The sequence below is a fragment of the Bufo bufo genome, chromosome 8, assembly GCF_905171765.1.
Source record: "Bufo bufo chromosome 8, aBufBuf1.1, whole genome shotgun sequence".
In the NCBI taxonomy this organism is placed as follows: domain Eukaryota; kingdom Metazoa; phylum Chordata; class Amphibia; order Anura; family Bufonidae; genus Bufo; species Bufo bufo.
Window position 1 is genome coordinate 203,987,135 of NC_053396.1, and position 72,089 is coordinate 204,059,223.

General features: G+C 43.7%; 1 protein-coding gene and 1 pseudogene across 1 annotated transcript; both read right to left on the bottom strand.

Annotated features, from left to right (window-relative positions):
* Positions 1-2,533: 2,533 nt before the first annotated feature.
* On the bottom strand, positions 2,534-53,540 carry LOC120978191 (annotated as a pseudogene).
* Positions 53,541-66,226: 12,686 nt separating this feature from the next.
* LOC120978192 (olfactory receptor 5B21-like) lies at positions 66,227-67,168 on the bottom strand. The gene has a single exon (XM_040406414.1). It carries the CDS (start codon positions 67,166-67,168, stop codon positions 66,227-66,229), a length of 942 nt encoding a protein of 313 aa, XP_040262348.1.
* Positions 67,169-72,089: the final 4,921 nt, after the last annotated feature.

Genomic DNA, 72,089 nt, shown 5'->3' on the forward strand with positions numbered 1-72,089 from the left:
TGTCCATGTTCTGAGAGCTATAGTTTTTTTATTTTTTGAGAGATTTTCTTATGTAGGGGCAAATTTTTTGCGGGATGAGGTGACGGTTTTATTGGTACTATTTTGTGGGACATACGCATTTTTGATCACTTGGTGTTGCACCTTTTGTGATGCAAGGTGACAAAAATTGCTTGTTTTGACACAGTTTTTTTTTTTTTTTTTTTACGGTGTTCACCCGAGGGGTTAGGTCATGTGATATTTTTATAGAGCTGGTTTTTACGGACGCGGCAATACCTAATATGTATACTTTTTTTTATTTGTTTCACTTTAACACAATAATAGCATTTTTGTAACCAAAAAAATGATGTTTTAGTGTCTCCATGTTCTAAGAGCTATAGTTTTTTTATTTTTTGAGAGATTTTCTTATGTAGGGGCTCATTTTTTGCAGGATGAGGTGACGGTTTTATTGGTACTATTTTGTGGGACATACGCGTTTTTGATCACTTGGTGTTGCACCTTTTGTGATGCAAGGTGACAAAAATTGCTTGCTTTGACACAGTTTTTTTTTTGTTTTTTTTACGGTGTTCACCCGAGGGGTTAGGTCATGTGATATTTTTATAGAGCTGGTTTATACGGACGCGGCGATACCTAATATGTATACTTTTTTTTATTTTTTCTATTTTTAACTTTTTTTTTTCATTCCTTACTTGGGGACTTTTTTTTTTTTTACATGTGAAACTTTTTTTTATTTTTTTATTTTCAACCTTTTATTTTTATTTTTTTTATTTTACACTTTTCGTCCCCCATAAGGTCATACAAGACCTCTGGGGGACATTTACTTCACTTTTTCTTTTTTTTTTCACTGTTGATTTCTCCTGTAACTGGGGCTGACATAGTAGCCCCAGTTACAGGACAAATACACCCCTATAGAGGCTGTACAGCAGCAATCCAGCGCTGTACAGCCTCAGAGCAGGGCTGATCGAGGTCTCTGAGACCTCACACAGCTCCTGCACTCTCCGGTCACGGCGGTCACATGACCGCCGGACCGGAACAGGAAGTGCACAGCGCTTCCTTCTCTGCAGACACAGCGCTCGGTGAGCGCTGTGTCTGCAGCGATCGTGAAGGCAGGGACACCTGGGAACTGTCCCTGCCTTGTCTTAGGGTTGCCCTGCTGTCACTGACAGCGGGCAACCCGATCAGCAGCTGCACGATTAGCGTGCAGCTGCTATTTCTGACAGGACATTTTAAAACGTGCTGTCAGAAATAGACGTCCACCCATAGGACGTTTATAGTGCTTCTGGAGACTGAACTTTTTCGAAGGCAGTGCCCCCTTGTCCTTTAAGGGGATTTTACATGGAACAGATTTTCACCGTATTTTTTGTATGACCCATTTATATATTTGTATAGGTTAATCATGTTCCCCCTTAGACGTCTCTTCTCAAGACTAAATAAATTGTATTATTTTAATCTTTCCTCATAACTAAGACCCTCCATGCCCCTTATCAGTTTAGTTGCTCTCCTTTATACTTTTCCAGCTGCAGTGCGTCCTTTCTATGGACTGGTGCCTAGAGCTGAACTGCATATTCCAGATGAGGCCGCACCAACGCTTTGTAAAGTGGTAATATTACATCCCTGCCCCACAAGTCCATGCCTCGTTTAATGCATGACAATATCCTGGTGGCCTTAGAAGCAGCTGATTGACATTGTATGCTGTTATTTAATCTACCATCTACAAGGACACCCAAATCCTTCTCTATAAGTGACTCTCCCAGTGTTACATCACCTAGGACATATGAAGCACGGAGATTATTACTACCCAGATGCATAACTTTACATTTATCCACATTGAACTTCATTTGCCAAGTTGATGCTCAAACTCTCAGAGTGTCCAAGTCAGCTTGTAGTTTATGGACATCTCCCATAGACTGTACAGTACTACATAGCTTAGTGTCATCTGCAAAAATAGAAATGGTGCTATTAATCCCGTCCTCGATAAAATTATTAAATACATTAAATAATAGAGGACCCAGCACTGAACCTTGGGATACACCACTTATAACCCGGGACCATGTTATAACATGGTATGGTAATGTAAGAGGCTGATGTTACTACTGAAGGAAAGAAGATTATCCTGATATGACTATTGGGAGAAGAGGGCACTGCTGAGATTTCTCTTTTCTTTTTGAATAAGATGTCTTCCCTAGCATGATGTGCGCACAGTATTTTGGCTCCTTATATGTAAACCCATTACTGTAAGCAGACAAGAGGAACAGCACAAGTAAGGGTGCCTTTTATTATCAGGTATCAGAATTAAATTTCATTAATGGGAGGATTTTAATATTATACAATTAACATCTAAAGAAGTCATACTTCAAAATAAGGAAGGTTGTATAGACTGTCTGATGGTGCTGAATTTTAGAAAGCCCATGGCAAAGTCAGAACCTCTTCCCCATTCATCAAAGGACAAGAGGACAGGTGCCTGTTAGACCTACACATTTGTTCTGAGTTTCTCTGTTCTTTTTCAAAGGATTTTCGCTTTGCTCAAGATAACCAATTAGGAGATGACATTAAGAGTGATGGGGAAAATCTGCTTGTCTCTAGGCTCTGAAGCAGCTGCATGGACTGCCTTTGAGGTATGTCGTTCTTTGGGCGGACAAAACTTTTGGGGTTTTAATTTAAGCAGCGCCATTTTGCGCTTGAGAGACGCTTTAACATCTTTATTTTTCAAACTGTAAATTAATGGATTTAGCAGAGGGACTGCGGCCGTGTTAAAAAGAGCAAACAGTTTTGTTGAGTCTTTCAGATCTGATGACAGATACTGGCTAAAAAGAGTAGTGTAGAGCAACAGAACAACTGTGAGGTGTGAAGAACATGTATAGAAAGCTTTACGTTTCCCAGTGGTGGAGCGGATCTTCAGTATGTTACGAATAATAAAAATGTAAGGAATAAAGGTTAGAATCAATGGGGTACAGCCTATAAGAATTAAGCATTCCAAAAAAAATAAGATTTGTAGTAATGAAGTGTTGTTACAAGATATTTTCATCAATGGAAGGATGTCACAGAAGAAGTGGTTGATCACCACAGAAGAGTAGCAAGTGAAAGAGTAGAATACCCCAAGTGGTGGCATGACTTGCAAAAATCCCCATGCCCAACAGGCAGAGTTCAGAAAAAGACATGTTCTCTTATTCATGATATTGTGATAAAGGAGTGGTCTACAGATGGCAACGTAACGATCATAACTCATAGCCGCCAATATCAATAACTCATGACCCGTTAGAGATCCAAACATGTACATCTGAGCCATGCAAGAAATGTAAGAAATGGACTTGTCTTTAGTAAGAAAGCTTAAAAGGACATTATGCTGAGTGATGGTGGAACATAACATATCCACGATGGACAAATTACCTAGAAAAATGTACATTGGAGTGTGGAGATGATGATCAAAGCAGACCAGTAAAAGGAAGGTCATGTTACCAGTGAGAGTGGTGAGATAAATTAGAAGAACCAGGTAGAAGATAATAACCTGAAGCTGTGGATCATCCGTGATTCCTTGTATGATAAAAAATGAGGTCCTATTCCCAATCATCTTTGTCATCCGGCTGTATTTCCTGGAAAGAGACTCTACCATGAATATACAGGATAAAGGAAAGTAATTGATTTACTGCTAAGCATATGTTGTCTATACCACATGCATCTGCCTTGCGGCCAGCCTGGTTGGTCCAATTCTTTTTTTCTTAATATATGCTATATACCTGTACAAGGATGAATTGCCATTTAGCAGACCCTACAAGAATTAGCATACTAAGAAGTGGAGAATTAACCGAAGCGTCACGGAAAGAAGATGGAGGCCAAACGAGCATCAAAGCATTTGTTTTTCCAAGAAAATGACTTGGGTAAATTATGGATAAAGAGATGCATTATTGGCATCTAACCTGAATTTTCAGGCTTTAAGCAAAGTTAGACTTAAAGGGATTGTCCAATATTTTTTTTATTCTCCACCCTACCTAGAAGGACCTATGAAGATGTTATACTTACCTGCCCTAGAACGGAAGTTTGGTAAAGACAATCCTGGAGCCATGGAATTTCTAGGGGGGAAAAGCCTCCAGAACCTGGTGCTGTACAGAGGTACCATTTGGCAGCATAGTGCCCTTCTTTAGACACACCTTCTTCACCATGCATGCTATGTATATACTGTGTGCATGAGACAAATTAAACTTGTTCATGGGTTTTATAGCTCAACAAAGGATGGATGTCCCAACTGTATAATCCATGGAGCTGTACATGGGCCCCACATATAAGAGGGCCCACTGCACAAATACTTACTTCTGTCTACTAGATACCATGTACTGGACTACAGTGAGGGATCTTCTGCATATACAGTACTTGAATGAGGTAGTCTACAGCTAGCACCCCATGCACAGGGGCCTTCTATTGTCGGTGGCTGTCCCTAAGCTAAATATTGAGGTGAAAAGTGCCTTTCAAATGTGACACCATCATAGAACGCCACCTTTGTCACAAGTCCTTTTGTAAAATTTCTAATGTGCTAGATCTGCAGTTGTCACTTTCAACTTTGGTGGTAACAGTTTGGAGAAGACACTTTCCTGTCCCAGCATCTCTGTACCCCTATGCACAAAATGAGATACATGTAGACATTAAGTGACACATATGGTGTGGAGGAACTCAAGAAACAATAAGGAATCCTTACCTCAACCCAAACAGCTTTTTAATATACTGGAACTCCAACCAAGAGTCGAGACAAACCTTCTTATTCAATATCAGTGCAAGACCTTATAAATGCTCTTCTGGCCAAATAGGCACACATCACCACAGACTCCAAAATATCATGGAAAAACCTTTCCAAAAGAGTGGAGGCTGTTTTAACGGCAAAAGGAGCCTAACTCCACATTAACACCCATGGTTTTTTGAATAGGATCTCCAAGACACTCAACATGTGATGATACAGTATTTTAGATATGTTTTCCCCCACTGTTGTGGTCGATCTAAAGAACTATATTTTAAGTGACCACTGAAACCACTGTGATGTGATGTTCTTGTATAGAGCGTATAGAGCTCTCCGATGTCGTAGGTCTATAAATAATGCTGAGCGTTCTTGATAATTAATCCCTCGGTACTAGTTACTGCAGTCTGATTAATGTAATATAATTGGCAAATGTCAATTATTTATACATCACACAGCGGAAGGTTCCAGATACGATGTTAATTAGTGCAGTTTTTTTATTAGACATAATTATACACTCTGGATACAGATTTTAATAACTGATTTTAACCATTGGGCGCTCAGGACGCAGCCTCATTTCTCAAATTCTGACAGGTCACTTTTTGTGATGATAACTTTGAAACTATTTTATTTATCCAATTAAATCAGAGATTGTTTTACAGGACAACTTTCACTTTATTTCACTGGTAAATTTTGGTCGCAACATTTCTAAAAGAATCCAAAATTTACTTAAAATTTTTTAAAATTTGCAATTTTCTAAATTTTCATATCTCTGCTAAGCTTGTAAATCATACCAGGGCCATTAAGGTTGTGTGGGGTATGCCAAACCTCCCCTTAACAGGCCTCAGAAATAAGGGACCACATTGTGTATTTTTTATTATAAAGAAACACCTCCGATAGGACCCCATTTTGGAAAGTACATTCTCATGGAAATGATAAATGAAAAATTATAAATTTTGATGATAGTAGGAGAAAAACGGCAATACCGCCTATGTGGTCATAAATCGCTGTTTGGGCACACAGCAGGGCTCTGTAGTATGCATTTTCATAAGTTTCTATTTTTCTGTCGATGGAGCTATGTGAAAGCTTAATTTTTGTGGTACCTGCTACAGTATTTAATGATACAATTTTATACTACATATAGCTTTTTGATCTTTTTTTAAAAGGGGTATACCAGTGGGTACAAGTTATCCCCTATCCTACCGCTGAGACCCCCAACGATCATGAGAACAGGGACCCCGTATTCATGCAGGCCCCCTGTTTCTCCCCTAAAATGACCAGAGTGGCAGGTCGCACATGTGAACGGCTACTCCATTCATTTGTAAGGGAGTTCTGGAGATAGCCGAGTACAGCATGCAATCGGACGCTCCAGTCATTTTAGGAGAGAAGCAAGGGGCCTTCAGGGGGTACAGGGCCCCCATTCTTGTAATCGGTAGGGGTCCCAGCTGTAGGCTCAAAGAGGGCGTGTTATGCACAGTAAGAGAGGCTGAAGTGCATGCTCAGTTTTACACATTTTAAACAGCTCTTGCAGTTCAGTGGAAGACTTGAGGAACTGGCTGACAATGAGAATGAGGACTTGTGCCATGCAGGGCACATGGGTCAGCTCTCACTGACGCACAAAATGTTCTTTCCGTTATCAGTAACCATGGTTCCCATCTTCAGTTGCCGAGGAGACAGCCAGCATTCGATTTCTTTATTGATGACACAGAGCAGTTCCTACCCGGTGTGGCCAGGCTGATGAGGTACAGAACTGCGTTACAATGCCTAGCTTTGCATAGGAGAACCACTGTGGATTGTGCCTAGAAGGTAGGGTGAGGATAAGGTGGAGGATGAAGAGGCAGAGGAGAACATTGGTGCAGAAATCCCAGCATTACAACGCGGAGGCACCATTGCCATCACCTGGCCAAGTTGCTGGTGTGCCTGGCCCGGAAAACAACATTTACCCAGTGGCCTGTAAACGACATATATTATCCTTGACCATAGTTACAACTCCATACCTCAACGATGGCGTGAACTCTACCAGACGCTGAGAGGCACAAGGACTGGCCCACCTTCTGCTCAACGTATGTGTGCAGGGCTGGTACAGCTCTTTTGGAAAATTAATGTTGGCTTGGGACTCTCCACCTTGGATGGGCACCAGCCATCAGCTCTTTGAAAGGTGCAGAGTCAACTGCATGGAAAGGGAAAGACTGTAGTACCAGCAACTTGGCCAGGTGAATATTCAGCTTCTGCGCTGTTGGATGAGTGCACACATACTGCTGCCTTTTTGCAATCACCTCGGTGATTAATTGCTGTCACAACAAGTGACAGAAGAAGGAGGAGAAGGAGCATCAGAAGCAATAGACGACACTGAAGTCGATGGGAAGGATTGGCAGCTTCTTTCTGCTGACGTTGATAAACCCTGACTTCTGGAGAGGGGGTGTGGGCCGGTGGAAGATGCAGTGGTTGCTGCATCAGGCTGTAATACTAAATGAGTGGCATAGTTTTCCAAAGCCACTTTATGGTGACGCACCCTGGCCGCACCTCACCTTCTGCCCACATATCCTGCTTACTGCTACACTAACATCCCAGAGACTTTGTAAAAAATTCCCATACTGCCAAGTACATAATCATCTACATATGTTTGCTCTTCACTTTTGTCACCTTCACCTGTCTCATGCACATGTTCCTGACCTCTCGCAACATGTGCTCCCATCGGACTATCATCATCGGTAGTTGCATACCTAAAGGAGTTCACAGCGGACCTCACCTCCAAGTCTGGGCTGGCCTATAACTGCTGACTGTACTCACAAAGCTCTTTATTGCTGAAAATTGAAGCAGATCAGATGGCATACATTACTGGGCTAGCAGAAGGAGCAGCCAAAGCAAGAGTCAGGTTCAGGACAGGTGAGGGCATAGAGGCAGTTCCTTGGCCATGCCAGCTACAAGTGGTGTCAGAGGAACCCACTTATTCCTGGCTGTGTGTATCTGTTGTAACTTGAGAGGAATGTGAAGAGCGAGTCAACCATTCCAGTATAGCTGGATTGTTGGTCAAAACACGACCGCTGGATGACAGTGGCACCTCTGGCCTGTTGCTGCTGCTGCTACCATCCCTTCCCGTCTTCCTCTGCTACTTGTGCCAGCTACAGCAGGATTTTTCCAAAGTTCGTTCCTTTGGAGGGCCTGTCACCTGTCTGTTGACCATAGTGTATAACAACTGTATCGTTAACATAATGGATTAACTATGAATGTCAGTGCACTTGACAGTGACGCACATGGCGATATATTAATTCTTCCAATATATTACACTTAACTTTGATACTAAGGCACAGTCACTGTTTTGCTAACAGAACGGATTAACTATGTCAGTGCACTTTACAGTGATTAACTATGAATGATGCAGTGCATTGCACAGTGATGCACACAGCGATATAGTACCCCTGCCTTTGATAATAAGGCACAGTTACTGTTTCACTAACAGAATGGATTAACTATGAATGTCGGTGTGCTTGACAGTGATGCATACAGCAATATATTACACCTGCTTTTAATACTGAGGCACAGTAAATGTATCACTAGCAGAACGGATTAGCTATGAATGTCGGTGCACTGCACACTGATGCACACGTCGATACAATATTCCTTCACGCACCCTGTTCAATATTGTTCTTAAAAACTGTTTGCAGCTATACTGCCCATAGTGCACGAACACTTGCCACGTCTCTCCCTATGCTCAGCTCACAGGACAATGGCAGGGACTGAGCGGGATGAGGAATGTGACATCACAGGGGATGGTTATCTGCAGATCGGCTGGCTGCACGGCATTATGGGTGATGTCGTAATTTGTTACCACAAAACGCAAGGGCATTTGGATTTGTTTAGAATCTAAGTTTTCCTAAACTTTGGACCGAATTCCGCTTCGCTCGAAACTAATCACAATTATCAAAACTTTTTTACTACATTATACACTACTACTATTACCATCACTAATTCTACTATGACTACCACCAGCATTGTTACAATGATCACTACTACCACCACCACTACTACTAGTTCTATGATTTCTACCACCACTGCTACTACTACAACTACTACCACCACCACTATTACTACTGTTACTACCACTATTACTACTTCTACTACCAATATAACAGTAAATTATTAAACCTATAAAACACTACCAGACCGCTTGTAATTCAATATCAGTTTATTACATAATTTCAAAAAACATATATAACATACTGTTGCAAGAAAAAGTATGTGAACCCTTTGGAATGATATGGATTTCTGCACAAATTGGTCATAAAATGTGATCTGATCTTCATCTAAGTCACAACAATAGACAATCACAGTCTGCTTACACTAACAACACACAAAGAATTAAATGTTACCATGTAAACATTCACAGTGCAGGTGGAAAAAGTATGTGAACCCTTGGATTTAATAACTGGTTGAACCTCCTTTGGCAGCAATAACTTCAACCAAACGTTTCCTGTAGTTGCAGATCAGACGTGCACAACGGTCAGGAGTAATTCTTGACCATTCCTCTTTACAGAACTGTTTCAGTTCAGCAATATTCTTGGGATGTCTGGCGTGAATCGCTTTCTTGAGGTTATGCCACAGCATCTCAATCAGGTTGAGGTCCGGACTCTGACTGGGCCACTCCAGAAGGCGTATTTTCTTCTGTTTAAGCCATTCTGTTGTTGATTTACTTCTATGCTTTGGGTCGTTGTCCTGTTGCAACACCCATCTTCTGCTGAGCTTCAGCTGGTGGACAGATGGCCTTAAGTTCTCCTGCAAAATGTCTTGATAAACTTGGGAATTCATTTTTCCTTCGATGATAGCAATCCGTTCATGCCCTGACGCAGCAAAGCAACCCCAAACCATGATGTCCCCACCACCATACTTCACAGTTGGGATGAGGTTTTGATGTTGGTGTGCTGTGCCTCTTTTTCTCCACACATAGCGTTCTGTGTTTCTTCCAAACAACTCAACTTTGGTTTTATCTGTCCACAGAATATTTTCCCAGTACTGCTGTGGAACATCCAGGTGCTCTTGTGCAAACTGTAAATGTGCAGCAATGTATTTTTTTGACAGCAGTGGCTTCCTCTGTGGTATCCTCCCATGAAATCCATTCTTGTTTAGTGTTTTATGTATCGTAGATTCGCTAACAGGGATGTTAGCATATGCCAGAGACTTTTGTAAGTCTTTAGCTGACACTCTAGGATTCTTCTTCACCTCATTGAGCAGTCTGCACTGTGCTCTTGCAGTCATCTTTACAGGATGGCCACTCCTAGGGAGAGTAGCAGCAGTGCTGAACTTTCTCCATTTATAGACAATTTGTCTTACCGTGGACTGATAAACAGCAAGGCTTTTGGAGATACTTTTATAACCCTTTCCAGCTTTATGCAAATCAACAATTCTTAATCGTAGGTCTTCTGAAAGCTCTTTTGTGCGAGGCATCATTCACATCAGGCAATGCTTCTTGTGAAAAGCAAACCCAGAACTGGTGTGTGTTTTTTATAGGGCAGGGCAGCTGTAACCAACACCTCCAATCTCATCTTATTGATTGGACTCCAGTTGGCTGACACCTCATTCCAATTAGCTCTTGGAGATGCCATTAGTCTAGGGGTTCACATACTTTTTCCACCTGCAATGTGAATGTTTACATGGTGTGTTCAATAAAAACATGGTAACATTTAATTATTTGTGTGTTACTAGTTTACGCAGACTGTGATTGTCTATTGTTGTTACTTAGATGAAGATCAGATCACATTTTATGACCAATTTGTGCAGAAATCCACATCATTCCAAAGGGTTCACACACTTTTTCTTGCAACTGTACATGATTAAAAAAGGAGGAGATTCAAGTGCAGGGAAGAAGCGACATCATCTGGAGAAAGAACACAGCGGATAACAGTTCATATATATGTCCGTATACTCTAGTGGAAAAATAAATAAAGTGCATGTGCAATGACAGCATACAATAATCAATTGGACAGAGAACAATTACCCATGCTGTGCTCCCTCCAGGATCGCGCCAGCCCTGATGCGCATTTCGGCGAACCTTCCTCTGGGGGTGGCATCATCACTGGGGGACATAGGTAAAATACACCAACCAACCAATCACCATGAATCCAATAAATATAATTATCTGTAAAACCTGTGCCTCTGTGAAATCTTATATACGAACACGCCCAATGAAGCTGGAGAATCACATGATCGTAAGAAATCACGTGTTTAGATCTACTGCTACTACTACTACTACCACTACTATTACTACCACTACTACCACTACTATTACTACCACTACTACTACTACTATGTCTACTATCACAACTACTACTTCTATTACTACTGTACTGTATTGTAACTTATTGTTAATTTTGTGGTGTGCTATATGAAGAATGGTTAGATTACATTTTTCATGTTTTAAAAAATTATGTAATTCATTTTGTGATGAAAATAACATATTGCATAATTATTTGCTTTGTTTTCATTCTAGTTTTTTTCTAATATCCTAATATTATTTATCACAATTTAATGAATTAATTTATGGATTTTAATTTGTTAAAATCCAAATAAAGAAAAATATGGTTAAAAAACGAATGCTTCTTTATTTTTTGTAAGTCTGGTTAAAGACAAGTAGAGAGCAATTACAGCAATAACTTTCAACAGGGATCCCTAAAAACAGGTCCAGATGTTAGAACCAGTGGTGATTTATCTGTGTTTAATTGCTGATCATTAGGTTACGTGTGAGATTATATATACTAGTAACTATGGGTTAATAATGATAATTAGGTCCCCCGGGCCAAGAAGACCAGAACAGGATCACGTCCTCATTAATGGATTGTCCCAGATGAATGCTCAGGCGGTTGAGTGTACTGTGGATGGATAATATCTCGCTTATAGTTTTCCCCATATGTCTGCATATAGTTTTTGATCTTTAGTATGTTCTGTATTTTATTAACTAATAGAGTGGCTTTTTAGCAAGAAAAAAAATCTTCCAAAAATTTTTTGCATCTTATAATACACCTGAAAGTAGCAGATCCCCCAACTGCTTCCATCATTAGGTAGACAATTCATAAAGCACTCAGCTCGTTCACAGCCGTACAGTCTTCTCTTCCCCAGTGCTCAGCACTGTTAATAAGTGGCGGGCAAGTGGGGAAGCTTGACATTCTGTGCACCAGGTACAAACTTCTTATTTACACAAGGCCACAAGGGAAAAATACGTTAATCCTTCATAATGTACACTAGATTACCAAGGAAAAATATCTTTACCCTCCTGCCCTAGACTACCAAGTATGAACCCCCACGCTTAGACCATCTTAGACAAAATATTATACACAGACCATCAAGAAAGGAGTCACTGCCCTAGACCACCAATAAAGGAGTCACTACCCTAGACCACCAAGAAAGGAGTCACTACCCTAGACCACCAAGAAAGGAGTCACTACCCTAGACCACCAAGAAAGAAGAAACTAGTCTAGGCCACCAAAAAAAGAGACTCTACTCTTAACATTGGTCTCTCTATTTCGACCACTAGAGACATTTTGTTTTGCATTTCATGTTCAAAAATACAGTAAGTATAGGGATAACTGCAAATAATTTATTAAACAAAAATGAAGTGCACCCTTGGCTCCAAAATCTGATAATACTTATAACTGTCTACCAGTCTCTCAAATGTCACCCCTCCTCAATTTTTACTTGTGTTAGAGGAGTTACTTTATGCAATGTCCATTTCACTCCCCCTATCATCTCAAAGGGATTACGACGATCTCAGACTTGTTCATTCAAGAACTCTCGATTATTTTCAGACATTCTTTCTGGTGAAATTACTGGTATATTTAGGGACATTGCTCATGTTCAATCTCTGACAAATGAGATCACATCCTCAAACCCCCTTGGTTACACTGAACAATTCTTAGTAAATTCTATGACGGTGCACTGCCCAGGTCCTGATGGAGTCAAGTTGCTTTATACCTCATTCTCCACCTGTTTGAGTTACAGTGCTGGTGTAAGGTTCTTCTTGTGAAATGCTACTATTGTAAATATGTTGTATGGAAATATTTGTCTCTCCCACATTTACTACTGTGAATGTACCTAGATTTTGGCATAAATTGTGTAAAAATGTGGAGCAATTTGGCACATCTAGGTTTAGTGAAAGTATCTGCCCCTATCCTTAAAGGAGGCAAAACTTTGCAGGAAGAGGGCATTATCTTAAATGCAATGTTCAGTGCCAAAATCGCGCCACATTCTGTTGTAAAAATTCTGTCATAAAGTAGGCCAACCAATAGTTGGTATAAAGTGAGACTAAAGTGTCTAGCCATGATCGCTTTTATCATCCAGCCTAAGCTACTGTGATAAATCTGGTTCATGTGCAATGGGCGCCTTCCCCTAGGGCCCTCTATTATGCGACCCAGGTGTAGGAATGCCGAGTGGTATAGTGCGGCCTAAAATATCTCTATATGTGTGTCACGGTGCTCCTACCTGGATACGGCCGGACCCCAGGCTTTGGCTCCAAAGCAATAAATAGGTGGAAGAATTAAGGGATAAAAGAATAACTTGAGTCCAGACCTTGAGATGAAGTTCAATGGCAGCTTTACTTTGCATAAGCGTTCTCCAAAATGGTAAACAAGCTTTGGATGGGTTCCAGCAGGCTTTAGCATTAAACTGGCAGGCAAACTCCACTCTGCTATATCTGTTTCTCTCTGAATCTGCTGTACTGACAGGCTGGCTGTATAACTCAGCTTCTTCTGTATGCTGGACTTCACTTTGTAGTCTGACTCTAGGTTATGCCAGGGAACTTTCCTCCTGGCTCCTGAGGCTTCAAGCTTTGGCCTCCATGGCCAGCACAGCTTAAGGTGCTCTGGCTGGCATGGGCACATCCAGAAGAGACGGGCCCTTGCACAACCTTTACCTAGCTGGGGGTAAGCTAGACTGACTAGAACTTCTGTCCCACCCTTCCTGAAGGAAGTAGGACTCCAGAGGGGGGTTAGAATGGAATGAAAGGTTCCATTCTATAAGTATAGCTCTGCCGTGTTTTCTGCCACCTTCTGGTGAACCAGGCACATTACATGAACAGTTACATAACATTAGAAATGCACAGTGTATAGGACCTGGAATAAATGCATAAGATGAAATGAGATTAGACCAATAAAGACAGTAGCAGGGTGCAGAAGTGGTAACTAGTGTTGGGCGAGCATGCTCGGCCGAACACCGTTTTGACTCAAGCATCGCGATGCTCGGCACATCGCAGTGTTCGACCGAACACAGCGCGTGCTCGAGCACGATGTTCGAGTCTCCTCCCCGCATGTTTGTTGGCTGCTACGCAGCCAATAAACGTGCGGGGAAGTGCAGGCACTCACTGTTATGCCGTAGCCATGTTGGTTACTGGCATTACAGTGATTGGCTGTCCAGAACGTGTCATTGGGTGCTATATAGCACCCGATGACACGTGGCTCGGCTCAGTCTTAGTCAGGGCGAGCTGCAGCAGAAGGGACAGATAGTGTAGGGACAGGAATTGTTTTTTTCTTTTTGGCAGGGTTTAGTGTTGAAAGGTGTTAGAGACCCAAAAGTCCTTTTACAGGCTATTGTTTTATCTGGCTGCCATATATATTATTAGTGCAACCTGCGCTAAATTGCGTGCAATTGTTTGGCCACTGCTGACAGTGACACAACCTCTGCTACATCTGTTGTGTTACATTTGCACATCCTAAATATCTGTGATATTCAGCGCAATTGTTTTGGCCGCTGCTGACAGCGACATTACCTGTGCTACATCTCCTGTATAACATTAGCACATCCTAAATATCTGTAACATTCAGTGTAATTTATTTGCGGTGAAACTGTGCCTGCTGCCAGAGCACAAGAAACACACTCATCCACGATACCTAGCTTCATGTACCAGTTTGCAGGGCGGCGCAGGACAACACTCTCGAAATCACACCAGTGCGACCACGTGGTTAGTTGAATTGCAGCAGATAATGCTTCCAGTCAGTTAAGCACCAACCTGTCTTCCACAAAGTCCAGTCTCAGTAGCCAAGAGTCTGGTCAACAGAATTCTCACCCTAATCCTCCTTGCTCCCACCATGGAGAGTCTTATTCCCAGGAGCTCTTTTCATCGCCATTCCTTGATTTGGGCCTCTCGCCAAGCCCGCTTGAAGAGGGACAGGAGGAGATCTTGTGCACTGATTCCCAAACTCTTGAGCATCCACAGTCAGAAGAAGATGATGGTGGGAAACGGCAATTAGTGTTTCACGAGGTGGATGATGATGATAAAACACAGTTGCCAATAAGTCAACGGCAATTAGTGTCTCAAGAGGTTGGGTGTTACACATGTTTGATTCGATATGTAAATGGGCTCTTAAATGCACCAAGAGTGATCCCTAGCACTCTAACTCTATTCCGTTAAAGCCCACTCTTTCATTGGTTGATTGACAGGGAGATGCATTTTTACTCCTTTCTGACCAAGCCATAACTTTTTTTTATTTTTCTGATCACATAGCCGTTTGAGGGTTTGTTTGTTTTTATTGCAGGATTGCCACGAAGCTGAATTTCCTAACGCTTCATGGTAACAAATCTTTTTTTTTTTTTCTGAAAATGGTGGCTTCACATTACAAAGTGAAAGTAAGAACCCCGTAAACCCAATGTGACCCATAATGCTATGCAGCCAGCCAATCAGCTCAGCAGATAGCCATCCCTTGTGATGTCACAGCCATTTAAGAGCCTCATCTCGTGCAGTCTCCGCCATTTCACTGAGATCTGAGCACAATAAGAGATGTGAAAAGTGCTATGTAAAGTGTTCAAGAAGCCCTTAATTGTGGAATATTGGATAGGGAGACTGCAAGGATAGTGCAGGGACAGTGTAGGAAGATCATAAGGAGGGTAAGCATAGGGGGAGCATAGAGAGACTGCAGAGACAGTGCAGGGACTGTGCAGGCTCTGTAATCTGAAGCTGAAGGGATCCATAGGAGGCGATCCACTTTGCATCAATTCCTGTAAAGGGCACAGAGCTATCTAAGAACTCTCCCTGCAGGCTGGTATATAGTTTATTAATGTGCTTCGTGACTAATTAATTTGGAACAAAGCAAATTTGTGGGAAAAATTCGGTGAAGCATCCAAATCAAATTTATGAAAATTTTGCTCATCTCAACTCATCAGTCCACAGGACCTGCTGCCATTATTCTGCACCCCACATGAATTAGAAATATTTGGCTGTAACACAAGCAGTTTGTTTTGCAAATGGCCAGAGAATCGTACATTAGGCAACAGTGAATCATAGTGGAGGTTTGTTGCAAGTTTGGGGACGCATTTTAGCAAATGGAGTTGGTGATTTAATCAGGATTAATGGTGTTTTTTCTGGGATTCCATGAAGAGACAAAAGGATTGGAGCAAGCCTACATCCACAGATTGATGCGACAGAACCACAGGGTGTGTGTGAATGCGGGTGACTGGATGGAGACAATTACCTTCTGCCAAAGTAGTCTGGAGTCCATTTTGTGTGACCAAATGTTCTGTAAGTTTTCTTCCTTCTGAGGGCTGACACTTTGCTGTTCTTCCTTCAGGATCTTCTCATTTCTGCTCTAGTCGTTTACTTCACTGCAGCCAACTCTAGACTCTCTCTATTTACTCCTGAAGAGGAGGGGATGGAGCCAGCCCTGCCTAGCCACTTTGAACCTCACACTCCCTATACAACATTTTCAATGTTTTGCAGCGCGCGCCAGGACACTGCAAGAAGATCTGGGGTTAGTTCTCCAATATGCGTAGAACAACCTCCCTGCTGTGTTCTTTCAAAAATTGTGTGCAAGTGTACCTAGAAGAAATGATACTGTGTTGAAGGCAATTACATTTTAATTTCATTTAGATTTCTATCTTGTTCATTCCGTTTGTATTTTGTTAATTGATAAAAATATGAATATCTATTTTTAAGGCATTCTTACTTTGCAGCACTTTTTCAACACCTGCCTAAAACATTTCTACAGTACTGTAGTTGACCATATTCCCATTTAAAAGACATTTGACTAAATGAACCAAATCTCTTATGCCCCCCAAAAAAAGGGAATACGGGTGGTACAGCATGTAATGTGATAATGCCCGTTTAGTGCCCTTCTCACATTAATAATGGCCCTTTCTGGCCCTAAACAGTAGCAATGCTCCCTTAGTGCCCCTCAGCCAGTTAAATGTTCTCTTATGGCACCATTCATAGGTAAAGTGCCCCAAAAAGTAACAATGTAAAAAAAAAGAAAACAAAATAAATACTCACCTAAGTCACCTAAGTTTCCACATTTAATACATCAGCCTAGGCCACAGGCCCTTCCCAGCTTGCTGTCAGTGGCGTGGCAGAGGTGGGCATTACACCAGCCTGCATCCAGTGGCTAATGCTTCCCTGCTCTGCCATAGCATTCAACTGTATCCACATCCTAAAAAAGCCTTTGGAAAATGAAACCTTTTATTTGGGAGTCATGGGAGGTATGAGCTTACACCTGATTTGATGCTGTGTGAAGAACATCAGTGGTTCTCTGCTTAGACTCAGAGTTTGCGCTTATGTTGAAGCACGGTTTTACCAGAGTTTGCTGAAATAATAGTAAATAATAGTAAATAATAGTAAATTTCTTGGAAGGCCATTGCAAGAAAAGCACAAGACGGCTGCAGTGTGTGAACACAGCCTTAGGACAATCCCTATGTGTTAGGAGGGTCTGTTGACCATAAGCTGATCATAAATTGTCCCCTACTGGGATCATCAGCGATCAGCTGCAATCTGTGGGGAATCATGGCAATAGGTGCTGAGTTTCCCTGCAGCACCTCCACAGGTCAAAATAAGCATAAATATATGTGCAATTCAGGGCAGGACAGGACCGGTCCTCCAGAGTAAGAGAGGTTCTTTGTGACCACTGGCCAAAAGATAAGCATCCTGAAAATAGATCAACTCCCTAATTTGGTAGATGAAAATTGGCTTTCTAATCTAGACAACACTTATGAGAAGGACATGTACGCTGTAACCAATCTATACCTTTATATGGCAGGCAGGACTGTGAGTCAAACTGACTACAACATGCCATAACTTTATGATCAGTGGTTGTCCAACTTCTAATAAGGGGCCAAAGGAATAATTTCCTGCCAAGCAGGAGGACTGAAGCAAGCAACTCCTCACCATAACAACAGTCTTTAATGTCTGTTTTATGTATTTATGATGGTTCTGGAAGAAATGGTCCTACTGTATAATAATAAGAGCTTCTCCATATGGAAAATGTCAGGGGTACAGTGGGGCAAAAAAGTATTTAGTCAGCCACCAATTGTGCAAGTTCTCCCACTTAAAAAGATGAGAGAGGCCTGTAATTTTCATCATAGGTAACTCAACTATGAGAGAATTTATTTGCAAATGATGGTGGAAAATAAGTATTTGGTCAATAACAAAGTTCATCTCAATACTATGTTATAAACCCTTTGTTGGCAATGACAGAGGTCAAAGGTTTTCTGTAAGTCTTCACTAGGTTTTCACACACTGTTGCTGGTATTTTGGCCGATTCCTCCATGCAGATCTCCTCTAGAGTAGTGATGTTTTGGGGCTGTCGCTGGGCAACACGGACTTTTAACTCCCTCCAAAGGTTTTCTATGGGGTTGAAATCTGCAGGCTGGCTAGGTCACTTCAGGACCTTGAAATGCATCTTACGAAGCCACTCCTTTGTTGCCTGGGCAGTGTGTTTGGGATCATTGTCATGCTGAAAAACCCAGCCACGTTTCATCTTCAACGCCCCTACTGATGGAAGGAGGCATTCACTCAAAATCTCACGATACATGGCCCCATTCATTCTTTCCTTTACATGGATCAGATGTCCTGGTCCCTTTGCAGAAAAACTGCCCCAAAGCATGATGTTACCACCCCCATGCTTCACAGTAGGTATGGTGTTCTTTGGATGCAACTCAGCATTCTTTCTCCTCCAAACACGACGAGTTGAGTTTTAAAAGTTCTACTTTGGTTTCATCTGACCATATGACATTCTCCCAATCCTCTTCTGGGTCATCCAAATGCTCCAGAGCAAGCTTCAGACGGGCCTGGACATGTACTGGTTTAAGCAGGGGGACACATCTGGCACTGCAGGATTTGAGTCCCTGGCGGAGTAGTGTGTTACTGGTGGAAGCCTTTGTTACTTTGGTCCCAGCTCTCTGCAGGTCATTCACTAGGTCCCCCTGTGTGGTTCTGGGATTTTTTTCTCACCGTTATTGTGATCATTTTGACTCCACGGGGTGAGATCTTGCGTGGAGCTCCAGATCGAGGGAGATTATCAGTGGTCTTGTATGTCTTCCATTTTCTAATAATTGCTCCCACATTGATTTCTTCACACCAAGCTGCTTGCCTATTGCAGATTCAGTATTCCCAGCCTGGTGCAGGTCTATAATTTTGTTTCTGGTGTCCTTCGACAGCTCTTTGGTCTTGGCCATAGTGGAGTTTGGAGTGTGACTGTTTGAGGTTGTGGACAGGTGTCTTTTATACTGATAACAAGTTCAAACGGGTGCCATTAATACAGGTAACGAGTGGAGGACAGAGGAGCCTCCTAAAGAAGAAATTACAGGTCTGTGAGAGCCAGAAATCTTGCTTGTTTGTAGGTGACCAAATACTTATTATACTGAGGAATTTACCAATAATTCATTAGAAATCCTACAATGTTATTTCCTGTATTCTTTCCCCCCATTCTGTCTCTCATAGTTGAAGTATACCTATGATGAAAATTAAAGGCTTCTCTCATCTTTTTAAGTGGGAGAACTTGCACAATTGGTGGCTGACTAAATACTTTTTTGCCCCACTGTATGGACAAGCATCTACTAACTGATCTTCAAGCAGAGCACAAGACCTAGGAGTTAGCATTACTAACCCGTGGGCCAGACCCCCATTTATTGTGGCAGATAGAAGATACTGGGATGATTATGTAGATATTAGAACACTAGGGATTTGGGGGTTTTACTTTGCAGTCTTTGTGGTCAATACAAATGTTTATTACCTTTAAAAAAAACTTATACATAAGGACATATTTGTGTGAACCACTTCACAGTTTCCGTCCAAACCTCCTCTGTAATGCAGTCTTCACATCCTTGTTTTTAAAGCTATATATCAAGGGATTTAGTAGGGGTACAGCAGCCATATTAAATAGTGCATATAGTTTTTTAGAGTCAAAATTGCTTGATGAGCTTGGGACCAAATACTGACTAATCAAAAGTGTATAGAGGAGGACGACCACGGTGAGATGTGAGGAGCATGTGTAGAATGCCTTACGTCTACCATGACTGGTATGGATCTTCAGTATTGCAACTATGATAAAAATATAAGGAGTAAAAGTGAAAAGAAATGGGGCAATAGTGAACAGAAACAACCCTTCAATAAAGAATAATATGTCCAAAATGGAGGTATCACTGCAGGTAATGTTCAGCAATGGGACAATATCACAGAGGAAGTGGTCGACCTCAATGGAGGTATAACATGAAAAACTGGATAATATGCCAACAAGAGGACTAACAAAGAGAAAGCCCAAGGTCCAGCATGAAGAAACCAACAGAACATATGTCCTATGGTTCATGATCAGATGATAGCTTAGAGGCCTACAAATTGCCACATAACGATCATAACTCATGGCTGCCAGTATGAACAACTCATGGACTGTGAAAGATCCAGACATGAAAGACTGTGTCATACACCCATGGAATGAAACAGTCCTATCCCCAGTAATGAAACTTATGAGGATCTTATGCAGACTGCTGGTGGTGGATGCCATGTCGACAATGGACAGGTTAGCCAGGAAGAAGTACATAGGCGTGTGCAAATGAGTGTCCATGCAGATTAAGATGAGAATGACCATGTTGCCTCCGATGGTCATGAGATATATGAGAAATACTACAATGAATATGGTAATGTGTAATTCAGGGACCTCTGTGATTCCTTTAATGATAAAATATTCAGTGGTGGTCCCATTCACATGCATTTATATGATCAAATCTGAAAAGACAAATCATACACATAGAGAACCATTTCCGGAATGCTTATGGGGGTCTTCATACACTTTGGTACATAGTTATTTCTCAACGGACTGTATATTTTTTTACATGTATGTACCATTACGACAAAACCGACCCATATGCCCTGTTAGTGCATATGGACATCATGGAGGAAAGGAACTCTGCTTGTGGAGCCCCTATATTGGCCATATCAGAGATTTGTACCCAAGACTAGTGGATTGTGTATTATATTATTGTCAAGGCACGGCCAGTAACATATACTGTATTTGGCCCTGAGCCTGGGTAAACAATGATACATGGGAGACCCCCTTAAGCAATAAAATTAGTAGTAGTATTGGTAATAATAGTAAATATAATAACAATAATAATAACAACAACAATAATAACAATAATAAAAACAATAGTAATAATAGTAAATTATTAATAATAATAATAATAGTAGTAAAAATAATAATAATAATAATAATAAAAACAATAATAATAGTAGTAAAAATAATAAAAAAAATAATGTGTATTATTATAGTTATTACTGCTGCTGTTAACAGATTTATTAATCCGTATATTTTTATTGCACAGAATTTCCAAATAAAAAAAAAATAGAAACATGAGGGATCGGATGAAATAACTAACACAAAATATTATGTGAGAAACATTTTACCAGTGCAGATATAGAGATATTATATTTTTTTAATTACTTTTAGTAAATGTTTAGTCTTTTTTAATCATTATCATCAGTTATAATTTTGATTACAATTATCTATAATAATAACGATTAGAAATATGATGATGACTAGTATATGTAAATCCTAGAATAGATTGACTATAAAAAGGATATTTTTAAGCAGTTTTAAATAGTTTGTATGAATGAATACATTAAAGAAGAGAATAACACAAAGATTTACCTACAACAATCAGAAAAGGCATGTATTATGCAAATTAATATTTTCAGTTTTTAATCATATAATGATTGCACTATAACAATAATAGTAATAATAATATTTATATTGTATGTATTATTTTAATTATTATCATTATCAAAACTACAATTGTTATTCCATCATATTATACTATTGATAATAAAAATGTATTTTTAATTGAGTTTTTGCATTACTTTATATGATGAATGGGTTACATTACAGGTTATGCTTAAGGATTAGTTATATAAAACATATTTAGAAAATATTGCTTGACTTTTATTGTTCATAAAAGTTGCATTTAGTTTCATTTTGAGATTAAAACTACATGACATTATTTACATGGACCACTTTGCTTTTCTTTTATTATTTTCCAATATCTTAAAATTATCCAAATTTTATCAATTTATATATTGATTTTTATGTGTTATGCTATGGGCATCCAAATACATAAAGAAAATTTGGTTACAAATGAATGCCTTATTTTTGTTGTAAATGTGGTTAAAGCAAGCCGAGCTTACTCTGCCAATAAGTTACCTCAACTATGAATATGGACACCTACAGTATAATAAAACATGTATATCCTAGCATCCCCTCAGGTAGGTTACCAGACGCTACTTACAGCAAGAACTTTGAATGGAGATCCAGAAAGAGGCCCAGATGTTAGAACCAGTGGTGAATTATCTGTATTCAATTGCTGATCATTAGGCTACTTGTGAGATTATATACACTAGTAACTATGGGTTAATAAAGATAATTAGTCCCTCGGGGCCAAGAAGAACAGACCAGGATCACGTCCTCATTAATGGATAGTCCCAGATGAATGATCAGGAGGATGTATGTACTGTAGATGGATAATATCTCGTTTTCACCATATGTGTGCTTGTATTATTACTAAATCACCTTTTTCTGCATTTTTCTCATTAAAAGAGTATATTTTTAGCAAGAAATAAAATCTTGCTAACAAGTCTTTGCATCTTATAAATTATACGTCCAAGAGCTCCAGGTACCCCAATGGCTTATATATTAAAGATAATCAGTCAGCTTAATATGTAATCCAAGGCTACATACATAGTGCTGCCTTACACAATGCAAAACGTACGATTATTAGTATTACAGGTAAGTGTATTTCCGAAGGGCATAAAAATAACTTTAATTCATATGCAAATGTTTCAAAGTGACCAGTAGGGCATGTATAACTGTTATAGGAGCCCAGGCACTTCTTCGGCTGGAGATCAGGTCCTCCTCTTCCCTTGTTCCCTGTACCTGCCCTTGCTCCATCCAGCCCGCCCCCTCCACTGTGACATCATGATCCTCCCTCAACTCTCGGTGTCTGGTCAGCATTGTCCCCCCGGTGAAATCAACTGTCCGTGCTCGATCATTGAACACCCCACAGTGGGCACCAGCCTCACTATAATTAGCACGCATGCGTAGGGATGAGCGAACCCAAACTTTTCCGGAATCGGGTTCATGTGCCAAGTTGGCCAGAGATAAAGGAGGATCGTTACGTCACAGTGGAGGGGACCAGCAGGTGATACTGTCTAAGATTTTATGTGATAGACCTACACAAAGTAGCAAATTTATGTGAAGTCAAAAGAAAATGATACGTGATTTCCAAAACGACCCTAAACATCCAACCAGAGCTACAAGGGAAGGGTTTAGATCAAAGCATCCTCATGTGTTAGAATGGCCCAAAGTCCAGACCTAAATCCCATTGAGAATCTGTTGTAAGACTTGAAAACTTATGCTCACAGACATTCTCCATCCAATCTGACTGAGCGCGAGCTATTTTGCAAAGAAAAATGGGCAAAAATTTCAGCCTCTAAATGTGCAAAGCTGGTAGAGACATCCCCCAAAAGACTTTCTGCTGTAAGTGCAACGAAAGGTGGTCCTACAAAGTATTAGGGGGACTGAATACAAATGCACGCCACACTTTCCAGAGTTTTATTTATTAAAAATGTTGAAAACCATGTATCATTTTCTGTTCACGTCACACATACTTGCTACTTTGTGTTGGTCTATCACACAAAATCCCCCCAAAATACATTTAAATTTGCGGGTGTAACGTAAAAAAATGTGGAAAAGTTCAATGTGAATACTTTTTCAAGGCAGTGTAGTTGACTGGCTAGTTGTTGAAAAACTCTAATCCATGACGGGGGTATTGGTTATGCATAGTTCGCCCCCTTTACTTACCTCATTACACTTCCCTGTATTTCCCCACCACCTCCATTACATCTCTCCGTCACCATCCCCCGAACCCACATAAGACTCGGACCACCGACTGGAATGTAATGGCCACAGCAGCCGTTTATTAAATAACAAATACACAAATAGCCACAACAATAATACTCATAATAATAAATGACCTAATAACTTAACCCAATGAGGGAAGGTCCTTGAAGCCCCAAAAACATCGAGCTGCCGAACCAGGGTGAGCCATTCTTGCCTTCAGCCGTTACCCCCAGCTCAAAGGCACCACCGAATGACCCCCCTCAATTCACCACAACCGCTCGGTCCACCTGGGAGTCCAGCCCCAACCGTGGGGCCCCCCAATGTCCTCAAATTCCACTTTGACCAACTCAACTCCGGGCGTTCCTCCAAAACCTCAGGGCCACCTCAATGCCTTCCTGCAACGCCAAATTCCACATATCTAGCCCTACGGCATTCAAGTGCACACCATCCGACCTCCAAAAGGCCCCCACTCCACTCTCCAACTCCCTGTGTCTGACCACCACCACCCAGTTCCGAGCCATAAAACACCCTATAGCTCTATTTACCTTCACCCGCGCCTTGTTAACTGCCTCCAATGACCAAGCATGCCTCCAATGACCGAGCATCCCTCCAAACCCCCTCGGGACTATGTCCGACCACACGGTCACCATACCGGGGAACAATGACCATAGCCGCAAAAAATCCCACTTGACCTCCTTAATCAACTCCCGAATAGGCCTTGCCGCCAAATCATTGCCTCCTGCATGGACCACTAACACATCAGGCGCCCTGTCCATCCACACAAACCGATGTACCTCTGGCAACACCCCTTTCCAGACCATACCCCTGCGCCCAATCCATTTTACCACCGTAGAATCTCTGTCAAATCCCAACTGCTGGCCGTCCGGCCGAACCGCTGCCCGGACGGCCCCCCAGAAAATGTATGAATGCCCCAAGATCCACACCAGAGCGGGTGCCGCATCTGCAATGAGAAGATTACAAGAACAATACCGCAGCTTTTTGCATGCACAAAACACATAATCCCCTAACCCACAATCTTCCCCTTCCCACGGAACTCCTATAAGCGATCTAATCGAACGTACGACCGAAACCGGGCCGATTCCCACCGCTCAATCCGCTTGATAACCTCCTCTCCCACGCCCAATCTTGCCGCTTACGTTGCCGCCACGATCCTGAAGGAGTGGCTGGAGTACCCCTCCCTGTCCAACCCCACCTGGTTCAAACACTTATAAAATACCACTGAAAACTGAAAACGAGACAAGAAAGTGCCATCGGCGTGCACCAACAAAAGGGACAATGCCCCAACAGTCCCTGCCCCATAGTCTTGCAGACATTGAACAGGGCACATATCACAACCCCCAATACTGAAAAGCACCACTCTCCGACCCCGACCCACCACATCCGTCTTTGACCGACGAATCACAAACTCAACTCTGTCCGCAAACAAGTCAACATCTTCCCTCAAAAGCCCCCCCACCCTACTCACCGATGGACAAACCAGTTCACCCAAACGCATTGCCCCAAAAAACGCTAAAGAGAATGCCAAACGAAACAACCGGACTTCGCACTCCGACCTACAAACCCCCCGCAATTGACTACCCAACTGAAGCAATAACACGAACGACACAGGCCTCCTACCATCCACCCCCGTACCCAACCTTAACCCTGAACCACCAAAATGATTTTGTAACATCCACCATACGCCGTGCCCTAAAACCAAACGCCAACCCCGCCATATAACCGTTAATCTTACTTACCGACCAACCCTCCTCCTTACAGTGGCCCAAAAACATTAACAAAGAAAACTCCAACTCCTCATTTTCCCCTCCCAAACCGTTACACCAATCCTCCCAAGCACCCCAGGCCCTCATATACATAGCCCACGTACCCGGCACTAATGACGCTTGGATGAGCCCTGTTACGGTTCCTCCAACAGATCCCACAGGCAAGCCAGACACTCCAGACCAACCGTGTCTGCCTCCGGAGCCAACTGCCGAAACCGATTCCACTGCGAACGAGAAAGGGCATTAGCAATACAATTCTCCACCCCTGGCACGTGCACCGCTACAATCCAAGCATTAAGCGACAAACACTTCAACACCAAGCGCTGCAGCAGCCGCACCACTAACGGCGACGATGCTGACAAGCCATTGATCGCTTGAACCACCCCCATATTGTCGCAGTGGAAACGTATCTTCCTATCCCGGAAACGCTCCCCCCATAACAAAACCGCCAACACGATGGGAAATAACTCCAATAAGGCCAAATTCTTTACCCAGCCCTGCTCCACCCACACAACCGGCCAAACCCCAGCACACCATTGACCCCCACAGAAGGCCCCAAAACCCAAACCCCCTGCCGCGTCAGTTAACAATTCAAAATCAAATGAATCAACAACTTCCCCCATAAACAGCGAGCGACCGTTATACCGGTCCAGAAATGAACTCCACACCTGCAAGTCCACTCGCAATTCTCTCCCCAACCGAATGTAATGATGTGGGACGACCACCCCCGTGGTCGCCTGCGCCAAGCGCCTACAGAACACCCGGCCCATGGGCATGATCCGACAAGCGAAATTGAGCTTCCCCAGCAGCGACTGAAGCTCCCTCAACTGTAACTCCTTCACCTGACTCGCCCTAGCCACCAGCCCCTTCAAATCCTCCAGCTTATCCCCCGGCAATCTACACTCCATTCTCAGTCAATAACTATCCCAAGGAAGCTCAATTCCGTTACAGGCCCCACCGTCTTTTCTTCAGCCAATGGGACACCAAACTTATCAAAAAGCGAACTCAACGTCTCCAACAATAACGCACAAACCTGTGACCCCGGGGTGCCGATACACCAAAAAATCGTCCAGATAATTAATCAGCGATTCACAATCTGACGAGTCCACGACTGCCCACTCCAAAAACGAGCTGAATGTTTCAAAGTAGGCGCACGACAGCGAACACCCCATGGGTAGACAACTGTAACGGCATACAAGGGAATGCTCCAAAATCCGAACGGAACCTCACGAATAGCTGCTAGCAGACGAATAGGAAAAGCACCCAAGCTTACACTCCTAGTAATCAGTCTCTAACAGCATACAGTGAATCCCCCCAAGAACGAGACGAGGCTCCATGTTGAGGGTCAAGTAGTGGTCACCCAGAGCTGTGCGTTTTATTGATCTTATATAACATTGGTACACATCAGTACCACCCACAGGGTTTTGTAAAAACAACCAATAACCACGTACAATACAGTAAAACACTCCTACACAAAATCCTCCCCTCTGCCTGTGATATAATTATGGTACAATGGGTTGATGTAATTATCACAGGCAGGAGAATACACAATGTCCTCTGTCCTGGAGACAACCAAGGAGTAATTCAATTATCTCTCAGGACAAAGGGAAATCGCCAATACACATGTGGAGACAATAGGACAGACATCACCACTCAAACATACAATGTCCCACCCATTACAGTAACATAGACATTTAACATATCCCAAAATGGCATGAATTAGACCAGGGGTTCAAAAGTTAGTAAAAGTCCTTTGTGAACAAAGGAAGCATGGCTGATGAGAGGGCCCATAATTCTGGGGCAAGAGGCTGGCAACCAGGCCCCTCCAAAACCCAGTGGCGAGGTTAGTTTCGCCACAACAACGATCTACAAAAAAAAAAACATCCCAAAAACACCCCAACAAATGCTGACACTCAGGATGAACCGGCAGCATCCTAAACGTCCGTTTTCGCCATCAAAGCACCGGTCCCAAAATGCTTTATCCCAACCCACCGCCGCGTCAAACGACGTATAAACCACTGAACAAACCGCATGGTCAATACCGTCGTTGACTGAGAAGCCCTTTGGAAACGACAGATGATGGATAAGGCGAAACTTATTTGCCTCCTTCTTGGGGACAACTCCCAACGGCGACACCTCTCTTCCAAATCCTCTCCCTAACCTCAGGCTTCAAATGAGCCCCCAACGGACCCTCAAAACAGACGTAAACCTCCTCTTTTGCCTTATCATCCACCCATAAGTTATCTTCCTCCACATCCGCCCCTGCGCCTGCGTCTGCACCGACACCCCAATGCCAGGTAACCCCCGCCGCTGCTCCCCCACCGACACCCCGCCTGCCGCTAAACCCTGCACCCCCCAACCCCGCCAAACCCCCCAACAGTTGCCACAGGCCCTTGCTTAAATCTAACTGGGGGCCACCCCCCGCCCCAGCCCCCATACCCTGCACTACCTGCGCAAGTGGTCCCCAAGCAATCTCACCTGGCTGCCTGGGTGCTGTGTGCCCATCAGCCGCAAGTCCTGAATCCGGATGACTTCTCCTCTGCGCTGCGCCGTCCGATCCCGTGACGCCGCCAGCATCCTGCTGTCCCCTGGGCACGCTGGGACCAGGGACGTCATCTTCAGGATGGCCGATGAAGCTGGAATTCACATCTTCACCTTGCCTCCTGGCAAGACAGGAACTCAATCTGCAGCATGTCCCCCCTGCTGGCCTTGCCTCTGGACTCCTGCTGTGTCTTGCTGTCTCCTGTCCCCTGGCCTTGGACAGACCAGGGACGCTGGGGTTAATCACCGCTTCACATATGCTCTTGGGGGCGGAGCTCCCTTCCCTGCCCGGATCCTGGGGCCTGCTGCCACCGGGCGCCATACTGGCAGGAGCCCCGCGCTGGAAACGCGAACTCCCGCGCCGAGGGGCCGCCTCCGTGCCCAGAGTAACAGAGGCGCCCGCAGTACCAGGTCCTGGTCCCCCGATGTCACTGCTCGCTGACGGAGATGGCCGAACCCGACCACCCCCAAGGCTCCGCCTACAGTTAGGATTCCTCCCACGTCGGGGCCTGGATGGAGCTGGCACCGGCGGCACCCGACGTGTAGGGTCCCGCGAGGGGCTCCGAATACGGCGCTGAGCCCGAGGGGGGGAAGAGGATGGGGATAAGCGCGTCGGCGGCCTGGCCCGCCGCAGCCGTACAATGGGTGGGTGAGGCGGAATGGGAACCTCACCCGCGCCCCTCGGCAGCAGCTGTACTTGCTCTTGGGCCCACGCCGAGCCCCTCACCTCCTCTGCTTCCCGCAACTCGCGTATTGCCGCCTCAAACTGCTCCATGGCACAGGTACCAGCCAGCTTCTTTCTAACCTAAAATGGCTCCCTGCTTTCTTCTTCCCTGATGTTTTTAACCCCTTAACTCCTCACCCTTACTTAAACTGACCTATCTAACCCATTGCCCACCCTTTAGCTCACTCCCCTTCCCCTCTAACCTCGCCCTCCAATCCCGCTAACTCTGGGGCTCTATAACCAAACCCCCCGTCATGGGGGCCTCCCCTAAAGGGGCTTCCCCCCCCCCCCCCCCAAGTCCGTCCATTGCTTTTTCAGACTCGTGTGCATCTAGAACCTTTCTTCTGAATGCTGCACAGAACTCCTTGGATATAGACCTGATAATACTATTCATAAATCAGGCTTGGACCCTTTACATATCATTTTGACAAAACACTTGAACGTGGTCAACTATATGGTCCGGTACTTAATTTGCTATAAAACCAAGCATAATTTCTGGAAGGGCCTACAGAGTGTAATAAAACCTACCTTTCCTTTGAATCCATTGCTGCATTCTTGAGAAAAAGTCTTTTGATTCAATATGTAATTGAGCTCTTAAGTGCCCCGAGAGCAGACCCTAGCAACTCGGTGAACCCTAGAGCCATCACTTTTCTGTAAATTGCGCATACGCAGTACAGTTCTCTACTACTTATGCAACAGTTATGTACAGTACAGCGCAGGTACCAAGATTGCAGTTTTGGGCGAGAGGAAAATTCAAATGCCCGTCCCTGTCAAACAATCAAGGGAAGAAGGGAATTTAACAAAATAGTGGAAGAACTAGGAGCACTGAAGGACTAGGGTCTGCCCTTAGTGCACTTAAAGGGCATCTGTCAGCAGTTTTGTACCTATGACGCTGGCTGACCTGTTACATGTGCACTTGACAGCTGAAGGCATCTGTGTTGGTCCCATGTTCATATGTGCCCGCATTGCTGAGAAAAATGATGTTTTGATATATGCAAATGAGCCTCTAGGAGCAACGGGGGTGTTACCATTGCTCTCTCTGCAACTGCAGCTCCCTGCACTTTGATTGACAGGACCAGGCAGTCAAAAGGTCATCATGCCTGGCCTTGTTAATCAGAGAGCAGAGGCCACAGTAGTTGCACAATGGCAAGTGATATGACCTATCTATCAACACCTCCCATTGAAATGCAGTGGCCTATGCTGCCTACCTGCAGTTCTGGGAGCTGCGCCACTGCAGAGAGAGTGTTGCTGGTGCAGTGGGCTGCAGGGTGGGTGGAAAGGGTGAGAGTAGTTGTTTTCATGGTGGTGGTCCTCCCTCTGATGGTACTCAATCCATGCAGTGAATGAAGAGTGCACATTTTCTCCCCTCTAGGCATACACTGGGTTTGGGGGGAGTCTCCTGCCTGGTGATGGTTCAGAGTACCCTTTGTATTGGTGGTTGTTGTGGGGTGCAAGGCAGGGTCCCAGTGAGATGAGAGGCAATGCTGTGCTGTGGCAGTGCATGGGTTGGTGCAATCAATGATGAGGCCAGTTTTGTAAGAAACAACAGTGCTTTACTGAAGGTGGCAACAAAATATATATAAACTCAGAGTAGATGTCACAGTTCAGATGATTCATGGACCGGTGGATCTTACACGTTACAAGTTGCAATTTGCACAGTTCTTACAGTTCTATAGTCTGCAAAGGTAGTAGACAGGCCAAATGCTCCCTGAGCCACTCTCTGAATAAGCAATGCAGCCTTCCTAATTAAACCAAGGGGAGCCCCCACCCCCCTCTATAACCTACCAATATTTATTCCTTCTACAGGCTGATCTACCTTCTAGAATAAATCATTTGCTTTTTCAGGGGCAGGTGAAAAGGTTTTGTCTCTCAAGCTGGAAGGTTGGTCTTTCCTTCAGGACTGCTTTTTCTGCTTCACTGAGTCTGGCCACTGGAGAGCAGAGCAACCCCATGCCTGTTAACAACTTGACACTCTGTAGAAAGGAAATGCATATACCCGTGGTCAGACAAGAGAGCCCTAGCACACCCCAGCTCCACTGCTTTTCTCCTGAAGCCTCTCCTTCCCTTGGTTGATTGACAGACTCAAGCATTTTAGATCTTCCTCTCACTGGTCCCTTTAATCTTGCTTGTGCAGTCCTGTATGTAAAGTGCGCATGTGCAGTACAGTGGGATAGAACAGTGCTCCGTGAGATATTCAGAGCTTGGGTTTTTGGGTTTTCTTTTTATAACCTAACCCTGCTTTAAACTTCCCCACAACTTTATCCCTGACCTGTCTGGTGTGTTCCTTAGTTTTCACGATGTGGTTTTATCACTAATGTTCTCTAACAAACCTCTGAGGCCATCACAGAGCAGCTGTAGTTATACTGATACTATTACACATAGGTGGACTCTATATACTAATGAGGTGACTTCTGAAGGCAATTGGTCACGCTGGATTTTATTTAGGGGTATCAGAGTGCAGGGGGCTAAATACAAATGCACACCAGATTTTGTAAATTTTTATTTATTGATTTTATTAATATTTGAAAGCCATGTATCATTTTCTTTTCACTTCACATATACTTGCTACTTTGTGTTGGTCTATCACATAAAATCCCAATAAAAAAAAATCAAGTTTGTGGGTGCAACATGAAAAAAATCTTGAAAAGTTCAGGGGCTATGAATACTTTTTCAAGGCTCTTCAATCCAGTGACATCTCCTTTGATGTAGACATTCTCTTTCCTCATCTTCTACTTCAGAAGCAGAAAACCATGATGAGTTGGAATCCTTACATCTTATAATACTTACTTTCTCCTCCTTCTGATGCCCTGACAGTGTCATCCTGCTGCTACCATCAATACTGTGCCCTCTGTGCTCCCCAATGCCCCCAAATACTATACTGCAGAAAAACTGTGGCATACAGATAGTCCCCAACATAATAATAGTGCTCCTAGACCGCCCTCATCAAGAGTGACCCATTATTAGCTGTACCCTCCATATTGTGCCCAATAATAATAATAATGCCTCCACAGAACCCCCAGTAGTAATAATGCCCCTATAGTGACCCCAGTGTTTATACTGCACCCCCCTGCAGTGCCTTCTGTATTTCTAACAACCCCCTCCCCTGCAGTTATAAGTCCCTTGTAGAACCCCCTGCAATATAATGCCAGTATATGTAATGCCCCAGTGTATAATGCCCCTTGTAGTGCCAAGATGTATAATGTCATCCAGACCAAAAAATCCCTTTAGGGGTCCCAACAAAAAAAATTAATGTATATAAAACTAGTGCTGCTCCAATCCCCCTCCCCGTAGTGGCAATATATAATGCTCCCCCTGTATTCTGTGCCCTCTGTAATGCTAGTATATATAAAGCTACCCATCCCCCCTGCAATGCCAGTATATAATGCCCTTCACCCCCTCTGTAATGCCAGTATATAATGACTCCCATCCTACCTGTAGTGCTATTATATAATGCTCCCCCTGTAGTGCCAGTTTATAATAATTCTCTGCCTCCTTTTGTAGTGCCAGTATATAATTTCCCTCCTGTAGTGCCAGTAGTGCCAGTCTATAATGCTCCTCAATTCCCCCTATAGTGCCAGTATATAATGTCCCCCCCTCAGCACCAGTATATAATGCTCCCCCATACCCCCATAAGGCCAGTACATAATCATCCATTTAGTGTCAGTATATAAATCCCCCCCATTAGTGACAGCATATGATATCTACCCACCAACTCCCTGTAAAGCCAGTATATAATGCCCCACTGTAGCGCCAGCTATATATAATGGTATCCAAACCCCCCTAGTGCCCAGAGTAGTGACAATGTTTAGTATTTAAAAAAATCCACTTACCTCACTCCCATTTGATGCAGGACACAAGCCTGCCGACTGTAATTGCACATCCTGGTGTCGGCAGCAACGAGGTGATCATGAGAGACGCAACACAGAAGGTCATAGTGGTGTCATCGCAACCACCTGCGCTTTTCTTCTCTCTTATAGGCTTCAGGATCAGTGGCCCGAAGCCTATAAGGTTGAAAAGTGGAGACAGGAGCCAGAGGCTCCCGTACCCTGCCATAAACTGAGGCTCCCCCACCAAGAGGAAGATTGTCCACTGACTGAGGAGAGATGCTCTTCTCGCCTCATGGCAGATGTGGCCCTGCCTCTACTACTACTCTCACCATCAACTGTGTAAAGAGACTTTATTTTAACCAACTGGCCTGATTGTTGTCTCCATACTGTCACCTATACTCCTCCCTTGCATGTAGCCAAACACCTTCTGAACACTAAGAGCACCACAACTACCACCAGGCAGGAGACCCAACACCAGGGAATGCCTTGAAGGAAGAAAGGGCGTACCCTCTATTTGTGGCATGGCCCAAGGAGAGCTAGGGTGAGGACTACCCCCGTGAGCTGTAAGTTCTACCACCATCATATCCACTACCGCGTCTCCCATCCCCCATTCCTGGGCATGGTGCATACCTCATATAAAAGCACTTATAAACCTTTTAGCAGTGAAACAGTGGCCCCTCCATCAGCGGCCATTTGTAGGCTGTGAACAACAGACTAACAATAGGGAATAAATTAGGTCCAGAATTAATTAGCTCTAGCAATAAATACCTCTATTAATGATAAAACCTCTATGGTATAAACAAGTACACAAACAAATATCCATGAGGAGCACTCATTAGGGGTTTGCAGTTGGCTGCTGTCCATCATTACCAGGAAAAGCTACTTGACTAATGACTGATTACAGACTGATTCTTGGAGTAAGCTTCCCCTGAGACAAAACCACAAGAGCTAGTGAAGTTCTTCATTTTATGTTAAGCCCTAGGCAGATTATTATATTTTGAAGGTGAAAAATAGTTGTCTTACCTGAAGAAACAAAGGAACAATGACTGATGTATGCCTTAGGTGGATGTGTCACGCCCAATGACGATAAATGTCAAATTTAAATCCATTCAAAATTATACACACACATACACACACACACCGGTAATAGATTTCACACAGACATAGCGTGACATGATAAAATTCTGTCTGCCTGCTGCTTCCACTAGGTGGACCACACAAGGATTTACTGGATATAGATTCATACAGTTTCCATTAATCCCAATAGTACATCGCTATGCAGTGAGCTCCCTCTAGTGGAGGCTGCAGGCAGCCGGAAATTTCATCACGTGCCAACTTGGCTCCACTTTATGTCTTTGAATATTTAATCACACCCGCTTCAAGAGTTATGAAAGGTGGTCATAAAAGAGGTATGGGTAAAAGTCAGAATTTATTATAGACCTGCTCTATTTTTTTTAGAAATATATGCAAGATTTTTTTAAGAAGGAGGGTTGTTTTGTCACCCACCCCCAAATCTCACTATTGCAACCACAGCTGGCTGAGCAGAGGATGTAACAGCTGCTCATCTGGGTGAAAAGTTCTTAGTCATCTCTTCGAAATAGCAATAGTTATAGTGCCCATCGTACAGTTATAGTGCCGCTTTATGGCCCATTTCAATATTGTCTCTAGTGTTGAGCAAAGCGAGCTTTGTATGTTACATCCAAAGTCTCTATGTTCAAAACTTTGGATTAATACTGTATGGATATTTGTCTCCGTAAATTATTGGAAAGTATGGGCTCCGATAAGCCAAAGTTAGTTATTCGCGAAGTCGCACAGTAAATGCTCGGTTTCCCTGCAGCACCTACACATGTCTAATTAAGCATTACAAAGTGACCATTCAATGGGTTATCTGCATAATGCAGGACAGGTTCTCTCCAGGATGAGCGATGTTCTTTGTGAACATTGGCCAAGAGATAGCGATCGTGAACAGAGGACTCTGTCTTTTAAAGGGTTGTCTCACTTCAGACATTGGGGGCATATCGCTAGGATAGGTCCCCAATGTCTGATAGGTCCGGTGCACCCTCCTTCACTATGTGGGCTCCTTTCAAAAGGTAGGTGCAGGTCCCAGAGGGGGGACCCACGCCTATCAGACAATGGGGACATATCCTAGAGATATGCCCCCAATGTCTGAGGTGAAACAACCCCTTTAACTCCCTGATTTGGTGGATGAAAATTGGCTTTCTAAAGATGCATACACTGTAACTAGAGATGAGCGAATTTCTCAAAAATTCAGGTTGGCCGGTTCGCCGAATTTTCTGAAAAAATTTGGTTCGATCCAAATTTATTTGTGGTGAATCGCGATAAAAAAAAACTGCTATTTCCTGGCTACAGAGAGTCTTTTTAGGGGTGTAGAACACTGTGCCTTGCAGTAACAGGCATAGGGAGTCTGCTGTGGTAGTAAAACAATACTGTGAGTCAGTATGACATGCAGATGACAGGCCTCGCTCTTAGAATCACTGCACACTTTACTTATTTGGGCAGTCACGGGGCCAAAACTAACCAAATAACTCAAGTGCGAACTCAGCCTCACAGGTCAATTTTAGCGCCAAGAAGAAGCGCACTCCTTTTACACCCTCGTCAGCTGATTCCACATAGATGTCTACAGAACCTGTTCTATTAAATGCTTATACAAGTAGATCCCCTCCGACAGAGTGGAGAGGGTGTCAGCAGTAAGTTTGTGTTGACGTCACTGATTATTTTCTCCTTCCTCTGATCCGTCAGAACAATAACCCCCAAAAAACGGATCCTGTCTGTGGAGCATCCGCCTTCACTTGGTCAGCATTTAGTCAGTAATCCATCAGTATTGCTAGAGCCAAAAAAACAGGAGTGGATCCAAAACAGATGACACGTGAATGGAATATTTGCATGTCTTCTGTGTATTGTACCCACTCCTGCTTTTGGCTACCAAATCATAAGCCAATTCTGATGCAAAATAGGGGCTATGTCATGCAGGCATTACAGCTGTTGCATAGACAGGATCCGTTGTGCGTCTCATTTTTCCTTCCTTCTGACAGATCAGAAGAAGGGAAAAATAAATGATGATGTCAGCCAGGCCGAAAGGCAAAATAGTGGCCCAGTCAGGAAGTGGGGAGGGTGGGAACAGCATGAGAAGTCCACAGAGTGGCCCTATGACATAGTGGTGAGGTGGAAGCAGCATGAGGAGGCCACAGAGTGGCCTTATGACATAGTGGTGAGGTGAAAGCAGCATGAGGAGACTACAGAGTGGCCTAATGACAAAGTCTGGAGGTGGCAGCAGCATCAGGAGGAGGCCACAGAGTGGCACAATGACAGTGTGGAGGCAGCAGCAGCATCAGGAGGCCACAGAGTGGCACAATGACAGAGTGTGTAGGTGGCGGCAGCAGCATCAGGAGGAGGCCACAGAGTGGCACAATGACAGTGTGGAGGCTGCAGCAGCATCAGGAGGTCACAGAGTGGCACAATGACAGAGTGTGGAGGTGGCAGCAGCAGCATTGGGAGTCCACAGAGTGGAACAATCACAGAGCGTGGAGGTGGAGACAGCAGCAGCATCAGGTGGAGGCCACAGGGTGGCACAATGTCAGAGTGTGGAGGTGGTGGCAGCAGCATCATCAGGAGGCCACAGAGTGGCACAATGACAGAGCGTGGAAGTGTCGGCAGCAACATCAGGAGGAGGCCACAGGGTGGCATAATGACAGTGTGGAGGTGGCAGCAGCATCAGGGGGCCACAGAGTGGCACAATGACAGAGTATGGAGGTGGCGGCAACAGCAGCATCAGGAGGAGGCCATAGGGTGGCACAATGACATTGTGGAGGTGGCAGCAGTATCATCAGGATGCCACAGAGTGGCACAATGACAGAGTGTGGAGGTGGCAGCAGCAGCATCAGGAGGAGTCCACAGGGTGACTCAATGACAGTGTGGATGTGGCAGCAGCATCAGGAGGCCACAGAGTGGCACAATGACAGAGTATGGAGGTGGCGGCAACAGCAGCATCAGGAGGAGGCCATAGGGTGGCACAATGACATTGTGGAGGTGGCAGCAGTATCATCAGGATGCCACAGAGTGGCACAATGACAGAGTGTGGAGGTGGCAGCAGCAGCATCAGGAGGAGTCCACAGGGTGACTCAATGACAGTGTGGATGTGGCAGCAGCAGCATTAGGAGACCACAGAGTGGGACAATGACAGAGTGTGGAGGTGGTGGCAGCAGCATCAGGAGGCCACAGAGTGGAACAATGACAGAGCATGGAAGGGGTGTCAGCAGCATCAAGAGGAGGCCACAGGGTGGCACAATGACAGTGTGGAGGTGGCAGCAGCAGCAGCATCAGGAGGCTACAGAGTGGCACAATGACAGAGTGTGGAGGTGGTGGCAGCAGCAGCATCAGGAGGAGGCCACACGGTGGCACAATGACAGTGTGGAGGTAAGAGCAGCATTAGGAGACCACAGAGTGGCACAATGTCAGAGCGTGGAAGTGTCAGCAGCAGCATCAGGAGGAGGCCACAGGGTGGCACAATGATAGTGTGAAGGTTGCAGCTGCATCATCAGGAGGCCACAGAGTGGCACAATTACAGAGTGTGGAGGTGGCAGCAGCAGCATCAGGAGGAGGCCACAGGGTGGTACAATGACAGTCTGTAGGTGGCAGCAGGATCAGGAGGCCACAGAGTGGCACAATGACAGAGTGTGGAGGTGGCGGCAACAGCAGCATCAGGAGGAGGCCACAGGGTGGTACAATGACAGTGTGTAGGTGGCAGCAGGATCAGGAGGCCACAGAGTGGCACAATGACAGAGTGTGGAGGTGGCAGCAGCAGCATCAGGAGGAGGCCACAGGGTGGTACAATGACAGTGTGTAGGTGGCAGCAGGATCAGGAGGCCACAGAGTGGCACAATGACAGAGTGTGGAGGTGGCGGCAACAGCAGCATCAGGAGGAGGCCACAGGGTGGCACAATGACATTGTGGAGGTGGCAGCAGTACCATCAGGATGTCACAGAGAGGCACAATGACAGAGTGTGGAGGTGGCAGCAGCAGCATCAGGAGGAGGCCACAGGGTGACACAATGACAGTGTGGAGGTGGCAGCAGCAGCATAAGGAGGCCACAGAGTTTAACAATGACAGAACATGGAGGTGGTGGCAGCAGCTTCAGGAGGAGGCCACAGGCCGGAACAATGACAGTGCGGAGGTGGCAGCAGCAGCAGCATCAGGAGGAGGCGACAGAGTAGCACAATGACAGAGTGTGGAGGTGGCGGCAGCAGCAGTATCAGGAGGAGGCCACAGGGTGGCACAATGGCAGTATGGAGGTGGCAGCATCAGGAGGCCACAGAGTGGCACAATGACAGAGTGTGGAGGTGGCAGCAGTAGCAGCATCAGGAGGAGGCCACACAATGGCACAATGGTAGTGTGGAGGTGGCGGCAGCAGCATCAGGAGGCCACAGAGTGGAAAACTGACATAGTGTGGAGGTGGCAACAGCATCAGGAGACCACAGAGTGGTAAGGTGACATAGTGTGGAGGTATCAGCAGCATCAGGAGACCACAGAGTGGCAAAGTGACAAAGTGTGGAGGTGGCAGCAGCATCAGGAGACCACAGAGTGGGAAGGTGACATAGTGTGGAAGTGGAAGCAGCATCAGGAGACCACAGAGTGACCCAGTTACAGAGTGGGGAGGTGGGTGGCAATACCAGTACCAGATGAATATGGTTGGTGAATTGAGCACTTGGCATCAAATGTGTGGCTAGTGATGGACGAACATCAGCCGGGACAATTTGCGAACGGGAGTTCGCGATCAAATGTTCGCGAACCATGCGTTCGCGGCGGGCCCCATTCGCCTTAATGGCAGGCGAACCTGAAAAACCTTCATATCATATTTGCAGCCAGCAAACACTTACTATAAGTACACAAATAGTCCTACAACATGGAGAGTGATATACCAGAGGGGGATCATTGGCAAAAATTCGCAAAAAAAAGATGTATTTTATCAGGGGCCATTTTTATGCGTCTTAAAGGGAAACTCTCAAAAATGTGCCCTGCTGAAGCCTAGAATTTTTTTTATTTCCTATCGGTTTGATGTATACAAATGTTCAGCACTCCACGTTTTTGTATCCTGCAGAGTCCAGGGAAAAAAATGCATACGTTAACGTAAAAAAAAATTCTACAATGAAACTGTATGGTGAACGGACGCCACTGTATGCCATCAGTCTGAGGCATCTGTTAACGCTTACATATTTGGTATGCATTAATTGGGTGGCAAAAATAGGATGTGAACCCAGCCCTAGTGTCAGAATAAGCACCAGTACACAGCGGAGCAGCGTGGCGGAGAGGGGAGGCCACCATGTACTGACAGAGCGCTACCTGGTCCTGGTGCTCAGGGACTGTGTTTCCCAAGGATCATTTTCTACTGGGAAATACAGGGCACAGTATAATACACTAGAATCTACATAATATAAAGACATTAGGCCTACCCTGAATAATAATGCAATTAGGGGGTCATTTATTTTATAGAAATACGTCTATGTTAGGCGTATTTCTGACACAGATTGTGGCGCAAATGTCCTTAGCACCGCAATCTGCATATTTTTCCCTCTCATGCCAGGTCTAAAAAAGGATGGCGTGGGCAGAGAAAGGGATACAGTTATGGCCATTCAGTTATTGGATACCACCGCCATACATTGACCGGATAACACCTCTATACAGTGACACGATAACACTGCCATACCGTAACCGGATAAAAGGGTATAAGAGGGCACAGTACAGGGAATGACTAGGGGCACTGCACAGGGTGTGGTAAGAGGGCACAATGCAGGGCATAAGGGGGCACAGTACGGGGTAAGGGGCACAGTTACATAACCCTGTGACATTAGAAGGTCCTTATGGTGAATGCGGTTCACACGCCACCATAATGAGAGACAGAGAAGTGAGACAGGGGTGTGATTATGTGGCTACAGATAAAAAATCGATAGGTTGGCTGCAAGAATGATCCAATATCCGAAGTGACCAGCACATCTTCAAACCACCCTCTTTTTTTCAGGCGCGGTAGGATTAATACCCGCACCTGTTTCGCTGTAGGTGGAATTCCTCTGCCAGTGCCCGCAACAGCAGAATGCAGCATCTCTCGCAGCAAGGCCTGGAAATGCTGCATTCTGACAGCCCTCTGTGATGCTGGTAACATGTCCGCCATTTTGTGCTTGTACCGGGGGTCAAAGTACGTTGCCACCCAGTACTGTTCCTTGCCCTTTATGCTTTTTATACGGTGGTCCCTCTTCAAACACTGGAGCATGAAGGCCCCCATTTGCACTAAATTGGAAGCGGTGGATCGGTTTTGCTCCTGTTCATCACCCAGGAGAATGTTGTCCTCGGTATACTCCCCCCAACCACGGACAACATCAGGGATCCCCGAAAAGTTTAAAGCCTGCTCTTCTTGCTCCTCCTCCTCCCCCCAGCCACCATCCTCCTCTGACTCCTCTTCAGACTCCTGCTGACTTGTCTCAGATGGAGTAGCCCCCCTGGGAATTCATTCAGCATTGCGACTTGCTCATCTTCCAGCTCCTGCTCCTCGATGGCTTAATCAATGACACGACACAATGCACGCTCCAGAAAGAAGGCTTAAGGTACGATGTCACTGATGGCGCCCTGGCTGCGACTGACCAGTTTGGTGATCTCTTCAAATGGCCGCAGAAGTCTGCATGCATCGCTCATGAGCAGCCACTGGCGCGGTGAAAAAAAACAAGCTCCCCAGAACCTGTCCTGCCACAGAGTTCGTACAGGTAATTGTTAACGGCACGTTTCTGCTGGAGAGTCCTATTAAGCATATACAAGGTGGAGTTCCAGCGCGGCGGGCAGTCACAAATCAGACGTCTGACGGGCAGGTGGTTTCACCGCTGAACGTTAGCAATACGAGCCATGGCCGTGTAAGATCTTCTAAAATGGCCAGAGAATTTCCTGGCCTGCCGCAAGAGATCCTGTACCCTGGAATATTTGGCAACGAATCGCTGCACGACTAAGTCCAGGACGTGTGTCATTTTGCCCTGTTTCAGCGCGCTCAGCAGATTGGCACCGTTGTCGCACACCACTTTACCAACTGTCAAATTGAGTGGGGCCTGTGACTGCAGAGCTGAAAGCAGTGCAGGACCGGTGTGGCTCTTGGCTTCCAGGCACAATAGCCGCAGCACAGCATGGCAACGTCTTACCTAACACGTCGAAAAGGTTCTGGGGAGCTTGGGGGGATGCAGAGGAAGAGGCGGTAGCATTGGAAAAAGAGGAGTCAGCCGAGGAGGAGACGGAGGATGGAGTAGGAGGAGGAGAAGAAGAGGCAGGCCTGCATGCAATCCGTGGCGGTAACACCAAATCCACACGGGTGCCACAGGTTACATGCTTGAAGGCCACCAGAAGGTTCACCTAGTTAGAAGTAAAAGTTATGTACCTTCCCTGCCCGTGTTTGCTAGACCACGTGACTGTGGTCAGATGCATCTTGGCACCGACACTGTGTGCCAGAGATATATTAACTTGCCGCTGAACGAGGCCATAAAGTTCAGGGAGAAGAACAGTATTTGTGGAAAAAGGTATATCGCAGCCCCCAATCAGTATTTGGTGGAAAAAGGTATATAGCAATAGCACTCCTCAATCAGTATTTTGTGGTAGAAGGTATATGGCACCCCTCAATCAGTATTTTCCGGAAACAGGTATATGGCACCCCTCAATAAGTATTTTGTGGAGGCAGGTGTATTGCAGCGCTCAATCAGTATTTGGTGGAAGAAAGTATATAGCAAAAGCACTCCTCAATCAGTATTTGGTGGAAGAAAGTATATAGCAATAGCACCCCTCAATCAGTATTTAGTCGAAAAAGATTTATAGAACCCCTCAATCAGTATTTGGCGGAAACAGGTATATAGCACCCCTAATCAGTATTTGGTGGAAACAGGTATATAGCACTCCTCAATCAGTATTTGGTGGAAGCAGGTATATCGCAGCCCTCAATCAGTATTTTGTGGAAGAAGGTATATAGCACCCCTCAATCAGTATTTGGCGTAAGCTGGTATATAGCACCCCTAATCAGTATTTGGTGGAAACAGGTATATAGCACTCCTCAATCAGTATTTGGTGGAAGCAGGTATATCGCAGCCCTCAATCAGTATTTTGTGGAAGAAGGTATATAGCACCCCTCAATCAGTATTTGGTGGAAACAGGTATATAGAACCCCTCAATCAGTATTTGGCGTAAGCTGGTATATAGCACCCCTAATCAGTATTTGGTGGAAACAGGTATATAGCACTCCTCAATCAGTATTTGGTGGAAGCAGGTATATCGCAGCCCTCAATCAGTATTTTGTGGAAGAAGGTATATAGCACCCCTCAATCAGTATTTGGTGGGAACAGGTATATAGAACCCCTCAATCAGTATTTGGCGTAAGCTGGTATATAGCACCCCTCAATCAGTATTTGGCGGAAACAGGTATATGGCACCCCTCAATCAGTATTTAGTGGAGGCAGGTGTATCGCAGCCCTCAATCAGTATGTTGTGGAAGAAAGTATATAGCAATAGCACCCCTCAATCAGTATTTTGTGGAAGAAGGTATATGGCACCCGTCAATCAGTATTTGGCAGAAACAGGTATATGGCACCCCTCAATCGGTATTTTGTGGAAGCAGGTCTATCGCAGCCCTCAATCAGTATTTGGTGGAAGAAGGTATACAGTGGGGGAAATAATTATTTGACCCCTCACTGATTTTGTAAGTTGGTCCAATGACAAAGAAATGAAAAGTCTCAGAACAGTATCATTTCAATGGTAGGTTTATTGTAACAGTGGCAGATAGCACATCAAAAGGAAAATCGAAAAAATAACTTTAAATAAAAGATAGCAACTGATTTGCATTTCATTGAGTGAAATAAGTATTTGAACCCCTACCAACCATTAAGAGTTCTGGCTCCCACAGAGTGGTTAGACACTTCTACTCAATTAGTCACCCTCATTAAGGACACCTGTCTTAACTAGTCACCTGTATAAAAGACACCTGTCCACAGAATCAATCAATCAAGCAGACTCCAAACTCTCCAACATGGGAAAGACCAAAGAGCTGTCCAAGGATGTCAGAGACAAAATTGTAGACCTGCACAAGGCTGGAATGGGCTACAAAACCATTAGCAAGAAGCTGGGAGAGAAGGTGACAACTGTTGGTGCGATTGTTCGAAAATGGAAGGAGCACAAAATGACCATCAATCGACCTCGCTCTGGGGCTCCACGCAAGATCTCACCTCGTGGGGTGTCAATGGTTCTGAGAAAGGTGAAAAAGCATCCTAGAACTACACGGGAGGAGTTAGTTAATGACCTCAAATTAGCAGGGACCACAGTCACCAAGAAAACCATTGGAAACACATTACACCGCAATGGATTAAAATCCTGCAGGGCTCGCAAGGTCCCCCTGCTCAGGAAGGCACATGTGCAGGCCCGTCTGAAGTTTGCCAATGAACACCTGAATGATTCAGAGAGTGACTGGGAGAAGGTGCTGTGGTCTGATGAGACCAAAATAGAGCTCTTTGGCATTAACTCAACTCGCTGTGTTTGGAGGAAGAAAAATGCTGCCTATGACCCCCAAAACACCGTCCCCACCGTCAAGCATGGGGGTGGAAACATTTTGCTTTGGGGGTGTTTTTCTGCTAAGGGCACAGGACAACTTATTCGCATAAACGGGAAAATGGACGGAGCCATGTATCGTGAAATCCTGAGCGACAACCTCCTTCCCTCTGCCAGGAAACTGAAAATGGGTCGTGGATGGGTGTTCCAGCACGACAATGACCCAAAACATACAGCAAAGGCAACAAAGGAGTGGCTCAAGAAGAAGCACATTAAGGTCATGGAGTGGCCTAGTCAGTCTCCGGACCTTAATCCAATCGAAAACCTATGGAGGGAGCTCAAGCTCAGAGTTGCACAGAGACAGCCTCGAAACCTTAGGGATTTAGAGATGATCTGCAAAGAGGAGTGGACCAACATTCCTCCTAAAATGTGCGCAAACTTGGTCATCAATTACAAGAAACGTTTGACCTCTGTGCTTGCAAACAAGGGTTTTTCCACCAAGTATTAAGTCTTTTTTTGTTAGAGGGTTCAAATACTTATTTCACTCAATGAAATGCAAATCAGTTGCTATCTTTTATTTAAAGTTATTTTTTCGATTTTCCTTTTGATGTGCTATCTGCCACTGTTACAATAAACCTACCATTGAAATGATACTGTTCTGAGACTTTTCATTTCTTTGTCATTGGACAAACTTACAAAATCAGTGAGGGGTCAAATAATTATTTCCCCCACTGTATAGCAATAGCACCCCTCAATCAGTATTTTGTGGAAGAAAGTATATAGCACCCCTTAATCAGTATTTGGCAGAAACAGGTATATAGCACCCCTCAATCAGTATTTGGCGGAAACAGGTATATGGGACCCCTCAATCAGTATTTTGTGGAAGCAGGTATATAGCACCCCTCAATCAGTATTTGGCAGAAACAGGTATATAGCACCCCTCAATAAGGATTTTGTGGAAGAAGGTATATTGCAGCCCTCAAGGAGTTTTTTTTGGGGCAACAGGTATATCACACCCATTGCAATTAGTTACTCCAATAGCGTTTGTCCCTCTATATACCTGCGGTATCGCAGCAGAACCGCACACAACTGCTGCACAATACAAATGCACTATAATATACTTTCTATGTTAGAAAGTATATTATAGGTATATAACACCCCTCGGTATGTCACACCTATTGATAGCAAACCTATACCAGTCCTTAAAAGGACTTTTGTGGCACTATTAGCTAGCGTTTGGTGTCCCAAACTGTCCCTGCTCCAAAATGCAACCTCTCCTTACACTGGCAAAACACATAATGTAATATGGCTGCCAAATCTGGTTCTGTTATAGGGTTGGGGGTGTGTCCATGTGCTGAAACGTCTCAATTGGCTGTCCTGTCCCACCTGATGGACGTGTCATGGGTCAAAGTTCCTTACAATAAATAAATACGACCCTATCCGGAAAGGGTTTATGTAAATCACCAGGAATAAAGCCTCTGTAGGCTAGTAACTAGTAATATTTGTCCCGGATATTAAAACTTAACTTTTATTAACTCAAATAAAAGGACTACTATATCAGTTACTGTGAGCTAAAGGGAAAGGGTTAAAACTGTCTAATGCTCTGTAAGTTCTATAGCACGTTATCTGTAACTGCAATGTCAGCCGGGGGTGCACTCCCCATGCCTGCACACACTTGAACACTGTATGCACTAAGCAGTACTACACCGTCCCATATATGGTGTACTCTGGATGGTACTGTGTGGAACCACTATTCACTCTTGTGTGGGCTCCATTAGTATTGTACTGCACTTGTTGCCAGAACTGACACAGGCATCAGAAACTAAAAATCTAAACTGTCCCCCAACATGTTTCGCCAGCTAATCTGGCTTCATCGGGGGCGTCGGACAGACTTGAGAAAAGACGCTGCCCCTGAACCTTATAAGGGCTGTCTCCCCTTAACACCAGGGTAAAGAGCCAATAGGTGCAAAGAAAAAGAAAGTGTGGATATAACTAAAACCATACAATGAGCAGACGACGGGTCACAGTGACTCATACCACTGTCATCCAGATAGGTGTGTTCTTATAATTATACCTATATATCTGTTAATATATCCCCTGTAACCAGGGGCATTATAGGGAGTTTCTCCCTTGTTTTACATACATATATAAGCAAAACTTCGTGGCACTCTGCCGTCCGTTTGCCGCTGGAAGTCGGGTTCCCACCACGTCTTTGTAAAAAATATAGAAACTCCAGCAATTGAGTTGCAAGGAAGGATTTTTTTTAATTGGTATTGCGGCTGTGTACAATGTGACGTTTTGGCCACACATTGGCCTTCATCAGACTACAGCAAAAAGAAAAAAACTAAATAAATAGTGTAATCAAATATTACATACAAATATTACATACAAATATACCATGAAATGAAAGGATGAAAAAAGGAAAAACAAAAGGTAAAAAAACAAGAGAAGCATGGCACGTAATGAATGGGATTCAGGAGGTTCTGTTATCACATCCACATGTTTTACATACACATATATATTTGGTTTGGTGGTTAAAGATTAATCTGCCAGTTAGATCTGAGGAAAATATAATGTATTAACAAACCTGAGACAAAGTCCACATGTGGACCCATTGCCACATTTTATGTTTTAACTGGCAGGGACACTCTAATGAAGCTAATGTAGTGGGAAACTAAGTGTCAGCAGTGCGCATCAGTGGTTATAGCGCTCGCTCAGTTTCTACGTTCCTATATAGCCGGAGAATAGTCTGTCTGTACCTAATAGGTCACGTGCTGTGAGGCTAAGTCCGTGCGCAGCCGCACTGAGGCGGAAGAATGCGCCCGGAGACTAAGTGATGGCGCAGGCGTGTAAAACCCGTATCTGTGAAGCTAAGTCTACGCGCAGTCGCAGTAAGATGGAGACGTGTGCCCTGAAACTAAGTGTCGGCTCAGGCGCACGGGTGCCAGAAGCCCGTCTGCACATTTATTGAGGTTCCTGCGCAGTCGCAGTTCAGCGCAGTGGCGCTCGTAGAAGGTAAGTCCCGGCGCAGATATCGGGCACGCAGCCTAATTATAAGAACACACCTATCTGGATGACAGTGGTATGAGTCACTGTGACCCGTCGTCTGCTCATTGTATGGTTTCAGTTATATCCACACTTTCTTTTTCTTTGCACCTATTGGCTCTTTACCCTGGTGTTAAGGGGAGACAGCCCTTATAAGGTTCAGGGGCAGCGTCTTTTCTCAAGTCTGTCCGACACCCCCAATGAAGCCAGATTAGCTGGCGAAACATGTTGGGGGACAGTTTAGATTTTTAGTTTCTGATGCCTGTGTCAGTTCTGGCAACAAGTGCAGTACAATACTAATGGAGCCCACACAAGAGTGAATAGTGGTTCCACACAGTACCATCCAGAGTACACCATATATGGGACGGTGTAGTACTGCTTAGTGCATACAGTGTTCAAGTGTGTGCAGGCATGGAGAGTGCACCCCCGGCTGACATTGCAGTTACAGATAACGTGCTATAGAACTTACAGAGCATTAGATAGTTTTAACCCTTTCCCTTTCCCAGTAACTGACATAGTAGTCCTTTTATTTTAGTTAGTAAAAGTTAAGTTTTAATATCCGGGACAAGTGTGGTTACTAGCCTACAGAGGCTTTATTCCTGATGGGTCAAAGTTCGGCGCTATGCAAAAAAATATGGCACGTACGAATATCGCCATATGTTCGCATGTTCAGCGCAAAACGACCGCCAGGTGAACCGCAAGGCCATCTCTATGTGTGGAATCAGGCGGGCGGCAGCATCAGAGTAGTAGCTGAGGCAGGTAGCCAGAAGAAACCGGTCTCTTTTGTTAAAGTGTTGGTGTGGCACCATGGATGATCTAGTCTGATGCATCAGGCATTGGTGGGTGGAAATCCTGACTGATCCACGCCTGATTCATCTTGACGAAGGTCAGTCTCTCCACATTTTGGGTGGACAGGCGAGTTCTTTTTAGGGTAACTATGGCCCCCGCCGCACTAAACACCCGCTCTGATGCCACACTACTGGCCGAGCAGGACAGCTTTTCCAGGGCAAACTCTGCCACAAATCCAGTTTGGCTGCCCAGTAGTCCAGCGGATCTTCAATGTCGGGTGGCAGGGTGCTGTCCAAGTATGCCACCACCTGCTGGTTCAGGTCCTGCTCCAGGTCTAGCTGCTGCTGTTGGTGAGTTGTTTCTTCACTAGGTTGGGTGAAGAAAGCTGCTCATCAGTGACTCTAGACTCAAGTTGCTGCTGATGGAGCTGGAACTGCTCCTACCCCCACCCCCCCGCCCTGCCACACAAGCCATGGCAGAGGAACGCGAGCGCAGAGGGCCCCCCGTTCAGACCTGCGAGAGGATGGACGATGGCGCAAATAGGCAGCGGCGAACTCACTACATAGGAAGTCTCTATAGTAGAGACTATCTGCACGTCACTGATGTCCTCCTCAATGGTCTCTGGGTCAGGAGCCTGACAGCTTGCAACACCAGCTTCCACGCCACTCTCCTCATCACTATTTGCCCGCCTACCGGAGGAAGCGGCGGATGTCTTCTCCACATCTTGGCTGACCAGTAGCTGCTGACTGCCCTCTTTTAGCTCATCCTCACTGTATAGTGGAGCTGAGCCCACAGCATATAATACTTGCCTGGCTGAGGGAACAGAAAAGGACAGAGGCATGTTGAGGGCAGGTGAGGGCACAGGGCCTGCTCCTGGGCCATGCCAACTAAGGGTTGTGTCTGACGAACCCAACGACTCTTGGCTGGGGGTGTTTAATGTCATATGGGACAAAGTGGATGACCGAGTCAACCAATCAAGAACCGCTGAGTTGCTGGTCAAGACACGACCACTAGATGACACCGGGAGCTCAGGCCTCTCGCTGCGATATACTGTTAGATCAAATAAGTAAATAAAAAGGAATTTAAAACACTCCAAAAATGTCTGTAATTTTCTTACTTCACCACACAATGACTAATAAGCTCTATTTTCCCCACTAATACAAGCCAAAAAATGCTTTAGAACATATAACTGGACCGCACAAGGGCAAATAAGACATAGAAATATTTCCTTGCAATAATCTCTGCTAATGGCTGTATCACACAACACTTGTACCCCAATAGCAAGAACGGTTTGCTGGAATTACAGAGCTGTATAATGGCAATTTGGATCCACAGTCAGTGCAGCAAGGTGTAATAGGATTGTTCCTATTTCCCAGGCTGTAACCTCCCCTACTGAACCCTGTTCTGCTTCAATACTGTGGAATGATTCCTCCCTATCCTTTCCCTGAACTTCTATACAGCAAAATAAAAGTTTTAAAGTCTTTCCTACCACTGTCCCTAGCGCCTGCTTACGTCTCTCCCTGCACTAAGTACACTGGAAAGTGGCTGAATCCAAGATGGCTGAGGCGATTTATAGGGCCGTGACATCACAGGGCTGGCTGGCTGCTGATTGGCTGCATGCATGGCATTGTGGGTGATCCCTCGTTCCCAGAGTTCCTTGCTCCGTGTCCTAACACATGCAGCAGCCATTTTAGGAAAAAATGTGATTCGTTAACACGAAGCTCGAGGAAATTCTGATTTGGTGCGAATGGAATTTTTCCTAAATGTCGGATCAAATTCCACTTCGTCAACTTCGATTCTCTCATCTCTAACTGTAACCAATTGACACTTTATTCATTAATTGCTACCTCTATTTACCTAAATATATAATAAATATCCATTAGTCAGGCTTCAAATATTATAGATTAACAAATAGTTTATTGAAACATATAGAAAACTCACTTGTAAGGGTAAAATCCTTTTGAATTCTCATATTTCTACTTTACTTCACAGTTCAATTTGTACTATGTATATGGTTGAAACCAGAAGTTTACATACACTATATAAAAATACACATATGCATGTTTTTCTCAATATCTGACATGAAATCCTGTTTTTGGTCAATTAGGATTACCATCATTATTATTATTTGCCAAATGCCAGAATAATGAGAGAGAGAGATAATGTTTTAAGTCATTTTTATTACTTTCTACATTGTCAAAAGTTTACATACACTAAGATTACTATGCCTTTAAATAGTTCTGGACTGCCTATATGATGATGTCATGTGTTTGGAATCTTCTGTTAGGTTTGTTGGAGACACACCTGTTTATGTATTTAAATGCACACCTGAAACACACTGCTTCTTTGTGTAGCATCATGGGAAAGTCTAAAGCAGGGGTACTCAACTAGTTTTATTAAAGGTCCACATACCAGGGTCTGCAGTCAGGTGAAGGTCCGAGCTGAACGCCAACAGTAAAGATGCCATGCGATCATGTGATCCATGCACGTGGGGCGCTCTGACGTTATAGTGGAGCGCCCCGGGTAAGTCCCAGAATTAGTAATGGCCACATTAGTGCCCCAGTAAGAATAATGTCCCCATTAGTGCCCCCAGTAAGAGTATTGCCCCCATTAGTGCCCCCCTTCTCTGCTTTTGCAAAAAAAATAAAAAATATTAGCATTCACCTGGCTGCGGTGAACATTCGCTGCTGACTGCACGCTCAGGACCGGTGCTCCAACGTGATGGCGTCTTGTAGGTCCTGAGCTTCTAGTCAGCAGGGAGTGTTCTCCACAGCGTGAGCAAATGGAGGTGGAGGTACCGTAATACAGTGTTTCCCAACCAGTGTGCCTCCAGCTGTTGCAAAACTACAACTCCCAGCATGCCCGCACAGCCAAAGGCTGTCCAGGCATTTTGGGAGTTGTAGTTTTGCAACAGCTGGAGGCACACTGGTTGGGAAACACTGCCGTAATATATATTTTTTTTTACTAGCACAAGTAGCGGTGGAGGTAAATGCTGTACTAATGGGCGTTCCATGATGGAAGCGCTCATTAGTAAGGGTACTTTCACACTTGCAGCAGGACGGATCCGACAGGCTGCTCACCCCGTCAGATCCATCTTGCCACTACTTTGCCGTGCCGCTGCTCTGTGCCCATCGACTATAATGGGGATGGGGGCAGAGTTACGGCGCAGCACGGTGAGAGGCCGCCAGACTAAAAGTACTACATGTCCGACTTTTTCGTCTGGCGGCCCACTCAATATAATAAACATTGGTGGCGCAGTGCGCCCCCCCTCAAAATAATAAACATTGGTGGCGCAGTGCGCCCCCCCTCAAAATAATAAACATTAGTGGCGCAGTGCGCCCCCCCATCACCCCAGTATAATAAACATTGGTGGCGCAGTGCGCCCCCCCTCAATATAATAAACATTGGTGGCGCAGTGTGCCCCCCAATATAATAAACATTGGTGGCGCAGTGTGCCCCCCCAATATAATAAACATTGGTGGCGCAGTGCGCCCCCCTCAATATAATAAACATTGGTGGCGCAGTGTGCCCCCCAATATAATAAACATTGGTGGCGCAGTGCGCCCCCCAACATAATAAACATTGGTGGCGCAGTGTGCCCCCCCTCAAAATAATAAACATTGGTGGCGCAGTGGGCCCCCCTCAATATAATAAACATTGGTGGCGCAGTGTGCCCCCCAATATAATAAACATTGGTGGCGCAGTGCGCCCCCCAACATAATAAACATTGGTGGCGCAGTGTGCCCCCCAACATAATAAACATTGGTGGCGCAGTGTGCCCCCCCCTCAAAATAATAAACATTGGTGGCGCAGTGCGCCCCCCCAATATAATAAACATTGGTGGCGCAGTGGGCAGTGCCAATGAGGGTTAAAAAATAATTTACTCACCTCCTCCAGTTGATCGATTAGCTGCCGGTCTCCAGTTCTTACTTCTTTCTTCAGGACCTGTGGTGACATCACTGAGCTCATCACATGATCCATCACCATGGTAATGGGCCATGTGATGAGCTCAGTGACGTCACCACAGGTCCTGAAGAAAGAAGTAAGAACAGGAGACCGGCAGCTATGCGATCAACTGGAGGAGGTGAGTTAATTTTCTTTTATTATTTTTAACCCTCATTGGCACTTCCCACTGAGCCACCAATGTTTATTATAATGGGGAGGGGGGGGGGCGCACTGCGCCACCAATGTTTCTTATACTAGGGGGGGGGGGCGCACTGCGCCACCAATGTTTCTTATACTGGGGTGTTGGGGGGGGGGGCGCACTGTGCCACCAACGTTTCTTATACAAATACAGGAGGCGGGTGCTGGAATCAAATAGCCGGCACCCGACCTTTGTGACAGGGGGCTGCGATCAGCTACAATTAACCCCTCAGGTACCGCACCTGAAGGGTTAACTCAACTGCAGCTGATCGCAGCTCCCTGTCACAGAGGTCGGGTGCCGGCTATTTGATTCCAGCACCCGCCTCCTGTATTTGTAATACAGGTCAGTTTTCTTCATTGGTGGCGCAGTGGCCACAGCCCCTCCCCTCCTCCTCCTGCCTCTTCTTATTGGCAGCGGCGGGGACAGCAGCAGCACAGGGGGGAGGGAGAGACTCCTCCTGCGCTGCTGAGAACTATCAGCTCCTGTGCCCCGCCGCTGTATTGAGCAGAGCTGCCAGAGTGTGCAGGAGGAGGAGCGCTACATGTGGAGGAAGCCCTGTCTCACTGCGCTGTGGGACAGGTGGAAGTGCGCCGGTAAGCTCCTCCTCCTGCACGGCACAGTGTGCAGGAGAGGAGCAGCGCTCTGAACGATGGCCGGGGTCCGGACAACTGGCGGCCGCGGTCCGTATTTGGACCGCGGTCCGCCAGTTGAGTACCCCTGGTCTAAAGAAATCAGCCAAGATATCAGGATATTGTGGACTTGCACAAGTCATGGCTCAACCTTGGGTGCAATTTCAAGATACCCGAAGGTGCCTCGTTCATCTGAAGAAACAATTATACACAAGTACAAACAAGATGGGAATGTCCAGCCATCATACCGCTGGTTCCGTGTCCCAGAGATGAACGTGCTTTGGTCCGACATGTGCATATCAACCCAAGATCAAAAACAAAAGACCTTGTGAAGATGATGGAGGAAGCTGGTAAGATTGTGTCAATATCCACAGTGAAACAAGTACTGTATCAACATGGGCTGAAAGGCCACTCTGCCAGGAAGAAGCCATTACTCCAAAAGAAACATACAAAAAACCATTTTAATGTTTGCAAATGCACACAGGAACAAAGACCTACATTTTTTTGGAGACATGTCAAATATTGAGAAAAACATGCATATGTGTCTTTTTATATAGTGTATGTAAACTTCTGGTTTCAACTGTATATACTATGTTTTTTTTATTTTATTTAAAGTCAAATTTTCAATAAACTTCCACAATTCACAGCAGATATAATGTAACGTTGGCACATCAGATTCCATAAACTCATGCGGATGTCGACTTAGAGAACAGCAGCCTCCTTATCGCTGACTTAACATCTCTATTTTTTAAACAATAGATGATTGGGTTTAACATGGGGACGGCGGCTGTTTTAAAAAGTGAGAAGAGCTTCTTGGAGTTCATCGACCCCTGTGAAGTTGGGGTCAAGTACTGAGAGATAAGCGTCAGGTAGAGAAGGGTGACCACTGTAAGATGCGAGGAACAGGTGTAAAAGGCTTTCTGCTTTCCTCTTCTGGAATGGATCTTCAAGATGGCTGATATAATAAAAAGATAAGGTATTAACGTGAGGAGAAAGGCGATTATAGTAGTAATAAGAATTCCTTGGATGAAGAGTACCATCTCCAAGACCGTGGTGTCATTACAAGTGATTTCCATAAGCGGTATGATGTCACAGAAGAAATGGTTAACCTCATTGGATGTATAGCATGAGAAACTCGAGAAGATGATAACCGGAGGAAGGATTTGGACACAGCCCAGCAGGTAGCAGCAAGAACATAGTAGACCACATACCCTACCGTTCATGATCGTATGGTAACATAGAGGATTACAGACAGCTACATATCTATCATAACTCCTTAGCAGCCAAAATTAAAAGTTCATAGCTAATCAAAGAAGCAAAAATGTACATCTGGATTATACATGCCACGTATGAAACAGTTTTATCACCAGTTATGAAGATGAGAAGAACCTTATGTAAGGTGTTGGTGGTAGAAGATAAGTCCACCATGGACAGATTGCCTAAGAAGAAATACATGGGGGAGTGGAGATGGCGGTCTACACAGATCAGTAGAAAAATTGTCATATTGCTACAAAATGTGATGAGGTAGATGAGAAGAACCAAGAGAAAAATAGGAGCCCGGAGCTCTGGGACATCCGTGATCCCCTTAATAATGAAGTACGACATCAACGTCTGGCTGGTTGGATTCATTAACATGATTTATAAATCTGTAGCAGAGAAATTGTCCTCATTATTAATCTTTGAATCCTTTAAGAGGTTCTCAGTTGTTGAGAATTTTTGAGATGCCATTTAGTCATGTTAGAAGACATCATTACTGGTGGTCCCAGAACTAGAATCCCCAATATTGACCTGGACCTGCATTGATCTGATGCGTGAGTATTTCTCCAGGTTGAAATGGCCAACACTTTCATGTCAATAGAGCAAATGCCACAAAATGCATACAAAACACAAAATCATGCCTAGCCATTCCAATCTGGAAAAATCTTGAGCCAGAGGTATAGGAAGACATATTTATAGGAGCTGTGGAGATAGCAATTGCATAAGGACCTAAAGGCCTCGTTGGCAGTATTGTAATGATGCATGGTACAGTAGTTGGAAGCCCTGTTACAGATTCTTTAATGAGGCCCAGGAGCATAGCTTTACACCTCTTGGTCATATGTATTGGAGGTTCTAGGTTTCTAAATGAGCATTCTATTGCCTTCAAATATAAAGATCAATAACATTTGCCATAACCTTCAGTTCCTGAGATGGCTGGACCTTCTACCAGTCATTGCACTACTGATGTGTTGTCTATAGTGAATGCTATGGTCATGTCACATATCAGTATGGATGACAAATGATCATGCATGGATACACAGAAGACAGGTGTGGTGGAAATTGAAGAATATCACCATGGTAAGCCCCCTTATCCCTGCAGAGATGTGTGCATTGAGCCTGTGAGGCTCTGAACTAGGGATGACCAGCTACTTTGCTTCTGTGTGCTGGTGCACAGGCTCCATTTGTCTAATTTATCAAAGTGTATATTTACACTGCAATTCCTTGCTAAAATGGAGCCAAATGTGTACTGGTACTATATACACGCCAAGTGTTGGAGAATGCTTAAAATCTTATTCTGAGAGTAGAATGTTGATAAAGTACCCTCAAGTGGGGGTCTGACTAGCAGGACCCCCCTCCCCTTCAAACAGCTATTTTGAAGTGCTCTGGTGAGCGGCTTATTCCTAGACCAAAGATGTCAAGTTATTGGTCACATGGCATAGGTCAATTGAATGGGCCTGGGCTGCAATACCAAGCGAGGCCACTATACTATGGATGATGTTGTGCTTGGTATGCTGTGAGGAGGCTGCAGCTTACAAAAACTGATTGGTAGGGGTGCCAAGAGACAGACTCCCGCCAATAAAATATTGAGGACCCACCCTGAGGATAAGTCATCAATATTCTACCCTTAGAAGCCCTTTTAATTTTAGCCCTGAACTTTTAGTCACTGTACTTTCACACAATTTCATTTAATTTAATAGAGAACGCTGTACCTAAATCACTTCTTTTAAAAAATCTGCCTGCATCCATCTGAAAAAAGCTGTGAAGTCACAGCCACTAGGGGTCTCGATTCCACCTAATGTGCAGCCCACCACCTGTTTTTAGGCAAGATCAGTCCCTAGTAACAGCAACATATAAGGAAATAGGGGGGTTTCAGAGCTAGCCTAGCTCCTGAGCCTGATAAAAAAAATTTTTTACACTGCTTCTGAAGAGCAGAGAAGCTCCTGTGTGCCTGTAAGTTTGACATCTCCCTCCTTATCAGCTTTCTGCACCTCCTAGAAGAAATCAAACATAATGTGAAGTAAAGGAAGTGAGGTCACTGCATACAGTACTGGCAGAAGGGATACACCCCTTGCTTCTGAGAGAAATGCATCTAGCTGTGCAGATGAAACAGGGATAGAGATGTCCCGAATAGTTCGCCGGCGAATAGTTCCCGGCGAACATAGCTTGTTCGCGTTCGCCGCGGAGGGCGAACATATGCGATGTTCGGTCCGCCCCCTATTCGTCATCATTTAGTAAACTTTGACCCTGTACCTCACAGTCAGCAGACACATTCCAGCCAATCAGCAGCAGACCCTCCCTCCCAGACCCTCCCACCACCTGGACAGCATCCATTTTAGATTCATTCTGAAGCTGCATTCTTAGTGACAGGAGGGACAGTGTAGCTGCTGCTGATTTAATAGGGAAATCGATAGCTAGGCCAGTGTATTCAGTGTCCACTACAGTCCTGAAGGACTCATCTGATCTCTGCTGTAAGGACAGCACCCCAAAAAGCCCTTTTCAGGGCTAGAACATCAGTCTGCTTTTTTTTTTTTTTTCCTGTGTAATCTAATTGCAGTTGCCTGCCTGCCAGCGTGTGTGTCAGGCTCACAGCGTATACTGTGCCCACTTGCCCAGTGCCACCACTCATATCTGGTGTCACAATAGCTTGGATTTAAAAAAAAAAAAAAAAACTTTTTTGACTGTGAAATAATATCAGTCATTTTCCTTCACAAGTGTGCGTTTCAGGGCCTGCAAGGGCACAGTGTCACAACAGTGCAACTCGTATCTGGTGTAACAGGGATTAAACTGATAAGAAGAGAACAACATAACACACCAACCAACCACAGCAGGCGTCCCAGGGGGCTTGTTGTCACCTTTCAGGGACCCTTGGCGTTGTACGTGGCTGGGTGGAGGAAGAGACCTTCAATGACATCAGTAAGGACAAGGAACAGGACATGGCTAGCTTGGTATCCAACCTTGTGCAAATGGGGAGTTTGCGGTTGTGCAAATGGACTGTTTGCGGTTGTTTACGGTGCGTTAAACGGGGAGTTTGGTCTGTCACTGTGAAGCGGGCGTAACCCTTACACTACCTGATCGATACAACATCATACCTGATGTTTTAAAGCACGTTATTCCAAACAATTTAGGAATGTTAGGTGATTTATGCCCTTTATGGATTAAAACCCGACTCTGTGTCAACTACGTCATTTTCCATGGGAGTTTTGCCATGGATCCCCCTCCGGCATGCCACAGTCCAGGTGTTAGTCCCCTTGAAACAACTTTTCCATCACTATTGTGGCCAGAAAGAGTCCCTGTGGGTTTTAAAATTCGCCTGTCTATTGAAGTCTATGGCGGTTCGCCCGGTTCGCCCGTTCGCGAACGGAAAATTTGATGTTCGCAACATCTCTAAACAGGGAATAATATGGCTGAAAGAGACTTTAGGACATCCCAAAAATAACTGTTCCTTTACAGTGATGATTGTACAAAGAAGTACATCCATTATCCAAACTTTTTTTCAAAACTCAGGTACACCTTAAGGGTACATCAGACAATTAATATGTAAATACACTGCCTGTCCAAAAAAAAAGTTGACACCAAAAAAAGCCTTTAGCTTTGATTACGGCACACATTCGCTGTGGCATTGTTTCGATAAGCTTCTGCAATGTCACAAGATTTATTTCCATCCAGTGTTGCATTAATTTTTCACCAAGATCTTGCATTGATGATGGTAGAGTCTGACTGCTGCACAAAGCCTTCTCCAGCACATCCCAAAGATTCTCAATGGGGTTAAGGTCTGGACTCTGTGGTGGCCAATCCATGTGTGAAAATGATTTCTTCCGCTCGACATGATTTGTAAATCTGCCTCCAGGAGCTCTGAATCAACATTCATCTCCCATTATAGACTAGATGCCAGATTAGCTGAGTACTCGGCCTTTGGGCAGACTATTCTTAGTTCTGCCGGGCATGATGGCCCTCCCTAGGGGTTCTTCTTGCTATCTCCCCATCTGTGCTGCTGGTAGGACGTAAGGGAATCGTTAATTTCTAACGATAATTTGTTTTCCCTTAGTCCTAACAGCAGCACACAAATTTCCCACCCTAGTAAGACTAGTTTTTTCTTGCTATAACACAATGGGCTGGAGGTGATTCCCTCCTTTATAGGGGAGGTTTAAGTTTAATTATTACGTACAAAAAATAGTGGTAGGTTGTGGTGGCTCACTAGCAAGTAGTTAAGGTATGGTGCTGCAAGCTCATATAGAGGGAATCACCCCACCCTCTCTTAAAAGGCAAATGTAGTAATAGAATAATGAGCGAGCACTCATACACTTGGCAACCAGATTGACATGTGCAGAAAATATTTATTAAATCCCCATAAAATACAAGTAATAAAATTTATAAGAACAATGTAGCAATAATATACAACATTACAGTCACATATATTGTGGTAGATATGATCAACACTATATTCATATGACTCAATAGTGTCGATAAATTCAATAATATATATCACACCAAGAAACTTCAAGTATATGCTGTTTTTTGGGAAAGAGGGGGTATTATCTTCTAGCGCTCTATCCCAATTTGGGAAACTGAATGTCACTGAAAATGTTGTAGGTGTATTCACTGGGAGCGCAATATGTTCATAAAGTGTCCACAGGAATCCTGATACTGTGAAAAGTCTCTTCTAGCATATCCTTTTAAGGTCGATATGAGCTTTGAATTGAAGAAAACTTTAAATCGATGTTTGGCTTACCGTCTAGCGTCTGCTGTCTCCCTATTGCTTCAATGGAGCTTTAAATATTTGCCGGCTTATTCAGTCGCTCCATACAGCAAGCTGGTTTAAATTTCACGGGAGTTCCAAAGATCGCAGGAGTTGCCACTCTGTTCCGCAGATTCCTTTGGTGCAGCTTTCGACGATAAGAATAGTTAATCCTTTACTGTAGAAACTTTCTTCTGTATGGGTACAGTATTATCGGAGGCTTTTCAATGCAGGTACATCACTTGTTTCACCAAGTTTTGAAAAGCATTGAAAAGCCTCCGATAATACTGTATGGCCATACAGAAGAAAATTTCTACAGTAAAGGATTAATTATTCTTATCGTCGAAAGCTGCACCAAAGGAAATTGCGGAACAGAGTGGCAACTCCCGCGATCTTTGTAACTCCCGCGAAATTTAAACCAGCTTGCTGTATGGATCGACTGAATAAGCCGGCAAATATTTAAAGCTCCATTGAAGCAATAGGGAGACAGCAGACGCTAGACGGTAAGCCAAACATCGATTTAAAGTTTTCTTCAATTTAAAGCTCATATCGAGCTTAAAAGGATATGCTAGAAGAGACTTTTCACATTATCAGGATTCCTGTGGACACTTTATGAACATATTGCGCTCCCAGTGAATACACCTACAACATTTTCAGTGACATTCTGTTTCCCAAATTGGGATAGAGCGCTAGAAGATAATACCCCCTCTTTCCCAAATAACAGCATATACTTGATGTTTTTTGGTGTGATATATATTATTGAATTTATCGACACTATTGAGTCATATGAATATAGTGTCGATCATATCTACCACAATATATGTGACTGTAATGTTGTATATTATTGCTACATTGTTCTTATAAATTTTATTACTTGTATTTTATGGGGATATAATAAATATTTTCTGCACATGTCAATCTGGTTGCCAAGTGTATGAGTGCTCGCTCATTATTCTATTACTAAGTTTAATTATTACTTGGGCTCATTAAAAATTCCGCCGGTCCTACCAGTCCATGGGGGGTGGTTAACCCCATCTGTGCTGCTGTTAGGACTAAGGGAAAACAAATTATCGTTAGAAATTAACGATTGTCATTATAGATTAATGAGATAACGCATTTACTATTGGCTCTGTTCTATTATTATTATACTCTTTTTGTTGTTATCATATCTAGTATTGCAGCTCTTAGGTTATAATAACGGCTGCACTATCACATTATATTCTATAAGACAGCAATCTACCGTGTGTTACTGTATCCAGCTGTCTTATATGTAAGGATTTATATACATTGTTCCTATAATTGATCTCTGGAGATCGCCGTCTCAGATCAGCGGCCCACCGAGACCTTTGTGGCAATTACATGTCAGGTAAAACAAACATGTCAACATATCGCTAAAAATGACATTTTCCATCTCTGAGCAGAGATGTCATTTGTTTTCAATTACAGTAAAGCCAGTATGGCAGGAGGATTATATTAATGATTACATTACAAGCTCTATATTCAAGGGGTTTTACAGAAATCATAGGGCCCCAGAGTTCCCAAATTCAGAATGGGCCCCACTCAGAGCGTCATCAAATGTACAATACCTTTACATCCACAATTATCAAATGATAAAATTATGACTTTATACAGCCACCACTAGGAGGAGCTCTTTATAGCCCCCTCAACAAAGGTCACATGCCTTAGCATGGCCCACATGACAGCTGCAACTGTCAGGGCATTCTGGGAGTTGTAGCTTGCAATAGCTGAAACATTCGCTCCACACTGGATGCGCAGGACAGGACCTGCACTCCCAGCGTGATGACGTTTCGCAGGTCCTGCTGCTTCCAGTCAAAGAGATACTCACCTCTCACAGCATGTAGCATCAAGGACCTGCACTGCCAGCGTGATGACGTTTCGCAGGTCCTGCTGCCTCCAGTCAAGGTAACATGATGAACTGAGTATTTTTTTTTCTTTTTTACACAAGCAGAATGGTGGGTATTAATAATACAGGGGGGCACTCATGGAGGCAGAATGGGTGGCATTAATATTACTCAGGGCCACTAATGGGGGCATTATTAATACTGGGGACCACTAATGGATGCTGAAGTACTACTAACGGGACACTAATGGGGGCATTAATATTGCTTGTGGCCAGTAATCGGGGCATTATTAATACTGGGTGCACTATGGGGATATTATGTATATGGTGGGTGCTGCAAGGGTTGGGATTTTTAAAAATTCTAATAAATTCATCAGTTATTAATGGCACTTCAAAAAGGATGAAAAGCAACCATAAAAAAGGACAGAAAATGGATGTAAAAATGACCATGAAAAACAAACAGTGTGTCTGCTTTCTCATGGCCATTTTTTTTCATTGTCGTGTGAACGTAGCCTTCTAGGACAAGAGGACAGGCACCAGGGAACGGTGAAAATCTGCTTTACTCACCGCTCCCTGGACCTTTTCTGTATAAATTCAGGGTCTAAAAAGGGTCTGTATGAATTTGGGGCCTGATGCACGATGGACTGGTTGCAGTAGGTTCCGGTACCGCCCATGCTTCCAAAATTAAGATCAGCAGAAATTAAAGCATAGCATCCATTTACGGGTATATCTGTATATAATGGTATCTGTATCTCATTGCAGGCCTCTGCTACAGTTACGGCCTCCAGCCTGGTAGCATTATTAATTAGTTTTAACATACAGTACGGATACTTTATTTTGAGCATCAATTGTTCTTATTTTACATCCGTTTGTGCCAGTTCCATCAGAGAGCCGTTATTTTTGACAGGAGAAAATACAGGATTGTTTTTTTTTTTTATGTTCTTCTGATGGATTAGAAAAATAGAAAATGAAACAGTGATGTGAACACGGCCTCAGTTGTTTAGATCTCTTCCCTACCCCATACACATTGACATAGTGCCACCAATTAATTTAAATTACACCCCCCACATATTCCGTCAAGTGCGGGTGTCTGTCTGCCCCATGCCACCATCCTACCCCAAGTGTCTTAATTTTTGAAAACCAAAATATGGTCTCCCTACCTTAGCACTACAATCACAGTAATATTACCCCTTTATGGCCCCCACACTGTAACATTGCCCACCTACTCAATGTTAGTGATGAGCGGGAGGTGCCATTTTCGATTTCGCGATATTTCGCGAATATTCAAATGAATATTCGTATTACTTTCTTCGAAATAGAATATTCGTAATTATTTTATTTTTCGCGAATAATATGCGATTAAATTAATCGTACGATTTTTTATTAATTTTTTTCCTGTATAAGGCAACGTTCCTATGACTATGGCTAGGCTAATATGTGTATTTTACGAAATGTCTTAATATTGCTCTAACTTCGTCTTTTAGAATATTCAAAATATTCTAAAAGACGGAGTTAGAGCAATATTACGAATATTCTAAAAGACGAAGTTAGAGCAATATTAAGAAATTTCGTGAAATACACATATAGATTGTAATTTAGCTAATATACTGCTAAAGTAATTTTTTTAATAGTGTACATATTTTCCAAAACTGAAGTTCAGAAGAGGCAAAAAAAATTTGACTAAAAAAAAAAGGATTATAGCAGTATATTAGCTAAATTACAATCTATGTGTATTATACGAAATTTCTTAATATTACTCTAACTTCGTCTTTTAGAATATTCGTAATATTGCTCTAACTCCGTCTTTTAGAATATTACGAATATTCTAAAAGACGAAGTTAGAGCAATATTAAGAATATTCTAAAATACGAAGTTAGAGCAATAATATTCCACTTTGGCATACTGCTCCCCGACAAGCGTCCCCGTCACCATGGGAACTCCTGTGGGTTAGAATATACCATCGGATCTGAGGTTTTACGATCTCAGGGAAAACTCAAATCCGATGGTATTTTCTAACCCACAGGCGTTCCCATGGTGACGGGGACGCTTGTCGGGGTGTTTGTTGTATGCTGAAGTTGATTAAATAACGATTTTGTCATGCGCTCGGGCACACGTATTAAACCATTACGATTTTTCTGTTATAATATTCGTGAACTCGAATATTATAACCGAGATTATTGGTTTTGATTAGAATAGGACGGATATTCTAAAATTGAATATACAGCAATATATTCTTTATTTCGAATATTCCGGTCCATCTGAAAACGTGATTTCTTCCAGCTTCAATTCAGTTGCTTGTGGGCCAATGGCTCATTGACCCACAAGCAAGAAGCAGGGAGGAATCATATATTTTCTGATGAAAAAAAAATATATTAAAATACACGAATATTCGATTTCGCGAATATATGGAACTATATTCTAAATATTCGCGAAATCTCGAAATTGCGATATTCGAGAAAAAAATTCGAAATTCGAATATTCGCGCTCAACACTACTCAATGTGTCTGCAACCCAGTAAGAGTACCCCCACAGTGCCTTTTGTACAGTAATAGTGCTCCCTTACTGCACCTTTACATTAATATTGTCTCCCTAGTGCCCTTCTCACAGTAATAGTGCCCCCTACTGTCCTTATACATGAGTAGTGTCCCTCCAGTGCCCTTTTCAAAGTAATTGTTATAGCATCCTCTTAGTGTCCCTCACTTAGTATAAGTGCCTATTTAGTGCCCTTCTCACAGTAATACAGGCCTTTACTGCCCCTAGTGCTCCCTTGGTGCCCCTGCAGACAATTAAAATATCCCCTTAGAGCCCCACTCACAGTAAAAGTGCCCCCAAAAATAAAATAAATGAATACTTCCCTAACTCCAACTTTGAAATTTGAACAAAGCAGCTCACTGGCATGGCAGAGGTGGGCATGATGGCATCAAAGCATTGCTCCAGCCTGGCGGATGGCTTCCTGCTCTGCCATAACATTCCACTGTATCTGTAGTACCCCCGACCAGAGGGTACTACAATTGTAAACAGTTATGTAAAGTATACATGTACAAACCGGATTCCAAAAAAGTTGGGACACTATACAAATCGTGAATAAAAACTGAATGCAATGATGTGGAGGTGCCAACTTCTAATATTTTATTCAGAATAGAACATAAATCACGGAACAAAAGTTTAAACTGAGAAAATGTACCATTTTAAGGGAAAAATATGTTGAATCAGAATTTCATGGTGTCAACAAATCCCCAAAAAGTTGGGACAAGGCCATTTTCACCACTGTGTGGCATCTCCCCTTCTTCTTACAACACTCAACAGACGTCTGAAGACCGAGGAGACCAGTTTCTCAAGTTTAGAAATAGGAATGCTCTCCCATTCTTGTCTAATACAGGCCTCTAACTGTTCAATCGTCTTGGGCCTTCTTTGTTGCACCTTCCTCTTTATGATGTGCCAAATGTTCTCTATAGGTGCAAAATCTGGACTGCAGACTGGCCATTTCAGTACCCGGATCCTTCTCCTACGCAGCCATGATGTTGTGATTGATGCAGAATGTGGTCTGGCATTATCTTGTTGAAAAATGCAGGGTCTTCCCTGAAAGAGATGACGTCTGGATGGGAGCATATGTTGTTCTAGAACCTGAATATATTTTTCTGCATTGATGGTGCCTTTCCAGACATGCAAGCTGCCCATGCCACACGCACTCATGCAACCCCATACCATCAGAGATGCAGGCTTCTGAACTGAGCGTTGATAACAACTTGGGTTGTCCTTGTCCTCTTTGGTCCGGATGACATGGCGTCCCAGATTTCCAAAAAGAACTTTGAATCGTGACTCGTCTGACCACAGAACAGTCTTCCATTTTGCCACACTCCATTTTAAATGATCCCTGGCCCAGTGAAAACGCCTGAGCTTGTGGATCTTGCTTAGAAATGGCTTCTTCTTTGCACTGTAGAGTTTCAGCTGGCAACGGTGGATGGCACGGTGGATTGTGTTCACTGACAATGGTTTCTGAAAGTATTCCTGAGCCCATTCTGTGATTTCCTTTACAGTAGCATTCCTGTTTGTGGTGCAGTGTCGTTTAAGGGCCCGGAGATCACGGGCATCCAGTATGGTTTTACGGCCTTGACCCTTACGTACAGAGATTGTTCCAGATTCTCTGAATCTTCGGATGATGTTATGCACAGTTGATGATGATAGATGCAAAGTCTTTGCAATTTTTCGCTGGGTAACACCTTTCTGATATTGCTCCACGTTCTTTCTGCGCAACATTGTGGGAATTGGTGATCCTCTACCCATCTTGGCTTCTGAGAGACACTGCCACTCTGAGAAGCTCTTTTTATACCCAATCATGTTGCCAATTGACCTAATTAGTGTTACTTGGTCTTCCAGCTCTTCGTTATGCTCAAATTTACTTTTTCCAGCCTCTTATTGCTACTTGTCCCAACTTTTTTGGGATTTGTTGACACCGTGAAATTTTGAATCAACGTATTTTTCCTTTAAAATGATACATTTACTCGGATTAAACGTTTGATCTGTCATCTACGTTCTATTACAAATAAAATATTGACATTTGCCATCTCCACATCATTGCATTCAGTTTTTATTCACAATTTGTTTAGTGTCCCAACTTTTTTGGAATCCGGTTTGTATATTGTTATGTATTTTTACGTGTTATATGGCTGTTACTACCAGTAAGTATGTTGAGGGCAAAAGTTGACAGGAACAACGCTGACCACCCTGTTGCTACCCTCTTGGTGGGAATGGGATAGTGCTGGTCCCTGGCAAGAGGGGGGGTTTCAGAGCTATCTGAGAGTGGAGAGGAAGATCATGCCTGAGCTGCTGCTCGTTAAGAGGATTCTGCAAAGAGAATAACAGATAAAGATATACGCCTTCAAGTAAATCCATGAGAAGACAGACAGCAGAGTGAACAGCTACAACCAGCATTAAAGACACTGTTGTGAGGTGAGGGACTATAGCTAAGACACCCATTACCCAGAATACTAAAAAGCCAGTACCACACTTGCGCTAAACTATGTTGCACTTAGTAAAATGAACTTTTATATGTTTAATTCTGGCCTCATTCTTCAATATTGCATTTCTGCTGCACCAATCCAAGGGGAGAAATGGCCTGAGGGAGTACACCACGACACAACACTTTGTCAGAGCCACTATCACTCCCATCCTCTGCACCTGCTCCTCAGAGGCTCACTGAATATCCAAACAAGTCTTTAGGAATTTGAAACCTTTTTTGGTGGGGGTGTTATGAACCAATACCTAATTTGTTACTGTTTGAAGAACATCAGTGGTTGTCAGCTTAGGCTGTATTCAGACACATTGCAGTGCGAATTTGCAACATTAAAAAAAATCATAGTGTGTGAACACATTAGGACAGTCCCAACATGTTAGAAAGGTTTGTTGACAATAAATTGAACATATATTGTCCTCCTCCTGGGATCAGATGTAGTCTGGGGGGAATCCTTGAAGTAAGTGCTCATTTTCCCTGCAGCACCTCCACAGGTCAAATTAAGCATTACACAGTTTCCATTCAATGGTTTATCTGTGCAATGCTGGAGAGGACTGGAATGTCCTCCAGAGTGATAGATGTCCACTGGCCTAGATATATAGAACCTAAACAGAGGACACCTTCCATTGGCTTCAAATATGCTGGATTAGCAAACAGCCAATCCCTTCCCTTCTTTTACAGGTCCATATGCGGAAGATTCCATGTCCGTATGTCCACATGTCCGTTCCGCAAAAAAAATGGAACATGTTCTATTCTTGACCATTTTGTGGACACAGACAGGTATTGTTACAATGGATCCGCAAAAAAACAGATGCAACACCGACGTCACACAGATGTCATCCTTTTTTTTTTTCCGGATCTGTGTTTTGCGGACTGCAAAATACATACAGTTGTGTGCATAAACCCTAAGGGTAAAGATTAGGCTTGAGCAAATTGACCTTCAGATCATAGATCCGAAGTCAATTCTTTCAAATACTTTGATTCAAATACTGTTTTCGTACAGCATTTAAATGTGTTTGCTCCGTGGAGCCAAAGTTCTTCTTGCCCGAAGTCGCGCGAGACTTTGGTTAATTCCTACTGTATGCATATCTGCGTATTGAAAAACTATTTAAAATAGCAATCCGAACTGGGTTTGGTACCGAGGTACCAGCCAGTACCAAAGCGCGACTTCGGGCGAGAAGAAATTTGGCTCCACTGAGCGTAAACAGCATTAAAATCAAAGTATTTGAACGAATCGACTTTGGATCTATGATCCGAAGGTCGATTCACTCAAGCCTAGTAAAGATCCTTGTTAAATTTCACATTCCCGCATTAATTCTCAGTTCTGTGCCTATGTACTACTGTATGCATATTTGTGATGTTTTTTTATTTAAAAAGTTAACTAATTTCAATAAATTTCCACAATACACAGCACATATAACGTAACATTGGCACATTAAATGACATAAAATCACTGCCTAGGATATCGATTTACAGAACAGCAGCCTCCTCTTCATCGCTGACTTAACATCTCTATTCTTTAAACTATAGATGATTGGGTTTAACATGGGGACAGCGGCTGTATTAAAAAGTGAGAAGAGCTTCTTGGAGTTTATCGACCCTTTTGAAGTGGGGGTCAAGTACTGAGAGATAAGCGTTAGGTAGAGAAGGGTGACCACTGTAAGATGCGAGGAACAGGTGTAAAAGGCTTTCTGCTTTCCTATTCTGGAATGGATCTTCAAGATGGCTGATATAATAAAAAGATAGGGGATTAACGTGAGCACAAAGGGTAACAGGGTGATAATAAAAAGTCCCTGGACAAAGACCACCATTTCTAAGACCGCAGAGTCATTACAAGTGATTTTCATAAGAGGTATGATGTCACAGAAGAAATGGTTGACCTCGTTGGATGTATAGCATGAGAAACCCGAGAAGATGACAACCGGAGCAAGCACTTGGACGCAGCCCAGCAAGTAGCAGCAGGAACATAGTAGACCACAAACCCGGCGGTTCATGATGGTATGGTAACGTAGAGGGTTACAAGTAGCTACATATCTATCGTAGCTCATAGCAGACAAAATTAAAAGTTCATGACCAATTAAAGAAGCAAAAATGTACATTTGAATTATACATGCCGAGTATGAAACTGTTTTATCACCAGTTATGAAGATGAGAAGAACTTTATGTAAGGTGATAGTGGAAGATGATAAGTCCACCATGGACAGATTGCCCAAGAAGAAATACATGGGGGTGTGGAGATGGCAGTCTACACAGATGAGTAGAAAAATTGTCATATTGCCACTGAATGTGATGAGATAGATGAGTAGAACCATAAGAAAAATGGGAACCTGGAGCTCTGGGACATCCGTGATCCCTTTAATGATGAAGTACGCCATTGACGTCTGGTTGGTAGAATTCATTAATACGACTTATAAATCTGCAGCAGAGAAATTGTTTTTATTAATAATCTTTGAATCCTTATAGAGGTTCCTTAGTTGCTAAGAATTTTTGAGATGTCATTTACACATGTTAGAAAACGAAAAACATTATTGGTGGTCCTGGATCTAGAGACCCCAATATTGACCAGGACTAGAAAGTCCTCCATTCTCCATTGGTCTGTTGCTTGAGTATTTCCCTAGGTTGGAATGGCTGCCACAAAAACTTGCATGTCAGTAAAGCAAAGGTCACACATACAAAACAATACATTATACCTTGACCATTCCAATCTAGGAAAATGGTGAACAAGAGGTACAGGCAGGAGCATATCTATAGTAACTGCAGAGGTAGAAATTTCATACGGGTCGAAAGCCCCCCCTGCCAGTATGAATAGCTCATGGGTACCCTGTTACAGATTATGAAGCCCATGAGCTTCAAGTTATACCTCTGGGTGAAAGTGTCATGTAACAGGGCCTCTTTCTTTAAGTGTTTGGGGGTTCTAAGTCCTCAAACAAGGGTTCTACTGCCTCGAAAAATGAAACTAAATAAAATATGCCATTCCCTCCAGGTCTGGTGATGGTTGGCTGTCTCACCAGTTCTTTCGTTGGTGATGCTTTGGTCATGCGACAAATGAGTATGGATGACATATGACCATGCCTGCATATGCAATGGATGGACATGGTGGGAATGGGAGATATTTGCATGGTAAGTAAATGAATAAGTCGGCAATCCCTTTATCCCTGCAGAGCTGTGGGCATGGAGCCTGTGGGCCATTCATCTCTTTACCCTCTGTTTGCTGGTCTACAAGCAACAAGGTGACTTTTTCTATCTTGATAAATGAGCTCCATTTTGTATAGTAGCAATGATTAAATTTCTACATTTTGGAAAATCCATTTAAATATAATTCAACTGCTTCAAAGTTTACAATCGCAATGTAATTTCTCACTAAAATGGGGCTGAATTTAAAAGGAATCTGTCACTAGGATCTTAGCCTATTATCTGTACTACCAGACGAGTAGCACTGCACATAAGATCTCCATTTTTTACTTTCCTACTACCCACTCCCCTATTCCTCTGCTGCTGTCAGCCCTCAAAGCTGTGCCGAAACACACAGTCCTGTGCGCACGCGCAGCAGTCCTGAAAATGTATTTCAGTGCAGCCTTGAGCTCTGACAGTGAAGGAACAGGGGGCAGTAGAAAAATGTAAAAAAAAAAAAGCAATTTGAGCTCCCTATCTGCTCTACTACTCTTGCATTACTACAGATAATAGTCCAAAATGTTAGTTTATGTTCTCAAATTCAGAAGTGAATAATTCTTATAAAAACATAAAATAATGAAAACTACAAAGCAATAAATAAATAATAAATCAGAGCTCCTCACTGTCCACCCCAGGCAGACTGTTATCAGGTTTCTTGCCCAGAGTGCGCGGATCCCATGCTATAATATGCCAATATTCATCAATATGGAGGGTTCCCAAACCTACAAAAAATAACCCTTGCCCTCCAGGTCTTTTTTTTGCTGTGTATAATTCTCTGCTTTTAGACAGTTTTTCCCCATGTACTGATGCCACACACACACAAGTGGTGGTGGTCGGGGGGTGTGGAGGGGGGGGGGTAATAGATGCTTAAAGCCTTAAAGGGGTTTTCCAAGAGTAGAAAATTGATTACCTATCCTCAGGATAAGTCATCGAAATTTTGGTGGGTAGAGTTTTGACTCCTGGCACCCCTGCCAGTCAGCTGTTTGAAGAGGCCGTGGTGCTCCGGTGAGTGCTGCAGTCTCTTCCTAAGCCACTGACATCACATTCATCGGTCTCATTGCTAAGGCACAGCTCAGTCCCATTCAAGTGAATGGCCCTGGGCTGCAATACCGGGAACAGCCACTATACAATGCACGGCGCTGTGCTGGGAATGCTGTGAGGAGGCTGCAGTGATCAAACAGCTGATCAGTGGGGGTGTCGGGAGTCAGATCTCCACTGATCAGATATGGATATAATCCTGGACAACAACTTTAATCTTGGTCCTCGACTCTTATGGGTACATCAAGTAACATGTACATATTTTGAATCTTTTTCCCTATATGCTCAGTAACTCTAAGGGGTGCAGTTAATTAGGGCCACAGTGCCTGAAGGGGGCTGTGACAAAGAGCTGAAATAAGTCTTTGTTTCCCAATATTATCAGGGGTGAGGAGGTAGCAGTTGCACTCGGATCCAAGTGTCAGAGGGGAGCATAATGTCCTCTTTTTAACATAAGGGGGGCTAAATTTTACATATTTTGAATAGGGGTCGTGGAGCTTTGCCTTATCTCTGTACAATGATGCTGAAAAAACAAAAAGTAGTAGATTCATTTTCTGCCATGAAAAACTACAAGGTGTCCACTAAAAAAAAAAAAATAATTGGGTAGCCCTTTCATGGGTCGTACATGAATAACACAGATGTCACAGCAAGAAGCAGAAGAAAGGACTTACCTCCGTTACCTGCTCCGCTAAGTCCGTCTGTTCTCATCTGTTCTGGTCACAGCTGCTTCCTTATAATTTACTGGTCCTGAATGTCCCTTAGAAAGTCCCATAGGACTCACAGAGCCGAGGAAGCCAGACATCACAGAAGTCTGAAAATCAGATGGTCATTATAGATTCTCTATTGAGATAACGCATTTACTATCGCCTATATTCTATTATTATTATTAGACTATTATTTTTATTGCTATTATTACCTAATAATGGGGCTCTTAGGTTATAATAACAACCGTGCTATCACATTATATTATATAATAGGAAAATCTACCTGCATTACAGTATTTTTATGCCCCAAGCCTCTGTGTTATATATAGTCCGATTTATATACATTGTGCTTATAATTGATCTCTGGGGATCGTCGTCTCAGACCGGCGGCGGCGGCCCACCGGGACCTTTGTGGTAATTACTTGTCAGGTAAAATAAACATGTCAATAAGTCCCTAGAAATGACATGTTCCATTTCTGAGCAGAAGTGTTATTGTTTTCAATTACAATAAAGCCATTCCAACAGGAGGATTGTATGAATAATTAGATCCAAAGGTCTATATTCGAGGGGGGTTAACAAAAATCATAGGGCCCCATGGTTCTTTAGTCCTACTTATCAGTGAGAGCTGCATTAAATGCACTAAGCCTTTAGTAAAGTTCACCATTCCATAATTCACAAGCATAGGGAAGCTCAGTTTGGTTTATTTGACAAATTATACAATTATGGGGGCATGCATCCACCATAAAGGGAGCTCTGAACATCCTGTGGTCCCATAGTCCTCCTTTGAGTCGAGCGGCAGTCGCGCATGTGAACTGCCACTTCACTTAAAGTGGACCTGTCCCCTCTCCTGACATGCCTGTTTTAATAGCTTCATAGATTCCCCATGTAATAACAATTCTGGAGCATCTATTCTTATGGCTCTATGTTGTACCATTCCTTTATGATTTCTACCAGAAGTTATGAATGAATTGCTAGCAGTCTGCAGTAAGGGTATAGAGGGGTGGTAATAAGTTGGGGATGTGTACCTGCACAGTATGAAAATGGCAGCACTGATTGGATAGAGTGAGACTATGCAGGGACACACCCCCAACTGGCCACCTCCCCTCTGTACCTTTACTGCAGACTGCTAGCAATTCATTCATAAGTTGTAGAAGAAATGATAAGGGAACGGTACAACATACAGCCATAAGAATAGATGCTCCAGAATTGTTATTACATGGGGAATGCATGAAGCCATTAAAACAGGCATGTTAGGAGTGGTGAAAGATCCTCTTTAACCACCTCAGCCCCCAGTGCTTAAACACCCTGAAAGACCAGGCCACTTTTTACACTTCTGACCTACACTACTTTCACCATTTATTGCTCGGTCATGCAACTTACCACCCAAATGAATTTTACCTCCTTTTCTTCTCACTGATAGAGCTTTCATTTGGTGGTATTTCATTGCTGCTGACATTTTTACTTTTTTTGTTATTAATCGAAATTTAACGATTTTTTTGCAAAAAAATGACATTTTTCACTTTCAGTTGTAAAATTTTGCAAAAAAAACGACATCCATATAGAAATTTTGCTCTAAATTTATAGTTCTACATGTCTTTGATAAAAAAAAAATGTTTGGGTAAAAAAAAAATGGTTTGGGTAAAAGTTATAGCGTTTACAAACTATGGTACAAAAATGTGAATTTCCGCTTTTTGAAGCAGCTCTGACTTTCTGAGCACCTGTCATGTTTCCTGAGGTTCTACAATGCCCAGACAGTACAAACACCCCACAAATGACCCCATTTCTGAAAGTACACACCCTAAGGTATTCGCTGATGGGCATAGTGAGTTCATAGAACTTTTTATTTTTTGTCACAAGTTAGCGGAAAATGATGATTTTTTTTTTTTTTTTTTTCTTACAAAGTCTCATATTCCACTAACTTGTGACAAAAAATAAAAAGTTCTATGAACTCACTATGCCCATCAGCGAATACCTTGGGGTCTCTTCTTTCCAAAATGGGGTCACTTGTGGGGTAGTTATACTGCCCTGGCATTCTAGGGGCCCAAATGTGTGGTAAAGAGTTTGAAATCAAATTCAGTAAAAAATGACGAGTGAAATCCGAAAGGTGCTCTTTGGAATATGGGCCCCTTTGCCCACCTAGGCTGCAAAAAAGTGTCACACATCTGGTATCCCCGTACTCAGGAGAAGTTGAGGAATGTGTTTTGGGGTGTCTTTTTACATATACCCATGCTGGGTGAGATAAATATCTTGGTCAAATGACAACTTTGTATAAAAAAATGGGAAAAGTTGTCTTTTGCCAAGATATTTCTCTCACCCAGCATGGGTATATGTAAAATGACACCCCAAAACACATTCCCCACCTTCTCCTGAGTACGGAGATACCAGATGTGTGACACTTTTTTGCAGCCTA

Excerpts from the sequence above, each read along its gene's own strand:
- LOC120978192 (XM_040406414.1), bottom strand. The coding sequence starts at position 67,168 with ATGAATTCTACCAACCAGACGTCAATGGCGTACTTCATCATTAAAGGG.